Source organism: Neltuma alba, unplaced genomic scaffold (genome assembly GCF_004799145.2).
Source record: "Neltuma alba isolate B1F8T4 unplaced genomic scaffold, ASM479914v2 tig00011895_pilon, whole genome shotgun sequence".
Classification (NCBI taxonomy): domain Eukaryota; kingdom Viridiplantae; phylum Streptophyta; class Magnoliopsida; order Fabales; family Fabaceae; genus Neltuma; species Neltuma alba.
Window position 1 is genome coordinate 13,984 of NW_021636493.1, and position 70,567 is coordinate 84,550.

A 70,567-nucleotide genomic window follows, 5' to 3' on the forward strand; every position below is an offset into this window, starting at 1 on the left:
CATTCTTCCTTTCATCACAAAAATCCTTTCACTTTACTCAAGGGAATTAACTAATTAACTAATGAGATTTTTTTCCTAAAAATAGTATTAGAGTTATTATGTGGGAGGGGCTATGGGTTACTGTATTGAGAATTTGAGATCATTTCATTAGGAAAAACGTGAAGTAAATAAAATAAACTTTTTAAAAAACAAAGTAAATGTGATAAATTTGTGATGTCGAATTAAGTGTGCCGGCCATCCTTTCCCACCCCTGATTTCTCTCATGGGAAGGGAGGAAGCGAGGAGGCTGGATTTAATGTGAATCCGACCTCATCACTTCCTGTGCTCGTACTGGATGGCAAATCGGCCTCATTTTTTTTCGTTCATCAGAGATTTCTCTTAATTTTTCTTGTGGATGAATTAATGGGATTCCCCCCATTAGTTATTTGAGGAATAACTTGAAGTAAGAAGAATAATTTTCACCGCAATGAAAAAGAAGTAAATGGAATGAATTTGTAGATTGGGATAAAGAATGGCTTTATGCAGGCTATCCTTGCGGGGCATTGGTTTCGTGCAGGAGAGAAAGGGGTGATATTGCGAGAAATTTATTATTGTAGATCTCACCTCACCTCTTTATTTCTCTCTTGTCCGCACGAGATCCTCGTGTATTAGGGAAAACCATTCAATTCAAATATTTACCCAAAAACCCATTCATATCTGGATCCCCACCCCGTTCATTTCAGGCAACGCACCAGGAAACTTCAAATTTAGACTAACATTGATGTGAAACATGTAAAATGCTCATTCGAGTTGCTTCGGCGCTGCTTCTTTTAATTTTATTTATCAAATTTTAAATGATCGAAGGGAAAAAAATATTTGTTGATGGGCAAGTGGGTCCTTGGGAATGGGAAATTTGGATTCCTGACAGAAGGTTGGAGGGCAGAGATGTGAATAAAAGGATAAATAGACCTTTTGGTATGTTTTTGTGAGAAGCCTTTAGGACGTCGTCCTATTTGCGCCCTGTAAAATCCAGACATTTCTGCATTTTATTTCAAGCAGTTTCCAATTTTTAGTTTTCTACTTCTTTTCACACTTGTTAGTTGTCATTTTCTTTTTCTTCACCTAACCTCTATCGCGTCTAGAAAAATCCAGTCCTTCCCCGATAAATGACAATGCCTTCCTTTCTTATTTTGTCCTTTTTATTTCCTCCTATCAAAGTCCAATTGTGCTGACCTGGTAAACCTTTTATCCAAGCTGAGTTTGTCAAGGGTCTAAAAGAGTCTTGTCAGTTTTCATTTCCCTCTCTTGGCCTTGGAAATGTACAGTTAATCCTACAGAGAGAAGCCGAATGTAAATTGAGCCATATTTTACCCAAACTCTAAATAATTTGTGATACAGGTAGCAAAAGCCATTCAACGTCTGCTTCCAAAGACAACAGGGAAGACAGATGACCCAGAAGTGGCCAGAAAGGAGCTTGAAGAACTGGAGAAACAGAAGGCAGCCATAGACACAAAAGCTGACGGCTTGGTTCGGCGTGAGCTGTGGGGAGGGCTGGGTTACCTGGTGGTGCAAACAGCACTGTTCATGAGGCTCACTTTTTGGGAGCTTTCATGGGATGTGATGGAGCCCATTTGCTTCTATGTTACGTCCATCTACTTCATGGCTGGCTACGCCTTCTTCCTCAGAACCTCCAAAGAACCATCTTTTGAAGGTTTCTACCAAAGCCGTTTCAGCTCCAAGCAGAAACGCCTCATGGAACGCTACCAGTTCGACCTTGCCAGGTATAATCAGCTCAGGGCTGCTTGCTCCCACTCTTCGCCATCACCTTCGGCTTCCAAGTTGGGTTCTTCCGTTGCTTCCCATCCCCCGTTTCACAATTCTCACAGCGATGAATTCCATTTGTAGAACATACTGACCATTATTGATTTTTCATGTATTGACCGCCTCTTATGATTTGAAAATATAGAAGGAAAGAAAAAGGAAAAACCTTGGACCCGGCGGCGGAGTCTTTTTTAGGATATCATTACAAAGCAGAGGAAAAATTCGAAAAATGCATGACTAAAATGTAGGAGCGGCTTTATGTAGCGACAAAAGCAGAGTGTTGTAATTATTGTTCAACTTAAGGAATTGTAACAGCAAAAAAATGCCAAGTGTTCCCAAGCTATTTCGCTTTCACCCGTGGTCCCATTTTTCCTAAGCCCTCCCCTGAAGAGTATATAATACCTAAGAAACCGACCTTGTTTTAACACATTTTCTGTTCTTAATTATAACAAAGCATGGTTTAGATCAAAACAAAAGCATTCATGGGGCAGGTGGAAAGAATCAATTGGCTATTTCCTTGATTCATTACATATACTGATTAGTTAGTGCGTATGATTTTAAATTTCAAAATGGAATGTCCTTGATTCTTTCATCCCGTTGTTAATACGCTGTATACAGTTTATATTTGTTATGTCAGAAAATAAGGAACTTGTAATGTTAGTTTTACTTCTTTTTTTTTAAATAAAAGATTGATATTACATTCCAGTCTAGGAAAAAAATAATACATATAGCTGGAAACTAGAAAGGAACCAAGCAAATGGTCATTAAATTCCAATGTAAGTAAATATTAAAGCACCTTTATTTAGGCTCAGAGGGAAGTTATTGAACTTGTAAGATACTCCACCACTCCCGTTGCTATCGTATTAAATATGGAGATAGGCTGGCGCATCCATAATTATTGGATACATCAATTCCGTACGTTATGGATTTTTTTTTTTGGTGGAGTTTGTTTGCGACGCGTTAGACTTAGAATAACCAATCAGGAAGAGGTTGTTAATTAAAATATAATTTGCATGTGGGAATATTTATGTATTTATAATGTAGGCATTTTAAAAAGCAGTAGAGGAGGAGCTATATGCTTCAACTTGCAATGGTGAAATTGGAGGAGTGGGTTAGGTATGGTAGGGGGTGAAAATGAAATGAAAAGAGAAATGGAATCCTTCAATTTTTGCGACGAAGTGATTAACAGGGAAACGATTTATGGCCGCCTTGGGCGTATTTCATCATGGAGTAGTAAACATGAGAAAAAGAAGAAGGACAAGTTAAAAAGGTATTAACAAATTCATTAAGAACCTGTTTGGAACAGCTTATAAATAATTTTTTAATAGTAATTTACAGAATACGAGACAAATATGTGAGAAGAGTTTTGTCTCAACTTACATAAAATATATTTATAGAAAATTTCTACCACAATCCCAAACACACACTAAATGAATCGTAATTTTTAAGGAACGGAAGTAGTAGAGTTAGTGCCCGTTTGGATTAGCGGTGAACAACTGTGATTTTAGATAATCGTGAATTTTATAAGTGATACTGGCTATAAGTGATACTGGTTAATCGTGATTTCTGTTTGGATTTTTTTTTATAAGTGATTTTAAGAATTGTGATTATGTTTGGTTTTTATTTATTAAAATCACTTATGGGTGTATAATTACTAAAAAGGACATGAAGTTAATAAAGTTGTTTACATTTTCATAATTATTATATTTAATAATAAATTTTATTAAATATAATTTAATAAATGACATGAATATTTAAATATTATTTTTATTTTAAAATTATTATTATTTAAAATCACTTACAAAATTTATGTGTAGTACAAATATTAAATAAAAGACCCCATATAAATAAAAGATGAATGAAAATATAAAAAAAATTTGATTAGCAATTTTAGTAACATAGATAAGGAAATTGAATCTCCAATCAAAATTATAACTAAGAAATAAAATTTAAAAGAAAAACAGTTTCATATTGTATGTTTTTTTTAAAAAAAAATAAAATAATTACCATTAGAATTAGGGGTAGATTGGAGAAAATTTAGTTACTGAGGATTCATCGGGATTTTTCAAACGCATAAGCTATCTTTTGTTGCTTATCCTAAAAGTACGGTGGGAGGTTAAAATCACGATTCATCAGGATTCTATAAAAATTATCCAAACACCCTAACCATGCTTTATAAGCACTTATTTGAATTTAAACGGGCTTATTTGAGATTCCACCGTTTAACCAAACAGGCTCTTAGTATTGGTGGACGCAAAGGTGCTAATAAACGTGGGGAAAGGGGCGAGGGAATTAAGGAGCATTAGTTAGGGTGAGTAAATAAAGATTAGGAGGGAGGATGCAGGGAAGGCTGTTTCTGGGACAGGTGATTTCCATCACCGTCACGCTCCACCAAGCTCCTGTGTTTTTACAGTTTATTATATTTTGCATTTACAATATGAATTGGTGAACAGTGTGAATCTGTTCTCATTTCTCAACAGCACAATCACACCTGCGCCCACACTGTCCCCACACGCCTCTCATCCAACTTCGGCCCATTCCCCTGCTTTTAGACTCACCACCTTCTCCTTCCTTTTCATCTCATCTCTTATCACCTTCATTCTTTGTAATTAATGGTGGTTGGGACTAGCGTGTCGCCAGATACAAGCTGACGATGCATGTTGTAATTCAATAATTCAATGTCTGCAGGCTTATTTTGTGTTTCCCAAGAAGCACCTCCCACAGGCCTCAACATCTTGTGTTGTTGATTGGGCCTCAATCTACCCACCCAACAAAAAAAAACAGAGTTGAAGGCGAAGGAACTTCAAACTTTTGTGTGGGGACAGCATGGGCTTACTGTGTGATGACAGCATTCTCTAGTGGATGACGTTGTGAGTGGAAGATGATTCCACCAAGGTGACCACTTTCCGTTTTTTTGAATTTGGCGGGCCCCACTTGAATTGAACCCTAAAAAGCCGCGGACACAGCAATGTGCCTGCCAATGTAACCCCACCAAAAGCACGAAGGTTCCCGTGGGGGATGAGGCCCAATTAACCAGTCCAGGCCCGTCTGAGATTATTGATTGGCATGTTTCCATTTCTGACACTATGAATAATACTCTTTGATAGCAGCATTCTCCCGACTACTTTTATACGAATCAAAACAAAACTCATCACGTATATTTATCTTATATATTATTAAATCACTTTCAAAAGGTTAGTCCAAACATCCTCTTGTCTATGAAGCTGAAGAATTAGCTATTCTTAGGGATTAAGATTGACTTGGAATTCTGAATTCTAGAAAGTTGTTCTGGAATCAGATACTAAGAACTCAATTGATATGTTGATGTCAAATGGTAAGCAACAAATCTGTAACCTTATGTTCATTCAAATCCAAAACATAATGAAGTTGATTATTAGGAATTACAAGTATAGCACGTTCTCAAAGAGCATACTGCATAACAGAATTGCCGACACTTTCAGCGAAAGTTCCTCCTCTTTGGATGTGTTAGGAGTGCTCCTGTTGATAGGGATTACATGGGATTGGATTCCTCCACTTTCTAGTTTTATTTATCACTTTGGTGAGCATCCTAAACTTATCAAACCTGAACTGTCCACATCTCATTTGGATAGTTTGAATTTGATTCTTATTTATTTTTATTTATTCAAAATAATTATTTTAATATGTATAGAATCTAAAATAAAGACAATCTCTTAACTATTATTTTTTCAAATAAAATTTTTTCTATTTAAAAAAAATTCATGAAAGACTTTAAATTTGGATTGTTCAAATTGGATATAAACAATCTATATCTGATAAATTTAGAATGTTCATCAAAGTGATGAGCATCAAAACTATGTTCCTAATTAGTTTGTTGTTTTAGGGAATTGTCTTCTCTTTTTGTGCCCAAAAAAAAAAAATACCACTAAGAAAAATAAACAACATTTGTCACCGATTCTAATATACTGTTGTGAGTTGGTAAAATGCGATGGTGATGCATAACCCAGGAGGGAAAAAACACAACCCCCGCCACTCACAAAAAACACTATTGATTCGTTTCCACTTTCCATAGTGCTACATATATCTAATGCAACAAGAATTGTGTGATCCTTGAACTAAAAATAATGATATCATAACCCCGAAAATCTACAACGAGGGGTGGTATTTGCTCCTACAAATACAATTAACCAAGAAAAGTATAGACGCTTGGTGGAGGCCTCATGAGATCACCTAAATCTAGTTGTCTTGTCCATTTCTGCTACAGTACTAACGACCGATCGCCAGCCTTTGATGACCACAGGAATGAGGCTTGGACTCGCCTTCAAGCCTGGCACTACTTTTCCTGTAATCGGCCTGTAATCTCACGTAAAAATTCAGAAACACCAACAGAGCACCAACGTTGAGCACCGAATTAAAAATCCAGGCGCCGATTCCGTTGCATCCGCCTCGGAAGAAGTGAAGCAGAAACACTCCTACATGGCACGCCACGTTGCAACCCACCAGCACCACTTGACAATTCAACACCAGCGGAAAGCACGCACTTCTCAGCCCCATCGCCGTCCAGAATCTGTATCCGTACACCACCGAATACACCAGCGTCGTCGCCAGGATCGCCGCCACTTGAAACGACTGCGAAAATTCCAGCCACAAGAATGACATGAAGATCGAGATGGACTGATTGAACAGCTGGAACAACACCAGTTTACGACGTCGTAGAATCGTGAAGATCGTCCTCCACATGTGTAGGAATCGAGACAAGTAGTACACGTATGACCAGAAGAAGACCCGTCCCGAGGGTCGAGTGCCCAGTGGAAAACAGAGCAGCCATTGGAATGGGGTCTTTGAGCGTCGCCAGAACCAACGGGTGTCTCTGATCTCAACGGCGGCGGAGAGTAATATACCGGCGAAAATAGTGACGGAGATAAGGGACATGAACAGGCTATGAAGAGCGGGTATGGGGCCAAGAGGAACTGCACGGGTCGGGCGGATGAGGAAAGCCAGAAGTCGATGGAGGAAGAGAGAGATGAAGAGATATGCGGCTATGGAAGTGAAGAGGAACAGCCAAGTGGAACCCCATGACTGGGTGTGGCTCCAACGGAAATTGACGATCGCCGGATGCTCCGACAGATAGAAGCCGAGGTTGTGGACGACGGTGGAGGTGTTACCGATTGCAGGCGAGACAACGTCGTAAACCATGACTAGTCTCTCACATGAAGTAATCTTTGTCTCCTTCCTCTAGGCGAAGGAATTTATACAGAAGGATATTTTCTGTTAGTCGGCGAATTTACTCGCCGCGAAAGAGACTATGTTCTGCGCAGACCAGAAATAGACATAAAAAGAGAGAGAGAACTAAATCTGTCGGCGAACGAGCATTAAGAAATTTATTACGTGGCAAAATATAAATGGTCGATGATGTGGACGCCCCTTCCACATGTAAATTTAATACTTAAGTAGCTGTATTTTATTTTAATTTTAAATATAGAACTCTCATTTGTTTTATTTATCAAATTTATTTATTTTTTTAAAGTAATTTTATAATAATAATAGTTTAATGAATACACTTAATTAACAGAAGTATTTTAGAAAAGACAACTCTTATTTATTACAAATAACTAATTTAATTAATTTTTTTAATTTACTCTCTTAATAAGTATTAATTAATTAATCATTGTACAGCCGCTCGCATGCCGTCTAATTTCTGGCAATTTCATTTTCATCCCCATTGATCTTTTCCGGGCCTTGTTAAACGCCATTAATGCTTGGATTCCAGATCATCTTCAACTAAGGCACAATTTTTTTAAACCAGAATATGTTCAATTTCTTATCATAAAAAATTTAAATGGGTTCAGTCCCGATATTTACCAAAGTTAATGATATTTAGCATAATTAAAACAAATCCGGGAGCTCAAAGTAACACTTCCAAAAGCGCATGTTCTTTGCTTCCTTTTACTAGATTTCAAACTACAAAACACACCCTTGTTCTTATTATTGTAAATACAATTTTTTTTTTGCCAATATTGTAAATACAATTATATATGTAAAGGTTGGCAGACATGATAAAAACATTATTTCCATGCGCGCTTATCTTTAGTTTGATTGAAATAATAGTACAATAATTAATCAGCAAAGCACCGAATAATTAAATCATGGCTACTTAAATAAATTATTTTACTGGAGTCCACACGTTTGTTTCTTTCCTCCCCCACTTCCTTTTCATGACGAAATAATTTCAGTATTATAAAGATGAATCTGATACCGACCTTCATTTGAGAACCGCTCATTTGTTTACAAATTAAATACAAACACACATCGCAAATATAGAACGAGTTAGTGAAGTTGTTCGTTTTGTTTTTTTTAATTCTTTTTTATTGGAGCTACCTATATGGTGGTAAGCACATTATCTCATTTAAAAATAAAAGACTTGATCACATCATATTTTGAAGTGAAATACATATGTCAAGTGGAGAATGGGGAGTACTTTAGCAGTTGCTTGAATCTAAAAATTAAAATTCATACCCTGTGGAAGCTATGGCTATTGCTTACTAATTATGACTGGTTGCGGAAGAAGATCGTTGACAATAACAAAATGAAAGGGAAAAAAAACATATCAAGTGACCTTAAATTTAACAAAAATTGTTATTGAGATGACATAATTGTAATTTTAAGGATATAAAAGTCTGCGAAGGTACCAGTTAACTTTAGGAAAATATGGCAGTAAGAAAAGGTTATATTGTAAAGCTTACAATTTAAGGCCTTCAATTTTAATGTCCCCCCTCCCCGGGGGGGTGAAAATGCTGGTCAAAGGAGGGATTCCATAGATTTTTAAATTATATGCCAAAAATTCATGACAGATCCAACTCAGTCTAAACCAATATCAAAGTAAAGTGAGGCTTGTGTCACAAGTTACTTAATCAGGTCTAAGAAGAACAACAGAAAAAAAAATTGTTCACCGACTAAATGAAAATAAAAAAGATTGCATGTTGTAAAACTAATTGAAAAACAATTATTTAGATCACCTGTTTATGAAAAGTTTAAAACACGGTATAAGTCATGGGAAGTGATATACGATAGACACACTGGTAGACACACCAAATAGTTTAGAATTCTCGTCAAACCTAACTTTCTAATGAAAGAGGCAGGGCCTCTCAGAAGCATCACTTAATTAATGGCTAAGTTTCACACCAGAAAGAAAGGAATTTGTCATGAGAACGAAACAAACAGACTAAAGTAATGGGAATACATGCTTGCTTTCCCTTAACTCATGCTTAAATTATTCGGGAGTGGTTAGAGTTTATACGAAGGCTTCTCAACCTAATCTTAATTATATTTAAATGCAATATGCTATCAAATGTAAAGTGACCATCCTTGGTTGCATTTGCAAGCAAGTCTCGGTTTTTCTTTTCCTTTATTTACTATTTGCAGCAGATCAAGTTACCTTATGGTGACATTTGCAGGCGGATGATGAAGATCTCCGGCAACTTGATGAACAAACATTTGAGCAGCAAATGGGCTCTGAAACGGTTCAGATTAATCAAAACAACTAAGTTGGAAAAGGAAAAAGATTACCGATAAATTCTGAAGAGAGTTCATTGGTTCAGCCAATGAGACAAAAGGCGTATGCGTCTTGGTAAACACAGAATGGCGACAAGGGCGGAGAGGGATCAGCAGTTTACCACTGCAGATAAGGATCTTACGTTGTAAGATGTGACTGTCTCGATTGGAAAGCTTACCTCTTCTCTACTATTCCATAATGTTCGTGAGATTGGAAATGCATTTGGGACTTACAGGACAGTCCAAATGCGCAAAATTTGTGTGTCTGAAGTTTAAACCCATCCTAATTTGGGACTTTGACCCGCCATATCCCTTAGTTCAAAGTATCCAGAATGATTGTAGCCAAAAAAAAAAAAAGTATCCAGAATGATGATTTGAACTTTGGTTTTAAGAAAGAAAGGGTGCAATATGAAACTTTGGTTTGAACCTTTCCTGAGCTTGCAATATCCATCAGCCTTCCATTGGTTCCTGTTCGAGTGTTTGGAATGATGATACTCATTTGGATGGAAGTGGGATATGAAATAGAATGGCAATGAATGTAGGAAAAGAGATAGTAACTCCGGAAAGAATATTTGGCACGCAGAGGGAAAAAAAAATTGATGTTTGGGATCCCCTAAAAAATATTTAAAACAATATTTTTCACGTAAATTGAGACAGAATTTTTCTATCACATTTTCCTTAAACTTGGTAAAAACCACTTTAAAAATGTTAATTCAATCGATGAATTCACAAGCGGCCATCCACAATCTACACCCAATGTGAGTGTCATCAATCCATTGGCAGGGGAGATCTATTAGGCTCATCACCACTGGACGATTCCTAAGTCCAAAATTTGGTGCCCAAAGGCAAAAGGGTTTTTCCTTTTTCCTTTTTCCTTTTTTAATCTGAGTACAACTCAAACGGGTTTGAACTTTGAAAGACTCTCATGATCATATCAATTCAGTCGTCAATGAACGGGCACAGCTAACTCATATTACAATAAACGTTAATCAGCATGCTGATCATGCTTCAACTCCTAAAAAAAAAAAAAAGGTATGCTGATCATGCTAGAAAAAGGGTCAGATTGTCATAATTGAGAAACCACGTGGCTTATGATTACATCGTTGGCACAGTTGTCATCAACGGAATTAAAGACCATATGCTCACCAACCCGAATACCCATTTTCTGTCCTCTGACTATCTTCCAGAAAGCTTGCAGGTAAAGCTGGAAAGAGAATGCTCCTTTGAAATTGAGCTCATCTCATTCCCTCATCCCCATTTTCTGAGAGGCTCATACTCGTAGTTATACATTCTTACTCTTTTTTTCCCCTCCCTGAAGTTATACATTCTTACCTTTTTTTTTTTTTTTGGCCCCCCCAAAGTTATACTTTCTTACTCATGCGTATATATTGTTCTCTTCTCAGTCGAAAAAGTAAAGATGTATAAAATAGCAGATATTACAACTACACCCCTGAATTCGTTACCAATTTAAAACTTCACAGGAATCCTCACGTCTGCAAATTGTAACTTTGTGAGATCGAACATGAGAAGTAAAACACATACAGAGAAGTTACTGCAAGAAAAGGAAAACAGCCCAATTGTACTTACGCACGAATGCAATTAAAATCATTAGGCGAAGACCTCGAACAACGAAGTAAACACCAAAATATATATATCGTTCTGCAAACACCAAAAATACACACACACACACACACACACACATGTATATCATTCTGCAGTTTAAGCCATGACCTTAGAACCCTCTGATTTATTGACTTAAAAAGTCAGAACCCCAAATAACACAGACAAAATATGCTGATTCTTTTCTGCTGTCATCAACTTCTTACTCGACAGACCACTAATGTACACTAGCTAGCTAAACAAAGAAACATGAGGCACAGAGTAAGAAAGCCAGCAAACCATGAGATAACAATTACAAGAAGCACAAAAGAGCAGTGCAGCTGCCGCGAATACATTGTAAAAAATTAAACTGGCAAAAATCTGAATAACGAAAATGACTTCTTAGGTATTTACAGAAATGATAATGAACCTCAACAATTCCTGTGCTCAAACGCAAGATGGTTTTACTACCCAAAAATGAAAGCAAGAAGGACCAATACACCAACCAACAAAAAGAGATTCTTCAAAACATTGTCCTCATGACGATTCCCCTGACCAGTTGGGTGGGCGAAATCACGTGCGGGTCCTCCATGAAAGGCATTAAATCCAAACGGATACCCAGAGGTCGTCCCATAGACAGTGGCATCTTGAAAACCATGGAATTGAATATTAAGAAGCGACGGTATAAAGCCACCAAAGGCCGTAGAAAGGGTGAAATTTCCCATCCTTGCTGTTGCCGTTGGTATAAATCCTCCCATCAATCCAAACCCATAACTTCCAAACGGATTGGCTTCTGGTGTAGGAGGCGCTTCAGGCCTCTGGCCAGCAGGGCGGCGGGGAATCTCCATTCCAGGGTACGACTTTGTTCTAGGATCAGTCTGTGTTTTACCCCTTCCATACAATGGAACCAGTTTTTCCTCCTGGACAAGAGCCTTACAAACCGGACATTCTTGAGAATGCGAGTGATGGTGAAGCCATTGGTAGAGACATGGCCAACAGAATAGATGACCACACAGAGTGATAACTGGGTCTTGGGCTAAATCGAAACATATATTGCATTCAAAATCACCAGCATCATTCGAACCATTCCCTGAGCAAGACGGGCTTTGAGAAGACGTGCTCATCGATTCCCCAATCCCATTTGCCATGGCTCACCCCCTAAGGCCAAAAATGCACAAACAAGACCCTGTTCATCAACAAAAAGAAATTGCATAAATGGAAAAAAAAATTAAAATACATCGGAAAATCTGGAACTGCTATAAAACGCAAAGCATCATCAGCAGTTAAGGGAGGATAAGAATCATCGAAATCACCATCTTCATTTAAAGTTGAAAATGAATAAGAAAATTCTTTCAAAGGACAAGATTGCATAATCAAGAAACCATAAAATAACCAACGAGAAAAAAAAAATGCTCGTTATAAACCAATACGAAATCAAGGGGGAAAAACAAAAAGGAAACGCACAGGTTAGGTAATAGGAAGCGTTAATAAGCACCGAAGAATGAAGAAAAAGAGGGATCCCCAAGCGGTGACAAGCACATAACGACCATCGAACTCCACACCAAACAAAATGGGGATTGAAAATTACAAGAAAATGGAGGAAGATAAGAATAAACAAGAGAATTGATAAATCGAATCTTACAATCTGCTTTAGACTCGGCAACTTGATTGGGGACGGAAGCGGAATTGGAACGAGAAAGTGAATGTTCTTCGAAACCCCTAAAAAGGCGATTATTGCGCGTAGAAGTTTCTAGGTTTTTTCTGGTTTTGTTCGTATAAATTAATCCCCGCCTATTTTATTTTTTATGCTTTTTTACAATAACTGTTTTTAGGCCGGAGGGTTCGAGAAGCGAGAGATGCCGGTTCCATATATATAAATATATATATTTATTTATTTATATATTCACCTTGAAAATTTTTAAATTTTAATTAAAAAATAACAAATATACCCCTTTTACTTAGGGTGTGTTTGGATGAAACCAAACCATAGTTTGGAAAAGTGATTCTGGAGAATAGATTCTGGGGAGAATAGATTCTGTGAAGAATAGATTCTGTAAAAAAGTGATTTTGAGAAGTGAGAGTGTTTAGATAGTTGTTATCAGAAGCACTTTTTATATATACAAATTACTAAAAAAAAGACATAAGTTAATATGATAATTACAGAAAAAATAGATTTTATGATATATTTTAATTTGAAGGAATAAAATTGTTAATAATATATTTTTTACCAACATAATTAATAATACATAAGATAATATAATTAATAAATAATTAATGTGTATATATATTTATAAAATATAAGATTAAATATGTTTATCAAAAAATATGTTTATAAAAAAAATAACAAGATACATATCATATAGGCTCTCACACTCTCCTTTTTTTCTCTAAAAGCAAAAAAATTTTGCTTTTTCCAAAACCATGGTTTTGGAGTCAAAACCATGGTTTTGGTTTTTAGAGGGGGTGTTTGGGTGATTGACACCCCAAACACACCCTTAGCACAAGGAAACTATATGCTTTTCTAATATTAAAAAATTATGACCCATCAAAATTAGGCCAGACTTTTAAAGCTCTGAAAATAAGAAATTTTATTATATGTCAGTAACTACTTGATTGGATATCAGAAGAGATGACATATTATTTAAAAATAAAAATACAAGGATATGAAATTTAATTTTTTTTAAAAAAAGAACTAAAGATAATAACTAATAAATCTATCAAAGTGCTTACCAAAAGAATGTGTTTTTTTTTCTCAAGAAAATATGTAAAAATATATCCAAAATTTCTTCAGCTTTCAATTTTCTTGAAAGAAAAACAACATTTATGACCCTACCTTAAAAAAAAGAAAAAGAAAAAATCCCGCCGACAAACAACATATTATGCCCACTAGAGCAAGTAATATGCGGCTCAACCCGCCAACCTCCCAACAAGTGGCGGGTTGGGTTGATAAAAATTGGGACCGTTTTAAAATGAAAGTTTTGAGCCCATAACCGCCAAGCCCAAACCCGCGGCGGGCCAACCTATTTAACATTTTTTTTCTTTTTTGCAAATTGTTCCCTTTGCCTCTCAGTCTCTACACTCTCGACCCAGTCCACAGTCCAACAGTGAGCAATCCATGTCCAATAGTCCAACACGGCAACACCAACACGGTCCCATTTTCACATTTTGCTTGCGTTTCGCACTCCTCCTAAACTCCCAACTCTCCCAGACCTAGTCTCCCAATCGCCCTCGGCCAGTCCTAACTCCCAAGTCCCAACTCCCAAGTCCCAAGCTCTCCGCTCTCTGTCTCTGCTTTGTGCCTTTGCCCTAGCTCATGAGTGATGATTGAGCACTTGATAGTTGATACTTGATAGTAATTTGTGTGTTGTGACATTGTGTTTATGACTTTGTGGTAGTGTTAATTTGGATTTATATTTTAATTTGAGATGTTTGTGAAATTATTAAGGACATATCATGTTCATTTAATCATATGTTTAATATTTTGATATATTTGAAACTTGAAACTTGAAACTTTGGATGGATTCCATATTTTATTTATGATAATTTCTATTTGCATGTTTTATTTTACGTATTTAGGAATTTGAGACTTTGAGTAAGTTTTATTTTTAAAAAAGAGTAAAAAAAAATTACAAAATTTGGCTGGTTGGTGGGCCTAACCCGCCAACCCACCTGAGCGGGCTGGGTTGAAAAAAATTCTAACCCGTCAGAAAGCAGTCCTAAAAAGCCTAGCCCGCCAAGCTTCAGGCCCGCCACGAGCCAACTCATAATCGGCGGGTTGGCCCATATTACCGGCTCTAAATTGCCCACATGGTTGGGTGTTTTGGGCTCCCTACATGGGCCGAACGTTCATTGACTCTGCGAAACTGAAATGGTGGGGAATGGATTCCTAAGGTAAAGTGGACTTCTTAATTGCAAATTAATTGGGCTTTCAATTAGCAATTAAAAACAACGGCTTTAAGGCCCCAACAAACATTAGTTCATTGCCTAAATATATTGTTGCATCTGTATCCTTGTCCTCGAGATGATCCTCTTAAACGCTGGTCCCCAAAAAAAAAAAAAAAGAGAGATGATCCTCTTAAACAATTAAACGCACATGTATTCAACGACAAGTTCGAACCTGAGACCTAAAGGGTGTTTGGGTAACCTTAAAAATACTTTTCAGAAGCATTTTTCTGCAAATCGAGATAAATTCCTCTGTATATTTACTTTGTATACCGTAAAAACACTTTTCAAACTATAGTTTTATTTCTACCCAACGACTTCCCTAATCTAAGGATAAGTGGTATCTGTACCTAACCCGGTCGTACTAGAGTAAAAGTACTGCATAAATGCGAGTTGATTATATATAGTTGCTTTGTGACTAACCATTGAGGTAGTTTCTTTTTTAAAAAAATTACTACATTCGATCTTTAATATAAAAAATCGTTTGAATTTTATTTTAATTCTAAATATAAGATTCTAATTCACTTTATCCCTCATATTTATTTTTTTTAAAACAGTCCTTATAATAATTATAGTTCTAATTAATACATTTGATTAGTAAGAATATTTTAGGACAGACAATACCTATTTATTTCAAATAACTAATTTAACTAATTTTTTTAATTCACTCAAATTAGTTAACTATCTTTTATATTGAGAACTGGAGATAGTATTTAACATCACTTATCACATTTGGATTTGTTGACAGTAGTTTTCTTTTTCTTCGAACTGCTGTCTGAACAAATGAGCGTGAGAACTTTGAGATCACATCGGTCACAGTATTTAACTTCACTTATCACATTTGAATTTGTTGACAGTAGTTTTCTTTTTCTTCGAACTGCTGTATGAACAAATGAGCGCGAGAACTTTGAGATCACATCGGTCACAGTTTGTTCAAATGCAAGTGTATAAAATAGAACCACAAGATGAAGGAGATAAAATGGAAATTAAATTGACATGCATCTATATGTGCATATGTTGATGGATCTCCTCCATCTGCTTCTTAGCATCGCTTTAAATCAATAGGCTGAGTATTTACCAAATGAAGCAATCCCAGTCGTTTTCATATGTTGTCAAACAAACTCAATTTATTTTGCTCTTCGGCTTACCTTATTACTCTTCCGGTCCTTAATATATGAGTTAATTAGAGACTTAATGTTGGCCCTATATATAAGACCTGTTTAACATTTTTATCAATTTTTTTTTGAAATTAACATTATTGATATTCTCATAATAATAATCAAGTAAGAAAGAGAGAGAATTAAAAAAAAAATTTATGGTGTTTTAGAAAAAACACATTATACTACCTCCAGTCTTAATTATAAAATCTTGTTTGTAGTCTACAAACGAGGTCTTATAATTAAGATCAGAGTTAGTATTAACTAATTTAACTAACATAATTAATCTATTCAAATTAGTTAATTAGATTTTATATATATTTATTTTTAATTATTGCCATCAATTATATTTTCCTGCTTTACATATTCACTTAGGTTTCATATTTTGTGGTGTATAATTAAATTCACATGCATTGAAATGAACGAACGATTGAACACATGTGGCCTTATCCTCGTCTTTACGTATCGCGAGTGTTTTGTTTCCAAAACTGTTCTGCACAAAGTCACCAAGGTTAGCTTAAAGAGCACCTATATCTACAATAAAATAGCAGGAAAAAGAAAAAAGAAAGAGAAAAGCCCCAAGTCATCCACGAAGGTGTTTCAAAGTCGGAGATGGAGAATTTTAAAAGGAGCAGCAATTGAATGTGAAGAGGCGCAGAAAATTGTAGGAAGTTTCAGACTTTCAGGTACACGTCAACTTATATGAAAAAAGTGAGAAGATCCAATTTATTATGCCTGTCATCGCTGCCAAACAAAAGTGGTACGAAGTCCTCTTCTGACTTCTGAGCCTCCCATGAGTCAACCTACACTTTTATTACCTCTGCACTTTCTTAATCTCCTTCCTTTTCTTGGCCCTTTCTTTGCCTTCTAATATTATTCTATCCAACTTTCCCTCCTCATTTTTTATTCCCTAGATTCAAACTTAATGCATTATTAAAATAAATTGAATACCCGAGTCAAGTAGTAATTTGAATTTTAAAGTTAAATACTCTTAATATATGAAAGAATCTTGTAGTCTAGTTATATAATAATATGCATTGGTTAGCCTACACACATATGTCCAACGGTCAATTTGCTCCCCGACCTTCCGTTTCTCCCTTTCAATTTCAGTTTGACTCGACATTGGTACCGAATTAATAGGAAAAAGAGGAATACCTTGTGGATTTGAATACCTTGTTCTGAATGGCCTAACTACAAAATATATCCCACGTTAGGTTGGGTCTAATCTAACATTGGCATATGACACTCAATTATATATCAAGCCTCTGGTTTCACATTTAGTGGCTAGTGCGATGCCCTTGGGTTATTTTCATGATAAAAAATTGCGCAAGTTAAAAGCAATTTTTTTTTCAAAGTATAGTTCATATAAGTTATCATGAGATTATTTTTATTAGGAAAAAAAATCTTCTATAAAACATTTTTTAATTAAAAAACATGTTGAATGAGGCCAAACTAATTAATGATGCAACTGCATATTTTGAATGTGGAATTTCTTCAGCCTGACTCAGCCTGATTTAATTGAGTGTGGGTACACAACTAAATGAGAATACCAAGTATGTAGTATTAATTATGAATCAAAAGGCTAACAAAAAATGTTTGGTTAAAACAAAGCAGTTAGACAAAAACTGCGCATGTGGCAAGCGACTTTCCATGTTAATTAGACCCATCTGCGTGTGTGTGTGTGTTTATATATCAATACCAAGTCTTTTTTTTTTTGATATAAACCATCCGGTATCCAACCGCGCCTTTTCTGGGCCCCAGCCTCTTTGGGCCAGTTGTACCCGAGCGATCGACTAGTCCGGATTCGGGTCGGGCGACAAGTAAAGCCCTCCCCGGTACCCTTTTTAACAAGTGAGGATTCGAACCCCCGCCCTCAAAGAGCAGAGACTCGCCTCACTTGTGGCCTAGCCAGTCACTACTAGGTCAGGAGTATTCGGGTATCAATGCCAAGTCTTTTTAATTGAAAGAGAAATAAGAAAACAGAATTATTTAAAAAGATCATTCAAACAGATTTGTGAGACATCCCTCTCACGAGCAATTAATGCATAACTCAAAGCAGAGAACAGCCTTGGATCAGGCCAGAAGGTGCGTGCCAATAATTGGAGAGGCATGGATTACTACTAGAGGGAGTTAATTAAGTGCAACTTTGCTTTCATCAACTGCCACCTGATCCTGAAATCCAAGCCTGCCTCTTAAATGTATCTACCACATGTCATTTATCCATAATCCCCCAATTTATTGCCGCCAGCTTTAAATTTTCATATTTTCCCCATTTTTTTACTTCGATTTTTTTTTTTTAACGAAACCCAAGCACTACTATATACTCCTTTAATTATTAGTCCTAATTATAAGTCGGAGAGAAAAATTTATTTTGTCATATTTATAAATCACATCATTAACATTTTAAAATGAATGTTTTATTTTACTTTTTATTTATTATCGTGTGGATTATTATTTTTTGGAAAATTGATATATTAAATAATGGCAAACTTAAGAAGTTGCTAAGTTTTAAGATCAAGTTAATGAGATTTAAGATTTTTTTATTCTCATAATATATGTCGGAAGTCATTTATAAAAAGGAAGATGAACATTGCCTAGTTTTGGTTAAGAAAAAAATTATTTTTGTTCCCCATTTACTTGTCCTATGTTAGCCTTAAATATATATGTCATGCTCCAAATTTCAAGATATAATTATCACTTAGTTCTGTTAATAAATGTTAGATTGAGGATAATCCTCCGATCTTAATATAAGACTCATTTTATAATATAATTTACAATACAAAGTACATATTACATTTATGACCAAAAAAGTAATATTTATAATGGCGTGATATTAAATGGAGGACAAAATAGGAAAAAAAAAAACTCCCTCTAGTCCGGTACATAATATAAGAAGTTGGTTAGAAAAAAAATGTGATACAAAATATAAGAAGTTGTTAGGATAAGTAACGTGATTTTTTCTTTACTTTTGTCCCTGTTAAATATAGGAGAGAGAGTGGAAATAATAAAAGTGTATTTAAAAAATAATTTATTATTTTTGAATTACGCCCTAGAGTTGATACGTGAAAAAAGTTATAATTCTTACGTAGTGCATAGATTTTGCTGACTCTTTAATTGATGTGTTTTCTCATGACAGGATAAGAAAATAAAGACGAAGTAAATAGTATATTGTCCTGTAAAATTTGGGGGCGGGGGGCAAATTCCGGCCAAAAAAGAAAAGGAGAATTATAATCAAATTTTAAGAAAGAGCAATAATTATTAAAAAGTCCTAATAATAACCTAAAAAATCTGTAATAACAAGTTTTACAATGAAAAATAATAACCTTTGAGACTTGTTTTGTAATTTTTTTTCTTTGTTAAAACTTTATTATAATTCTCTCAAAAAGAAATACTTTTGTCTTTTCTAGTGATAGGACATAATTTGAAAGTTAATTTTTCATTTTCGTAAAACAAATTACAGAATCTGAACCTTCGAAAATAAGGATTTTACTTTTAAGTTTATGCTTCATGTTAAATATTGACAGTAATAATCTCTTCGGGCTATAAAATAAGCAGTGATTCAAAATATTTTACATATACCAGGGTAAGGTAGGAAGTACCAAAAAGTTAAATAGCTCATTAAATTTGTCGAAAAAGCTGACAAAAGAATAAATTTATAAAAAAGAATTACATTTCTTCACTGATTACTCTTGTTTAACAAGAGCAAAGCAAGAAAAATATCACTAATACACTGTGGACACCCAGTCACCCACATATATGACTCTTATTTTGGATTAAAATAAGTTTTTTTTTTTGGTATAAAGAAACATGAGTTATATTTTAGACTGAAATAAATATTTAACATTATGGCAAAAAGTCGTGGAATGTCAAAAAGCTTGGAATTTAATCTTCAGATGTGAATGACGGCCAAACCTAAGAGGGGGAAAAAGTCTTCAAATATGAACAGTTAAGATCACTAAAGCATGAGGAAGAGGGAAGGTCAGTAAACGTCACGATTGTGAGGATTAAATTGAAAACCAATCGAGCAAAGCAAATATTGATTCCCCACCCACATGTCTTGTTTAGCCGTCACTTTCCCTTTCAAATTAACCAACACTTTCTTTCAAACTTTTGTTCCTTCTCATCAGGGCATGCCCATTTTTTATAACTTTTTTTTCTCCATTTTAAAATATTATTGCAGGGTTTTTCTTCCAACAAAAGTTTTTTACGTTAGCTTTCTCAAAACAACCTATAAGGTTATATATATTTTAATTTTTTCATCAAAGCATCTCTATAATTATTTTATACATTTAAATCAGCATTAAATATATATTTAGTAAACTGAAGTGAATCAAATTTTTTTTAAATATATCTATTTTTAACAAAGAGAATTGATATCAATATTATTATGTAAAAAATCTAATTATCTTTTTACTTTGATGTTACTGCTCTATTTTTTTTTTTTGCCCGCAATGTTAGAGTACAATGTTACAAAATTACATAAACTGAGAAAAATAGATGTGAGCGTCATACAAAATCTGAGAAATAAATTATGCCATTACCTACTAGTATAACTTATGAATAATGAATGATTCCTATTAATTATAAATAACTTACATTTTATACCTATTTGTAGAGCATATGAACGTGAAGACATAAGATGATATAATGCGAAAATAAATAATTGATTGAATATGAAAATGATTTTTGAGGAGTGTAGAAATGTGAGGGGTCCCACGTGGGTGGGAGGTGGCCAGATTTGAGGTGATGGGGGATGTAGAAGTGCCGCTTAAGAAGGGTGTCCGTCTAATCTTGTTAAGCATAAATATGGGGCAATTAATTAAGAAGCACCCTCTTCATGAGACACAATTGGACACCTCCCCCCTTCTTCCTCTTCCACCCAATAATTATTTCCATTATTATTATTTCTTTTTTGGTATTCCCTGCTCCTCAATCATCGCCATTCTCTTGCTTCCATGCCGTTAGTAAATTGCCCCCGTCTCCTTGAATATACAATATACTACTTCCGGTCCTTATTATAAGACTCAATTTGACTTTTTGTTTGGTCCTAGTTATAAGACTCCAATCCATTTTGTCTCTCATATTTATGCATTTTTTTTCAAGATACTCCTTCTAATAATGATAGTTATAGCCAATATACTTAATTAGCAAGGATATTTTAGGAATGACACACTTATTTATTATAAATAACTAACTTAACTTACTTCCTTAATCTCCTCAAATAAGTCAACTGGGTCTTATAATTAGGACCGGAGGTAGTATATAATTACGTACTTTTGTCAATGCTTAATTAAAAAAAGTAGTTTTCTTGATTAAATACTTTAACACAGTTTATTTTTTATTTTTAAAAATGTGCTCACAGCAATTAACTAAAGGGAAAAGTGGGAAAGATAAATTAATTACACCACTAAGTTTCTCTCAAATCCTCTTATACAGCAGAAACTGATGGCCCTTTTTTTCACAAGTCATTGCATGAAAAGATGATGGACTATTTCTTACTTGGGCTAATACAATTGTTAGTCTTTTAAGTTTGTTCTCATTTTAATTTGGGTATTTAAAATTTTAAATTATAGATTTTGATTTCTTAAATTTTTTTTCATTTAAAAAATTGATCTTTATAATTTAATAAAAATTTGAATCATTTTACCTCTTGAAGTACCGAAACTTATAGTTTAAAATTCTAGGATTCAAAACTAAAATTCATGCAAATTTGATGGATCAAAGTTATACTAACCCTTCTTACTTTCTTTCTTTCTTTCAAATTTACTCTTTTCTGTTTCTATTAAGTTGAGTGAAAAATTGCATGTGAGAGACTAGTAAGCATAAATTGGAAAATTTATTTCTTGTTCACACAATATTAATAATTTGACTACTCAAATAAGTCAATTAATTAATAACATACTCAACCCTAACATTTTTATAAAAAAAATAATTAAATCACGCATATTAAGAAATATAATTAAGATCAATAAATATAGTTAAGAGTTATTTTTTCCCCTAAAAATTCCTGATTGTTTGATATGGTGACCATGTTCTGTGTATTAATAAATGAAGATAATTGTTTTTCTTAAGGAGGGTGAAAAGAAAATTTTTCAATAAATACACAAGACAATGACCAGTTGTTTCTTATATATTTCCAAGCTAAGAAAATACTTGTAAAAAATTCTGAAGGGAGTGCTTCTACATAATACTATATAAAATAGGTAATCACTAATGTCAAATTTTGTATTAAATAAGAAACCTACTCGATAGCCCCAAAAAAAAACTACACGAGTTAAAAAATAATATAAAAGAATATGATTATCTATATTAAATTTACATGCGCTGAGTGTTGGAGTTTGGTTGTTTGTACAGAGTAAGATGTAAACAACTTGTGCACGTACAAAATTGTTGGAATTGTGGAGGAGATAATGCCCAATGGTGAGAAAATATTTGTGAGAAATTGGAAGAAATAGGAGTAGAAGGAATTGCTTTGTTTTGAAGCCTGGTTTTAGTTGAAAAGTATTTTAGAGGCTTGGCATATTATGGATTCTAAAGTCCATAAATAGAAGCTTATGAAGAGGGTGCAATAGAGCTTTCCTTGACGTCGATGGCTGAACCACAGAAAATGAAGGAACCGCTTGAAAACCTGGAATCACCTACTCCTACGAACTGCCTTCACCCTTCAGCTAGCTTAGCTAGGGACACTCCTACAACGCATTGTTCTTCATTTCATTTATTTCACTTGTTATTAACTATAAAGAGAATTACAATGAGGGTCCATACAAAGAAAAAAAATTATAAAACAGGTATCAGAAGTTGTTATTCTCTATTCTAGAATTTGTCATTACAAGTTATTCAGATTGTTATTAGACCTTTTAGTAGTTATTTTTTTTGCATAAGATTTGATTGTAATTCTCCTTTAATTGCATGCATAGCATATTGCTCCACCCCTTTTTCGTCTTAATTAAATCCTCTTCTTCAGCTATCATCCCCCTTCACTGCCCCTGATTCACAAACAAACAAAATTAAAATAAAAAATATCAGCTCGCCGCTCTGCTGTCATTTACGACCCAATTAATTCTCTCGCAAATGCCTGTTTTTGACTCTTTTAGGTAGAAATCAACTGCACAAAATGGATGAAGTAAAGCATATGCTGCCTTCATCATCTTCACACGTGTTTTTTTTCTAGTGCTCCCAATAAATCACTAATAAGAGAAATGAGAAAAGAACAAAATAAAGTTCGTTTGAAGCTGGAGGCGGTTTGAATCAACTTGAGTTGAAAGCCAAGAAGATACACAGATACTCCTCCTCCTATAGAAGTGTCGTCTCGATCTCTTCCTTCCCTCCTCGGATTCCTCTCCCTTCCCTCTCTCTCTTCATTCTCAATCTCTTATACATCCCTCCCCCTCCCTCTCCATTCTCAGTTCCGCCATGTCTTTTCCTTCACTCCTCCCTCTTCTCATCTCTCTCCTCCTCCTCCTCTTCTTCTTCCCGCCCACCATTGCCACCGCCACTCTTCGCTTCAAACAGGCCCCTCGCTTCTACAACTCTCCCTCCTGCCCCGCCTCCGAAGACGACGATGCCGCTGTCCACGTCGCCATGACCCTCGACCTCTCCTACCTTCGAGGTTCCATGGCCGCTATCTTCTCCGTACTCCAACACTCCTCCTGCCCTGACAACATCGTATTCCATTTCATCACCGCCGGCTCCAAGCCTTCCTCCTCCTCCATCCTCAACCACACCCTCTCCACTTCCTTCCCTTACCTCCGTTTCGGAATCTACCCTTTTCATGATACCTTCGTCTCAGGCCTCATCTCCTCCTCCATACGCTCAGCATTGGACTGCCCTCTCAACTACGCCCGCAACTACCTCGCCAACCTCCTCCCTCCGTCCGTCCGCAAAGTCGTCTACCTCGACTCCGACTTGGTCCTCGTCGACGACATCGCCAAGCTCGCCGCAACGCCGCTCGGCTCCCATTCGGTCCTCGCCGCGCCGGAATACTGCAACGCCAATTTCACCTATTACTTCACGCCGTCTTTCTGGTCGAACCCGTCTCTGTCGCTCACATTTGCGGGTCGGAGGGCTTGTTATTTTAACACGGGCGTGATGGTGATCGATCTGAAGCGATGGCGGGAGGGGGATTACACGAGGAAGATTGAGGAGTGGATGGAGCTGCAGAAGAGAATGCGGATCTACGAGCTGGGATCACTGCCGCCGTTCTTGCTGGTTTTCGCGGGAAACATAGCTCCGGTGGATCACAGGTGGAACCAGCACGGCCTGGGAGGAGACAACTTCCGGGGACTTTGCCGGGAGCTGCACCCGGGCCCGGCGAGCCTCTTGCATTGGAGCGGGAAGGGAAAGCCCTGGGCCCGATTGGACGCAAACAGGCCCTGCCCACTGGATGCGTTATGGGCTCCTTATGATCTCCTCGATACGCCATTCTCTTTGGAAGCCTAGAGTCGCCTCGTCCGACGCCTACCCAGATTCATATTTGTTTAATTCTGTTTTTCATAAATGCAATTACCTTTTTCCTACAGCAGAGGTGGCGCCACAGTCACTCAGGCTTTCTATGGATCACGGTGAGATGCTCATCAGTACTCAAATATAAGAACACTTTCTAGTGTAATTTAGACTACAAAATGAGTTTTATACCGGAGAAGTATTATTTTTTGGGATGTACAGTGAGGTACATATTCTGCTAGTATTCATTTTTTTGTTGTTGGTTGGGATCTAGTTAAGTGTATGACTGTTATAGATGGAATAAATCAGGCACATGGAGGCACATATTTTTGTAGTTCATAGAATTTAGAGGTCCCTTGTTTAATTAATCGTAACAGGTTGCAATTATGAGATTCATAATTATTTGTGCGCCATGAATTTAGTCGTCACATCCCTCCACCACGCAGAGGAACACATGCAGTCCATATATAATACTCGTATTATGACTAGATCTCAACCAATTCCGGAGAGGAGACATTATATGCGAACCAGTCAAATGATTGCGTACGCGTCCCTTTACATTACTTTACCTATGTATAAGAAGTTTTTGGCATTATTAAAAATTGTGTTGGAGTCTGCCATGCCCACGGTTTAATTTATGGAATGTGTTCCTAATTTTAAGGGGATCTGTGAGATTGGTATAGTGGGCGCGGATCAGTTTGAGATCCCAGATACGTGACGTACGTTCTCATGCCCGACGAGGACAGTGTGAAACTGTAATTAAATTTGTTAGAGATGTTGCAACATCCAATGACGAGATTTCAATAGTATTAGTTGGCAGAATGCTTTGAATTTTTGGTTTAGATTTAATATTTCTTAAAAAAAATTTGTTAAAAATTTGATCCAGTAATTAGGATATAAAAGAGGGTAAGAGGAGGAAAATAAAAAAAAAAGTGGCCCTGGTCCTCTATTCTCCTCGCCAGCTGCAAGCATTTTTCTTTTGTTAGGTACATTTATTTTGTTATTGAAAAACATCTTATTCAAGGCATTATTGGACATTATTTTTTTGAAAAAATTTGAACACTAATTTATTATGTTTTTTCTCAGGCTCAATCTTAATTTATGGGCCTCTGTACTTTATTTGATCCCCCCTTTGTTTTGTTTTTCTTCTTTGCGAATTTTAATCCTTATAATTTTGACAGATTAAATATGGTCGGACCTTCAAGATTTTTAATTATCATTTTTTTTTAATTTTTGACATAACATAAAAAATATCAAATTTATTTATCAAACAAATACTACCTCTAATCCTTAATATAAGAGTTCATTTGAATTTTATTTTGGTTTTAAATATAAGATTCAATCTATTTTGTTTCTCATATTTATCTATTTTTTTTCAAGGTAGTACTTGTAATAATGGTAGTTTTAGCCAATATACTAGATTAGCAAAGATATTTTAGAAAAAATAATAAAAAATACTTATTTAGTATAAATAACTAATTTAATTATTTATTTTAATCTACTCAAATTAATTAACTAGTTCTTAACGAGCACAGATATTATTTTTTTTTTAAAAAAAACATTCATGATGTTTAAGGATCTTGGAGGCCCAACAGCATTGATTGTCAAGCCTCTGGGGTTTTTGTCAAAGTCAGACCTATAAATTGAGCCCAATAGAAGGGTGAGCTAGGACTTATCGTCATAATGCGGAGAGAAACCATTGCAGGAGCAGCGACTTGAAGATTGAAACAGGCTTTGGGGATTTTGAGTGCAGTTTTGGAAGTCTTGTGCGAGCCAAAAGAAAGGTAAAATCAGGCTCTAATACCAAATCTGACAAACATAGCATGACTATACAAATAACTCTACATGTTAATTAATTTTACATCTTGTTACCTCATCATTATTACCTTTTCATTTGCGAGTTCTATATGTCGTCTTCTCTCCTATTAATCTCGATCTTGATTATTTAATGCTCATTTTATTGGAACTCCCATTCCTTTACATTCTGTCTAAGGAGGCTACAGTTAACAATCAGCATAGGTCACATCTTTATAAATTAATTCAATAACTCCCGTTTGCATTTAGTGTCAATTAAGTTTTGACAAACTTCCTTGGCTGCGGGCGGTTTCAGCATTCATCTTCGTGGCTCATCCATATATATAACCATCTCACCATAAAATAAGTTATCCGACTTGAAGACTTCACTTCATTATCAATATCCAAAACTCCCGCATATCATACATGGACGTTGAAAGAATTCAGTGCTTGGCCTCTGGGCTGTTGAAGGAGCTTCCTGCTCAGTTTATCCGCCCGGCCGATGAACGGCCAGAGAATACCAAAGCCGTGGAGGGTGTGACGGTGCCCGTCATCTCTCTGTCTCTCCCCCACGACATTTTGGTCAAGCAAGTGGCCGAAGCTGCCTCTGATTGGGGGATCTTCCTCATCACCGATCACGGAATATCGCCGACTTTGATCAGCCAGTTACAAGAGGTGGGCCAGCAGTTCTTCTCTTTGCCTCAGAAAGAGAAAGAGGCATACGCAAACGACCCTTCCACCGGAAGCTTTGAAGGCTACGGCACAAAGATGACCAAGAATGTCCAGCAGAAGGTGGAGTGGATTGATTACTACTTCCATATGATGACTCCTCCTTCCAAGGTCAACTATGATATGTGGCCCAAGAACCCTCCTTCGTACAGGTCTGTTGGCGGAACATCAAAAACAGAGCTTGATTAGTCATATCAATTAACTTGTTTTTCTTATGTGGAGATTAATTACGTCATTTCAGGGAAGTAACGGAAGAATACACCAAACAACTGTTGAGCTTAACAGACAAGGTGCTGGAGCTTCTGTCGGAAGGGCTGGGGCTGGAGAAGAAGGCATTGAGAAGCAGCCTGGGAGATGAAAATATGGAAATGGAAATGAAAATAAACATGTATCCGCCATGCCCACAGCCAGAGCTCGCTTTGGGAGTTGAGCCTCACACCGACATGGCAGCCCTCACCCTCCTCATCCCCAACGATGTTCCCGGCCTTCAAGTTTGGAGCCAAGATCGCTGGGTAGCCGTCGATTACCTGCAGAACGCCTTCTTTGTCCACATCGGCGATCAACTTGAGGTAACATACATTTCCTGCAGGCAAAGCAGAGGCCACGGACGTTATTATCGTTGCTCGACAAGCATGCATAATTGAATTGATATTTATGTTGGGGTGGTTATCATTAGGTGCTAAGTAATGGCAAGTACAAGGGTGTTCTGCACAGAACCTTGGTGAACAAGGAAAGGATGCGGATGTCGTGGGCGGTATTTGTGGCGCCACCGCATGAGGCGGTGATCGGGCCTCTTCCGCCGCTGGTGAACCAAGGGAACCCACCCAAATTTTCAACAAAAACCTATGCCGAGTACCGGCACCGCAAATTCAATAAGCTTCCTCAATGAGAATCCCCAAACTCACCACTGCATACTTCTGGTGCCCCGCCTTAGTTCGTCTTCTCCAGCTATATCTCCACGCGTTTGCATTCTCACACATATAATAATTACTCATTAAGAAAAAACAAACAAATAAATATAGGCCCTTTATTGTATGGCAAAACTGTGAGAAGACGAGTTAAGTGGTTAGATTTTTCAGTTTTCTACGAAATCCTTGAAATATTCATTTCTGATCATTTTCAACGTTCTTGTTTCTTTTTCGTCCGTTGAGTAAGTGAATAACTGTTCCCGCTTAATTCTACAGATTTTCGTATTAAACACAAACTCTCTCTAGCCCCCCAAAACGCACGTATATATATATTATTATGATATTGCCACCCCTAAATTTTATAATTTCCCCCCTCAATTATTTTAGAATTTCAGTGCACATTATAAATCTGGCACTAATTAAATTAAATTTGTATAAAGCCAAACATATTGAAGTACATTAAAACGTAAAACATATTATAAAATCTGTTTAGGAATTTCTTATTTGTCATTAATTCTTCCTCTGAAATAACTAATGTTTTACTATTTACTTTCATCTTATTTTTTTCACAACCCTTTTTAAGGGTTTCCGACCATGCTTAATTTTATGCAGGACAAAGAAGTTCGATAATTGGATTAACCATACAATTAAGCTATAATTCCAAGCTGTTGGCCTTGCACTATGTAATTGGAACAGTTATTTCTCTTCATTTTTGTTGAAATTTTGCATTGGACTGACTTTCCACCTACTTCAAGCCCAGCCCAGTATGGACTAATCTGGGCTGGACTTGGCTACAGAACCTACCCCAGACACCAACGGGATATTTGTTGGCAAAAACAAAAAGAAGTATTGAGAATAATAAATCTTTGATCAACCTTCACCTCAGCTGTGTGAGGTGGAGCCTTATGAATGGCATTAGAGACGAGACTCGTTGCACTCTGTCCATTTTAGTGAATGGATGATTTTTCAGAACTGTTCAGAAGAAATTTGAGATATGAAATGATGAAAACAGCGCGTTTTATTAATCTACACGTTAGGGAGAAAATTACAAGAAAAGATATATACTTACATGTATAATAAATTGGATCAGAGGAGTAGTTGATTGGCGTTTCTCTGGTTGCTTTAAATCATTAACTTGTTGGTTTCTGGCAGTTCAGCTATACCAAATGGACGGAAGGAAATGAAACGGGGGATTAAATGGAGGACGTTTCAGCCGACATGAGTTAACCATGTAAGCATATATATATATATATATATATATATATATATGTTTGTTCTATTTCTGGGAGCATACGATTCAAATAGATGTTATTTTTCCCAAGTAACATCTATATTGATCTTTACTTTAAGAATGCTAGTAGATTAGGGTGTCTATATATGTATTGGAAGCAAGTGCCGTGCTTGAATTGATAAATTAATTTGGCAAAATAATGGAGTAACTTGTGAATGAATAACACATTGATTTGAAATCATAAAATATTAAAAATTATTTTAGGAAAAAACAGAGAGAGGAGATAGATCAATCATACATCACAAAACAAATGAACATTAAAAAAAAAAAAGGAAAAAGGTTATTCGTAAATCTCAAAAAATTGATTTAAGCATGATGCAAACCGAGGTATAAATTAAAAGATCACAGATCCTATTCATAAGAGTGTACATGAAAGTGAAAAGCACAGCTGTAAGTAGGAAATTAAGAAATATATCAATGCCTTCATGGACGACATTAGGAAACTAAAGGCTCGTGAGATTAGAGTCAAAATGAGTACGTACACTCTTATAAATAAGGATGAGCTTGTACACAAAGCCATCAAAATTTTTAACGTGACATCTTAACAAAATGGAGGTACAACGCCAACCAGATTAAATGTTGTCAGTTAGTTATAATTAACATTAACCCTAAATCTTACATCTTTTTCAACTTAATTTAATGGAAGTCTGACAAAAAAAAACTTAATTGAATGGAAGACTTGTATGCTTCTTGCCACGTCAAATTAAATTTACTGACACGTGACATCTTAACAAAATGGAGGTACGTTCAATGCCACGAAAGGCATTTCTTAGTGTGGTTGCAAGGTGGGGCCCCGGGAGGAAGCTACCATGCAATTTCCTGGGAGGCAGCGAAGTCACGTAAGCTTTATTGACATGTCTGATGTCTCTGTTATCCCGGTTCTTCTGCCCCCTTTTTGCAGGTTCATCGCAACTTCATCCTCAATACCCAATCCTTTCTTCCTCATCATCCTCTTCTCTCTCTCTCTCTCTCTCTCTCAATCCCTTTCGTATATACAAGTTACACCAATTCTTCCCCTATCCAATCAATTACGTTCATGGCGTCCACCTCCAAGTGGTTCTCCAACACAGGTCTCAGACTCAGTCTTGGTCGCTCAAAGTCAAAACCCAGATCAAGATCCTCCAACCCCTCAACCTCTCCCATGTCATCATCACCATCTACCCCAAAGCCTATTACCAGAGAGGATGAACTGAGGGAGGTGTTCCGCCGTTTCGACGGCAACGGAGACGGCAAAATATCCGCCTATGAACTCAGGTCGTATTTCGGGTCCATTGGGGAGAACTTGACCCACGAAGAGGCGGAAGGGGTGATCCGTGACCTTGATTCAGACGGAGACAATCTTCTGGACATGGAAGATTTCATGAAGCTGATGACGAAGGAAGAAGACGAGGATCTGAAGAAGGCATTTGAGATGTTCGAGTGGGACAAAGGATCGGGGTCCATAACACCAAAAGGGTTGCAGAGGATGCTGCATCGTATGGGAGACGAGAAGTCGTACGATGAGTGCGTGGCAATGATCAATGCCTTTGATGTGGATCGCAATGGAGTGCTGGATTTCAATGAGTTCCTTCAAATGATGGCCTGAGATGTGTGTGTGCGTGTGTGTGTGTGTGAGCGCCAAAATCAAACCACAAGTACAGTCCATGGTATCGTCTATCTTTTGGAAAGTTGCTTGTTCATCACCTCATTATATATTATGTCCCACCTTCTGAACCTCTTTTTGCAAATACGATTAATATAGTATGGATTGATCTTATGTTATTAATTAGTGTGTGTGTGTATATATATGCCTTGTTCTTAAATCATTAATGTATAGAGATGCCCAATGTTTACGCCTAGTTATTTTATATATATATATATATATCATCCAGTTATTATATGCGAGTTGGTTAGGGAGGGAATGAACTATTTTTGAGGAGCGCACACATTCCCCTAAAAAATTATTGCTTCTGGAACCATATATGCAACAATCCCTTTTATAATTTGGGGGAGAAACAGTTTTTTGGTCTGCAGTACTTTATAAAAATTCAACTTGTTAGCCCCCTTACAAGCAGGTACACAAGTGATCGATCACTTTTTGCTAGGTTCAGGCTCAAGTACTGGACTATATTGGTCAATGTGTCATGAGATGACTTGAAACTTTGAGAATGCATCAGATTATATCAGAAGCACTCTTAAAACTGAAGTAAAGTGGAGACTCAAAAGAAGACAAAGCTGCCATCCCTTTCGGCTTTTTAAAGACGCATTGATCATATTGCATCTGAAAATATATATATATATATATTTATATAATCACGGTCAATCCGTGGTAATGCCAGATCTAAAAACGTGACCTATGAAAGTTAAAATATATGTCCTCCAAAATTCCGTGAACCTTTTTTCATGTCATTTCAAATTAGGGCCTGTTTGGGTATCTCAAAACCATGGTTTCAGAAGCACTTTTTCGCAAAACGAGATAATCTCCTCCACATATTTACTTCGTAATCCGTAAAAGCACTTCTAAAACCATAGTTTGGTTTCTATCCAAACACACCCTTAGTTACAAATTTGACATTTTGCTTCGAAACAAAACCATTACACTATATATCTGTGATTATATTCCTTAATTATATATGATGCAGTCATCAGTTTAATAGCAAATAGAGAAAATACCAACACTCAAAAATAGAGTCGATAATACAGGCCAACCTGCTGGTTATGGGTTGGTCTATGACGGGCTCAAGGACTGAGGGGCCGATTCTAAAAGGATGGACTTCTAGTGGGATGATATTTTACCAACTCAGCTTACCAAGGTGGGTTGGTGGGTTAGGCCTGCCAACCCGTTACTTTTTTTTTTTTAAAAATTTTTTTGTGCCTTTTGTTTTTTTAAAATAAAATTTATTCCAATTTTTAAACACTTAAAATAAAATATGTATATAAAAATTATCATAAATAAAATATGAAATCTAAAGTTCCTAATATTCCAAAATATCACTATAAGCATACATGATACATTATACTAAATGATTAAAGAAACATATCAAATTAAAACATAACAAATCTAAATTAATAATAATACAAACGTAATTTTATAAATCACTGTCAAGTGCTCAGCCATGAGCCACCATTCAATGTTGATATTCGAAGAATGATATGAAGATATGAAATTATTTGGTTAAGCTTCATAAGTAGAATCACCTTCTTTTTGCTCAACTAACTTTGTTATAAGTAAAATTCATAATATAAAGTAAAAGATATATTACATTATGATAATTTTAAATAATAAGAATAAGATAAAGGACCAAAGGAATAAACATAATTATATCTGAAGGGAGGGAAAAAATTTAAAAAAAAATAAAAAGAGCCGGCCCACCAACCCTATGGGTTAGGCCGTCTCAGGTTCGATCTTGGTAGTTACGCGCACGAAAAATCCGTTTTAAAATGAGCTTGATTTATATCAATCCAACCTACAGGCTTAATCCATATTACTAGCTCTACTCGAAAGCAAATGGAAACAAGTCAAACAGAATATCATACTAGGATGAACTTTTTAGCGTTAAAGAAATTACATATATATTTGAACCTTAACATCCGCTTATAAGAACATTTAATCTCTTAGCACATATACACACTAAGAAGTTTTGGGCTGTGCCACTTTGATTTATGTTTCTAAGGTTTGCTCAACTACATTGTTTCCTTAATCATAATTAAAATAGTTTATATACTTCCTTCACTTAATTCTTAACTTCTGGGTTTTGTAATTTTGTAGAGAAAAAACATGAAATATAATATCTCAGGCCTTCTCTTCAATTTCTCCATCATATATGCCGCTTCATCAGTTTGAATGAAATTTCTTTTACAATAATATTTACTACATTGATTAATTTCTTCAATATCAAAAAACAAGTAAACAACACTTCAAACACACACACACACACACACACACACACATTCTCCATACAATTTTATCTAAGACAAGGTGGCATGGCACTTGCTTAATGGAACCTCTCATCAGTCATTTATATCCGATGATGATAAAAAGAAAATAAATAAATAAAACGAATTCGGATATTTCGTCTCCACCAATACTAATGAAGCATCTGAATCGTCCAATTTCGTGGAATGATGGAGGAATAAATACTATTAACTTCCAATCATTCTTATATGGGGCCAAGTGCCGTGTGTATTTAATTTCTACTACCTTCAGTTCTAATTATAAGAGCTAGTTGTTTAATTTGAGAAGATTAAAGAAATAAATTAAGTTAGTTATTTATAATAAATAGGTATTGTCTTTCCTAAAATATCCTTACTAATTAAGTATATTGGCTAGAACTACTATTGTTAGAAGGATTACCTTGGAAAAAATACATAAATTATGAGAGACAAAGTGGATTGAGGTCTTATATTTAGGACCAAAATAAAAATCAAACAAGGTCTTATATTAAGGACCAAAGGTAGTATTATACAAGAACAAGGAAATAGTGCAAAAGAGCATCCCAATAAAGCTGAGGCAATGCTTAAATTATACATTTGGTCTCAGATTCTATTTAATTTGTATTATATATATACACACACACACACACACACACACACGAGATCATATCCATATATTCTCCTTTACTATATATGATTTGCCGTGTCTTATTATTCGGTTCCAACTTTTCGCTAAATGAAGCCGTAGAGGACTCTCGTCCATGAGCACTGGACTCGCAATGTGTTGTACAGTAGTCCTCATTCATCATTACAATTAACTCGTAACGTACAGCTATTTCATTTTCGGCCGAAATGAATCTTTCAGTAACTACAATATAACAACTATTGATGAATTTTGTCCATACAGGTATAGCTGTACCAGATACAAATTCAAAATTAGCTATTTGTTAGTTTTTCACTACCTGAGTTTGGTAGTAATAACCAAAAACAGAAAACCTCCCCCTTTCTATCCCTAGATTATTATTATTATTGGACACTAAACACTAACCACTTCATCCTATATAATCCCTTCCCCCCTCCACTTTTTCTTCATTCCAAAATTCCTCTCCTCAGTAAACTAACACATAGCTACAGAGATCCAGATATCATACCATTATTAAGGACAAGTCTGGATATATTTCTTATCATGGCTTCTGTTTGGCGCTTTGTTTTGACAATAGTGATTGTGACCATTTTCGCTAAGATTGGTGATGCGAAGCAAGCAAAGGTGATGAGTGGGTTAAAAATGAATGTGATTGACCAGTGCTGGAGATTGAAGCCAGAATGGAGGAGACACAGAACACAACTTGCCACCTGCTCTGTGGGCTACGCAGGCAAGATGACAAATAACATTGGGAAGGATGTTGTCCACTATAAAGTCACGGATCCAAGTGACGACCCCGTTAACCCGAAACCCGGAACTTTGAGATACGGAGCCTCTGTGATCCAAGGCAAAGTCTGGATCACCTTCCAAACAGACATGCGCATCAACCTTGCCAGACCCCTTCTCATCAGCAGCTTCACTGCCATTGATGGCCGAGGCGTTGAAGTCCACATTGCTCATAACGCTTGCTTGATGATCCACAAGGTAGTCATATATATATATATATATCGATTACTTCCATATTGAATCACAGGCTTAAAGTCCGTACAGTTAAATGATGCATGTATTTTGCTTTTATAGGCAACTAACATAATCATCCATGGACTTCGGATCCATCACTGCAAGCCTCAAGGTCCAGGGATGGTAATGGGTGGTGAAGGGAAGGTGATATCTCTGGGTCAGGTAGATGGAGATGCAATCAGATTGGTTTCGGCTTCGAAGATTTGGATCGATCACAACACTCTCTATAGATGCTCAGATGGCCTTCTGGACGTCACAAGAGGCTCTACTGACGTGACTGTGTCGAATAACTGGTTCAGAGATCAAGACAAGGTTATGCTTCTTGGGCACGATGATGGCTACGTCAGAGACCAGAACATGAAGGTCACTGTAGTCTACAACCATTTTGGACCTAATTGCAACCAACGCATGCCCAGGTGATCCCATATAATAAATCAACATCATCTTCATCATCAGAAAATGCATTTAAGTACGTAATTGTAACAAACATTCTTATAAATTTACATATGTTTCAGGATACGACATGGGTATGCTCATGTAGCCAACAATCTGTACCAAGGTTGGATGCAATACGCCATTGGTGGCAGCATGGAGCCCAGCCTCAAAAGTGAAGCTAACCTCTTCATAGCACCAACCTCGGGGAATAAAGAGGTGACGTGGAGAAAAAGTAGTAATGGAAATGAGAAAGCATCAGAATTTTATTCAGTGAGGGACGTCTTTGAGAACGGAGCTTCCTTCGCTGTAACACAAGGTGGACACGTGCCAAAGCCTAATTATAACGCTGAACAAAGGTTCAAAGTCGCAGATGCTACATGTGTTAGGCCACTGACTATCTCAGCAGGCGCATTACGATGCAGTAAAACCTCGAGGTGCTGACTTCAAACAATGCAGGGATTTTGAATCTGAAGCATCATTGTGATGTGCATATATAGTTATGGGCATTGTACCTCAAGAAAAATGTTAGCATCATTGTAATGTTGCTGCCGATTGATTATTATATATATTTGTTTGTTCCATTTGGGACCCATAATACCTGCAAGTGATGAGTATATTCTATTTTATTACTTTTTTTTTTTAACTGAGTTTATTCTATTTTATGTTACACTACAAAGTGTTCAGGCTTTCCAAAATACTCCCCAAAAAAAAAAAAAAATTTACCCACAGTTTCTCTAACAAAGCGACCTTGTCGCTTCATCAACGAGCTGTGATAGGACTGTTCAGTGAAGCAACCTCGAAATCTAATGTGCCAGATCCCTTTAAGGCGGCAGCATCAGAAGATGATTGAGTGAGAAGAGAGAGGCTCAGAACGATTTCTCCCATGGTTGGTCTTGACATAGACTTGCCCACTATGCAAGCCAGTGCCAGAGAAGCCAAGCCAAGAGCATCAACAATGGGATAAAAGCTTCCAAGCTCAGGATCCATCCATTTTCTGAGTCTCTCTTCTCTTCCCTCTTCCAAATCAAATATCGCCATAAATTCCTTCCACAGCATCATCACCTCCCCTTTTTCATTCATTTCCATGCCTTTCTTCCCTGTGAGCAACTCCAACAGAACAACCCCAAATGCAAAAACGTCTATTTTGAGCATCACAAGATTCGTGCAAGTTCTAGCCATGGAGAAATTAGCTATCTTGGCCTTCAATTTGGAGTCTAGAAGGATATTACTTGTTGAGATGTTTCTATGGACTATTCTGGGTTGAGTGTGATCGTGCAGGTACTGCAGACCCATGGCGACATCCAGTGCTATGCTTATCCTCTGATTCCATGTGAGAGGGGACATAGAGCCTGAAGAATACCCAGGATAAAGCCATTTATCAAGAGACCCATTTTCCGCATATTCATAAACTAGGAAGTAATTTCGATCATTGTCTGAAGAGACACCCCTTAATTTCAGCAGATTTGTATGATTCAACTTCTGCATAATTCTTAGCTCTTCCTTGGCATTTTGGTCCCTCACTTTTTTCACTGCTACAACCTCCCCTTCAATTCTGGCTCTGTAAATTGACTTCCCAATCCTGCACCTTTCATTAAGCTTCTTGGTAGCTTCCATGATCACACCTGCTTCGTACATGATTGGCTTACTTACATAGCAAGAAACACCATAAAGTAGCTTATCTACTGTCGAATTTTTTCTATTCAAAACCATTCTTTTCTTCCTCATACGGTAAGCATATAGTAGAATCGATAAAAGAGCAATCAGGACAGCGAATCCTACAAATGTACCAATGAACATGAGAAGATGTTTTGTTTTGTTGCTGTTCTGAGATGAAGGGTAAGTCTGGGAAAGTGCAGGTAAGCTTCTAACAGGGATCAAAACTGGAAGGCTGGCTGAATTTGTGAAGTTCGGATAGTTATTTACAGTTACTATGTCCATTGAAGAAGCATTAAACTTTGAACTTACAGTGGGCAAATTGTCATTGGCTTGCCACACATAGGTGATTAGAAACTTGATCCCCTTCTGCAACTGGGTCTTTGAAGGGCAACTGCAGGACAAAGGGAAAATTACCTTGCTCCCTATTGGCACGAGATGTGGGTTAAGAGTTTTATTGAAAGCTTCCCCTGCTTGCGAATTGGTGAGATTTTCAAACGAAAAGGTTGAAACAAAGTGGTAGCTATCACCTTTGTTCATGACATAGGAGATGTTAGCGAATGAATGACTTCCGGTACAGCCACAAGTCAAGGGTACAAGTAAGAGCTGGCCAGGAAACAGCTTGTAGTTATCCTCATACACTATACTACTAGCCCTTGCTATTGACCGAGGACTAATCCCAAACAGATCAGATATGTTGGTTATGCTCAGAAAATTGGGAGACTGAGCAAAGTATGTGACGTAGGTTTCACAGGAAGAAGGTGCATCCACAGGGCATGAAAAGTTTGCTCCTTTGTTATTGTTCTGTGGTTGAGCTGCTCCGTGTGAAGTGGAAAAGATAAGAATTACTGAAAGAAAAAGATTTGCAGAGAAAAGGAAGAAGCGATCTGCCATTTTTGGGTGTGGAAAACTGCGAATGGAGAGGTTAGGAAGACAAGCAACTTAGGCCAAATGTAGTGAATCTCAACACAAGTCGATCATTTTTATATCACAAGACAATGAATGGACGTCTGTGCAGGTTTAGATTTTGACGTTTCTACTGAGAATCATTGATATGGAAGACAATATTGTACCGCAGAATGAATACGCGTGAAGACGAAACCAGTTTGATGTCTTCACAAGATTTCAAGGGACAAAGAGAATAAAATGATTAAATTAAATCTGGTAAATCAACCCTTGCTGTGCTTTGACAAAAACCTATAGAGGTTGATATACAGAACAGAGTAACAGAGCAACGATCATATGTTTGACTGCCGAACGTTTATGCAAATAGCAGCATCAGCACTCACAGTCACGACTTCAGCTTAGCATGTTGAAACATTCATTTAGTTACAGATTGCTTTGGGAAAGCGAAGACAAAATAAACTACTTAACTAATTTGATTAGATTAAGAAAGTTGGATAAATTAGTTAATTATAAGAACTATGATATGCTTTTTCTAAAACCCCAAATCATCTTTCTTAATATTCTTTCATTCCCTTCTACTTGATCATAATTGAGAAAGTATCAATAAGTATAATTTAGGAGAAATTGATAAATATAAGAAATAGGTTTTACATTTAGACCAATATCAACTTAACGATTAGATTCTATATTAAGGATAGAGGATTATATTTCTTTCACACTCTTCATTCTCCTCTCCCTCGTTTTATTGAGTAAATTACTTTTTTTTCCCCTTGTTAATGTTCAAATTTATGGAGCACTTTTTTCTTCTTCCAAGAATATACAGGTACTCTTCTAAAATTAAAGTATCTTAAGAGTAATTTTAATTTATAAAAAAATTATTTATTGAAAGAATTAATTTCGTTTTCTGAAATTTTGATGATTATAGTTTCCATGTTTCAAAATTGATACGATAAGAAATTGATTTAATGAGAGGAGTAGGCAAGTGAGACTGACATGGGGATCATGACGAGGATATAGAAAATATTGATATAGCCGACTGGGAATTAGAATATGGAATGTTGCAGCACTATACACAGGGAACTTCCATTTGTCAGAGATAATCGTTATAATCTTTATATTGTGTGAAGCATCAAATAGTCTCTTGCCGGAAAACAAATTAATTAATTAGTGAAACTCCTAAAAAAGTGTCAGAGATAGAAAATACCGAGACAGGATCCCCCCTGAGAACTGCTGAAGGGGCAGGTTTTCTCGTGCTGGTTGTTGAATACCAAACAACATTCTTTTACAGTTAAATTATATAATTGGGTTTAAAAAAATTATGAAAGAAGAATAGTTGGTTTTTCCTAATTTCTCTTCATCAATTTCTTGTTAATTTCACCTAAACGAAAAATGTCACATAATATTTTTCAAATACAAGAAGCATAATTAGCCTCAATTCCACTTACTTCCGACCTAAAATCATATCTTACTATTGAAGTAATGCTTCAACTCAATCAAACCAGTCTATTAACGGTCAATATACTTTTAAAACATTAGTCATTTACTAATTCACCTTCACGATGCTAAACCCCCAAGTTATCTAAATCTGTTATTGATTTCACAGTTCCCAAACTAAAGAGATCATCTTCCTCTCCATTTAGTTATTTTTTTTTTTCTGCTATACATATCAAGTAAAATATAAATGATTCATATTTGATATTTTAGTATATTATCATTAAAATATAAAATAAATTGATGTGTCTAAAATGCTAAAATTCAATCGGGATAGTTAATAAAAATTAAAAAATTACTTTATAAAATATTAAATTTAGACCACTCAAAATTCATAGTAGAGAAGTGGAGGAAGAGGTAAATGGAGAGAAAGACAACCCCATCATGACAGAGAGCCACGGAAAGAGAGTATTATTATTTAACATCTCCTTGAAATTTTATAAGTAAAATCAGTTGAAATAAATTTAAAATTGGAAATATTTTAATATAATCACTTCAACTTGAGATGCTCACTCATTAATTTCAACATTTCATAAAAACCTTCATTCCGGAAATATTCAGCCACCCTGCATTATTAACTTACAAAACGTCGATTTATTCAATGACTAAGAGGTAAAGATGCTTATTTCTCACGTCAAATTCGTTCACTGCTTCCAAACCGACATCATAATGGCCAGAGTCAATAAATTATTTTTTTTTTGAAAAAAAAAACAACGAATAAACATAGTGGTACAGAAGGGAGTCGACGCCAATACGAGCTAGCTGTAGAGTTGATGAATGAAATTGCCATCGCCGAGCAGAAAAGAACTAGGCTTGCAAAAAGCTTGCAAACTTGGCACCTAAGAAAAGCCTTTGGATGCATAACAGGGCATTTTTAGTGACCTCGGCGTTCTCATGATTCATCAATTTCATGACTCGTTCTTTGGCTTTAAGGTTCGTCACGATGACCCTCCCAGCAGGATGGTAATTTATGAACTGGGAAAGGTCAAAGCAAGCAACAGCGAGAGTCCTCGGCTGCTCAGACGTGTCCAAATTGTTATTAGGACTTTTAGAATCTGCAACATAGGTCCACAATATCAGCACATTCATAGATTAAACTCTTCTCAGAAAATTATATATCATGGTAAAATTAATGAACATGCAACAATTAAGGACAATTCTATCTAGTTGCTGAAAAGTATTTTGTGTATGATAATCACCTGCTTTCTAGCTATCTATATATAATTTGCTCCAGATCATTTTCGGAAGGCAATGGAAGGCTTCTTTTAAGAAATAATCCCACCAAAGGCCAATAGACACATGTAAAGCAGCAACAACAATAATAACAAGTCTAATCCCATTAGGCCGGATTGATTAAACAAAAGACACAATGTCATGGTGCTCTAAAACTTTTTACATATACTGTTCACCAAGGGATCACATTCATTCACTTCCTTGTGTGTTCAAATTACCTTAAATGATTGTTTACTATCTTCTCTTCTATAAATGCCATGCCAACACTTTCTCATATATGATCATTACGATTTTTTTTTCCCCATATGATCACATATAACACATCCATCTCAACATTCTCATCTCTGCTACCCCAATTTTTTTGTTCAGAACATTCTCAAATTGCCTTGAAACTAATTCAAAGCATTGTGCATGATTAAATAAGTGACGTGAGAAAAAATTCAGTGGAGAGATACCTGAAAGTCATTCTCTTCGAAGTTGGTAATATTTTCTCGCCAAAATATGGGATCTTTATGCATGGGAGACCAGTCCAGATTTCGATAAAGAACTTCTTGCTTGTACTTATCAAAAGAACTTAGTTTCTTAATGTTATCCCTAAGCCCTTCTTCCAGGTAATTTAGTGCCTCCAACAAGTCCTACGACAAACTCAATGTCAATAAAAGTGTTTTCAGAAAGCACCAGGAAGTATATCAGATCCAAAGGAAATACAGCAAGAGGCGCTACTCAACATCCAGAGATTTTCACGAACTTCATGATGCATAATCTCAGATAATTCGAGCAAAAAAAATATGTCCGTCATAAATATGGCCAATTCAAGCCAAAGAGAAAAGCTAATATAGAGGAATTTCATAATCAAAGAAAAGTGCATGCTTTGTGAACATCCCTCGGTATGCAAGTGAGTTGACGACACACTTCAGGAATGCCTGTGCATAAACATACAAAATAAAAGAAGAGAAGGAGATGAATTTAAATTTTTCAGTGGCCAATGGATCTAATCAGATCTGAAATAACTATTGAATACATCCATGAAGAAACATATGTGCTTTCTAATCCGGAGGCAATACTTTGAAAATTGAGACCAGGGTATCCATCAACAGAAGTGCAAGCTGCAGTTAGTAACTTCATTGTTGCCACAGACCATAGTGTACACGTATATAACTAAATCCGAAGGTTGCAAGTATTGTCACAATGGTCTGACCCATATCTAAAACAGCATAATGATTAAAAAATAGCAAATATGTTATGACAGTAACTACAGCAATAAATGCCAAGATTGAAACTATTCTTAATGATTTAAGAGTACTTTCTAATGCTTATTCTTAATGATTAATCTCTGCACGACAGACGCCTAGACCAACTACATTTTTATTTGCACAGCACAATAAGTACATTTGCAGCAAAAGCAAGTGAAGTTTAGGTCCATCTTCTTCTCTGACCTCATCACTCCACGCTTGTGCTTTCAAATTCTGAACAACTTGTGGCAGCTGAAGGTCGACCATTTGAGTACCCCATGTTCCTCTTGACAGCAAGTTTTTAAAAGTCAAGGCAACAACTCTAACGACCTAATAAAATTGACAAAATAAATCTGTTAAGATCAAACATATATACCTGACAAAGTTATAAACATATCTAGTTCACATGGCATGCATGAAAATATTCATAGAATGGTAATTAAAGGCAACAGAAAATCTAACAGAAGGTCAATGCATATTCAACAGGGGAGTATCACATAAACTAGAACAGAGAATGAGAGCCCACAAGGGAGAAAAGAGATGAGCAAACTCAATTAGCCAGCCATACCTTTTCTTTCGTAGAGCTCTTTATGACGTCAATAAGTCGCAGAAGGGATCCTGAACTAGCCAAGTAATCAATTGCAGGCTCATAATAGGACAGAAGCCAGATGCAGAGGCATGTTTCATAAAGAAGCTGTGACACAGAAAATTAAAAAATTTACTCATTTTCACTCCCAACACAGGTTCCTTCAATTCTAACTCTGCTAGTTCCAATATTTAAAATGTTTATTAATATATCAATCACAAAGTCAGCAGATCTCTAATTCCCTGGTCATCCACTCTCCCATTGTTCACAAAGGAAAGAAGAGCCAGCATGGACTGAATCCACCATCGGTGTTTAGTCATCTATTAGACGATGCTCTAGAGGTTACTGGATATCCATCTTAAGCTTCTTAGTGGTCAAATTATGCAAAATTACCTGAATTGATTGTTGAGTGGATGCTGGCGAAATCAAAGGTACAAGCAACTTGACCCCATCTGCTTTAACAAAGGAAGATCTAACCATGGATTCCTTGAGTAAAGTTGACAGGCAATTGACAGCAGTTGGGACGCCACGACTAGGATGAGAAGGTTTCTTCAGCTACAGGTAGCAATAAAATAAAGGTGAGAATGTGTGCATGGATGTGTTTGTGTGTGTGTGTGTGTGAGAGAGAGAGAGAGAGAGAGAGAGAGAGAGTTCTATTAAACAAGATGACACATAATCGACCACAGATTTGAGTGTCTATTCCCACCCATCCGGCCTGTCCAAATGTGAGGTCCAAATTAAGAGAAAGCCGTAAAAGTTCACTATGTTTTGTGTCACCCACATTACGTAAGTTCAAAATCTCATAAATTCTCAAAATCTATTCAAGCACTTCTGGCGTCTTGTTTTGTAAATTAACATGAGTCACGCATCCTCAACAAGTTTGTGGGTTTCTTTCATGTATTCACAAGTGAGAAAGGAACTTTCTTTTTATGGAGCATGATAAATCTCATGGCGTTCAGATATGCATAGGATGGAATTGGATTAATGCCTTTCTAGACTACTCTACTCTGTCCCTTACTTTAGTTGCACGCATGTGTCCTACTATTTGAGGCACAGTTGAGTACTAAACGTATACACATCTTCCAATAAGGATTCAAACCTTGGTTTGTCATGTTGCCTGCTAGACCTAACCCCCATTAATGTTATGCCCTTATTTCAGGATATTTTGGATTACAAATACAATGCTACCCAACAAAAATTCCACATGGATTGTGTGCTGTACTGGTTCCCCTTTCTTTTGATCTAGCCATAGTAAGCTTCTAAAAGTCCAAAAATTATCTAAGACAAGATTAACTTGTAGTGTGAAGGGAATGATAGGCAACTAAATTGTTTAACAAAGCTATATTGCATGGACCTTTAAATACACAAAGTCAATTATCCTATAAAAAGACCATGATGCTAAGATTACAATTTCTAATTAGATGAAAGAAAGGGAAGAAGCTTGAAGTGATGACATGCCTGTTCACAAAGCCATTTCACCAATGCCGTCAAAACATCATCAATTGTAGTGAGTGATTTCTTTGAGTTTGATGCTTCTCCATTTGTAACAATGCCATTTTGATTTTTTGGCCGGACACTATAATCACAAAGTTGGCAAGAAAAACAATTACTAAAAAGGTGACATCTTGTGGGGGAATAGGGTGCGATCCTACAATATGGTTAACATCTTAAAAATTGTGCCCTTGAATTCACAAATGTAAAACATTCACATTACCTCACTATTGAAGCAAGGATCTTACAACTTTTCTCTTGTATGAACCAATTCCCTTTCCAGAGCAATCTGAAAGATGGACAATATCATTTATAACATATTTTAAAACTTTGGATTACCTGGGATTGGAGCCATTAACTGTCAAATGAAATCACATCAATAGCAAACAGATGAAAAATTTTCTCCAGGGTTTGTCTAAACAGAGATGAGTTCAACTTAAAAAACCATTCGATTTTATTTCAGGAAGAAATTCACTAAAACTTGACTGACATAATATGGAATAATATAAGCATGAAAAGTGAGCTTCCATAATTTACAACGTAATAATTAATATTCAGCGCATAGCTGAGTAATTACTGACCTTAAGAAAGGTTCGTAGGTATCTACATCAGCAAGGGACTTATCATGAAACAATCTAGCCCTTTTTGGGTTTGCTGTGAAAAGGAAAAATGTTAGAAGCTCAAAATTCATAAAGAAAAGAGATGTCACACTCCCTCAAGTTACCTGCTAGCATTTCATCCACCAATGCCAAAACATATTCTACAGTCTCCTCTTTAAAAATATCATGCAAAACATGAACAAAAACACGAATATAAGCTGGACCATCCTGCAACAGCGACATTGAGTTTTCAATACCACCAGACGGTAAACTTGGCAATCATAGGTATGATCAATTTGACCCCGAGCTCGACTTGAAACCTTAGAAGAATTGTTTATCTTAACAAATAAAGAAAGAAACAAAAATTACATCATCCAGCAACTGTTCTCTGTGACTTTGCGATCGATGATCATAACGCCTCAAGAGTTGAAGGCTTGTGCCTGAGATCAGCTTAGTCGCCATGTAGGTTTCCCATGGGATATCCCTCCCCAAAACCTTTAGAACATTGAACAGAATGTTAGAGGAAACAGCAACATAACACCACACTGGACAATCAAAAACGTTAAATACATAACAATTCGCAAAAACCCCGTCAAAACCAATCAGAAAAATTACATCTAAAACCGAATCAGATCGAATAAATAACAATAAACAGAGAAACCAAACGAAGAACAAAAGCGGGATAAAGTGTAAGGATCACCAACCTGTTCCGAGGTTAATTCCGCTACCTCCATATCACTGCAATCCTAGAAACGGAATCTGACTTCTGATTGTAATTGATAGCAGAGATCAAGACATAAAATCAAATCAAAATCAGATAAGAATAATTAAAGGAAAAATTGAAAGAGAGTCGTGGGAAAAGAAGGAATTAAGAGAGGTAGGATCAATGATGGAGAGACAGAGGTTCACCTCTCCCACACTCGCGATTCGGGTAGTTTTTTTTGTTTTTTCCTTCCGGAACAGAACAGGCTGGTGACTTTCGTAAGATAGATCACTTGGCTCATGGAAGAGGGGGCCGGTTCGGGAGTGTCACTTAGACACTTGAGATGTCCATGTAAAAGTAAATCTGTAATTTGCATAGAGCAGATTCAGCGCTTGCTTTTTTTTTTTTTTTTTTTGCCAGAGAGGTTCAGCGCTTGCAAGATTAGGAGCATACTTACTTTAAAATTTAGATTGTCTAAATATAAGTTAGGTGCCAATTTTTTAATTTTAAAATAAATAAAATAATATCTTAATAATTAATTCTGAAAATAATTAGAAATAAAAATGTAAATTATATAAAATATAACATATCCATACCAATCATTCAGTATTTCAATATAATTCGGCAAAAAAAAATTTCAATATAAACCTAGGCAATGGCTTGCATTAACGGTCCGGAATTTGCTATGCACATCACTTGACAATTATGCTCAAAATTCGCTTTCGCAATTTAGATCATTGCCACCGTGTTATAAATTAAAGGTGGTAAATAATGAAAAGATATATATATACACATTTACCATCAAAAGTAATCTTTTATTATTCATGAATGGCTATTTTATCCACAATTTGTTACAAAAAATTCAAAATAAATTGCATTAATTTACATCACAAATATAATAATAGTATTATTTTTATATATCTGGATTATTAATATAAAATTTAAATAATTTATGAACCGCATTAATAAACATCTCAAAGTGACGGAGCAACGCAAGGTTAACAAATTTTGTTCATATTTCGGCAGCGAATGAAGCCCGGGATTCGAGCCAGCTTGCCTATTTATCAAACAGTCGCAAGGGCCTTCTCAGCTAGAAGGGTAAACTTCCCTCTGAACCAACTAAATATAAACGAAAACGTTAACCATTGAACCCAAAAAAAAAAAAAGAGCAAACGCCAAGCACACCAATATTAATTCTATACATTCACTGTTTAATTTTCTCAAATTCTGTAAAGCGTCTGTAAGCATATATACGGTGTGGTGACAAGCAATTCACATATTACAGCACCTGCACGCTACAACGGATCTCTTATTTTGTCTAAATAAGTTTAAAATGATATGATTTTGGAATATTTGCATTCTATAGGGTTTATATGACAAAAAGTTGTGGTATAGGTCCTTGTGATAGTAAAGCAATTTTTTAAAATCATCCTCATACTGGAAAAGTTCCTGTCAGTTGGATATGGTCAAGGGTCCTTCTGAGCCCATACTTGAGTACTGCCTGGTTACCCGATCTGAATCCATCTCCATAAGCTGATGAGGTATCAGACTCAATCTGGTGTTTAAAAAACTCGCCCAGTTTCTTCTCAAAGTCAGACCTTTTGCCCTTCTTTGATGATGTGGAGCATGAGGAGGAAGGTGAGGATGATGATGAAGATGACGTCGAAGATGATGCACCGTCGCCCCCAGATCCAGAATATATTTCTGAATCTAACCACATATGAGCCAAAACTTGGCAAATTCCCTCTTCAACTTCGGGTCTCAGACTAGGGTAACCTATCAAAATCGCACAAAAATTAGCGGAACATAACACCTTAGAAAATGGGGAGTGGGGGTATTGTTGTTTACATGGGGTGCATCACAAATTAGCAGGACGAATACCTTTAAGCCGGAGCCATGCATGCATCATCTCATGAGCCAGGATTGATCCCGTTAACAACCTACGAATAGAAAATTGGCGCATCATATTCAGTGAAGTTTCTATGCCAGCGCTGCATAACGAGCATAGATGGAGCCAGAAGGATACCTCGGAAGGCCATATAAAACAAGAATGGCAGTAACTTCACAGCGACGGATCAGCCTATAAGGTTCAGTTATCATGTCCATGATTCGGTAGCCTGCGCCAATCTTTGGTCTCCTCAAAATCTGGTATGAGATGGGGGGAAAAGCATAAGGACAAAATATTGCATGCACAAATCATCTCAGAATTCAGATCGTCTATGAAGATCAAAGGTTGCAAGAAATTCCTACAGTGGTGACAGTCTGCTCTTCTGACAAGCAAAGTCCTCTAGTTTCAGGTAAGTGGTGATGACCCTGCATTCGAATATGAAAAATAAACTCCAACATCAATACGCTAGAAAGAGGACCCAAAATAGTCAGTGAAGGGAAAAAAGTTCAACACACTATCATTTACATTCTTTTCTCCCTCCATTGCCTCATTCAGTGCTTGTCTCTCAACCAAAAGCATAGGAACTTGCTGCTCCACTTTCATGTTCAAACCTTCATAAAACTCTTGTATTTCAAGGTAAAGTGGCTGGCATTCATGAGTATCCATTATTGCAGAGTCTAGACACTCTAGGCATAGCTTCCGGCCATCATCCAGCAAAAGATACTTTGCGTCCCTTGACTGCATTGATTGGAAAAACATATCAGATAAAAAGGGAATGACATGAGTAGAGATAAGGGTTAATAAGAGACAATGCATCAGTATATCAAGGTTGGTAACGAAAAAAAGGACAAAATATTTCTGGGAGCAGATATAACTGACCTCCATTCTTTCACAGCTACAGCAGCGAGGAGTGCCATCACGCTCATGTGATGGACAGTATTTTTGTAGCCAAAAAGGATGTGCTCTATATTCAATGAGGCCAGCTGAATTTGTTGGAATCTGTGAGAAAAGAGTAAGTAATTTACGTTTACCAACTGATATTTATGACTTGTAAAATAAAATAAAAACAAGAAAAAATGTTGTTTTTCTTTTATTTTTTGTTTAGGAAGGAAGCATCACAACTTTTCATGCCCCTCCCAGTTTAGAGATGTATCGCTAAGACCCTCTTGTAATTAAAGACGAGGCTTAAAAAACTCTGTAAATTAATGAAAACACAAGTAGAGCTCCATCTGTTAAAATTTCAAAATATTCAAAATATAATATGGGCATGCATACTAGTTGTGGCATTCTTATCAAACATAAAATGTTTGTACTTCATAAGCAAAAGATCATGTTCTAAATTTATTGAAATTTTCAGCTCACATTTTTATTTCTCTCCTATAACATTGGATGATTGAAGATCGTACCATAACTTGTCTGTTACTACAAAAACTATGATTTGGGGTGTTAACAAGGAAAAAAATGTGAGTTTTCTGTTACCATAGGGTTGCGTTTTACCCTATACCTTGACAGCATATATTGATACAAAGACATCGATAATTAGCCCCAGATCTACTAGCCCAGGAAGAAATGCACTTGTATCTGGCATATGGTCTTTTACCATGACAGTTCCAACAATGTATTTCTCGTTAGGTACAATAACAACAACAACAAAAACCTTATCCCACCAAATCGAGTTGGTTGCATAGATCACACAATACCATTGTGCTCTATCTGAGACCAATGTATTCCTGTTAATTAGCTGGGCCTTAGGTTATTACAAGGAAAAAAATGAGTAAAATGTTTAGCATAGCTTTCTTAAGTACAATCCTGAATTATAATCTGTTCAATATGGTTTCAGAAACAGCTAAATATAAATGGTCCTTGTCTTCCAAACATAAAGATCGCATTGCAATGTGTAAAGCATAATAAAATTTAGTGAAATCTTTCACCTAAAACAAGCAGACCATGATAGACTATCAGAAAACAGTCAACAAAAGATACAACTGATAAGATACTTACAAAATTCTTGCAAACATCACATTTTGGGTGATGCTGCTCCCTGTAGCAGGATTTGTGGTAAGGGCGATTGCTAGACATAGAAAACTGTAAATGAACAAAGATTCAAGCATTAATTATAATCAAAATTGCCACAAAATAGAAGGAAATAAGTTAAAGACTCTCAATTTTAAGAAGCCAGTTCCAAACACAAGAAAATTTTCACCTCGTGATCAGTAATTGGAAGATTGCAAGCTTGACAACGAAAACATTCTGGATGCCAGACGCCTCCCATACAGCTTAAAAATCTTCCATGGCCAATCTCAGCGTTGCAGCCAGCACAGATCCTGAGAGCAGATTAAACCAGAACAAGGTTAAATCAGTAATTTCATTAGCTTAAAAATGATGAAATTAATAAAAGCAACTATAAAATGCTACATATAGAGATAAGGGACTGAAGTAGTTTCAATTTTCTTAGGTGATTGAAACAATTTCAAGATATTCCATTAGTCACTCAGCATAAATACGAACTAGCTCAGACTCATTATCAGATGTTCCAATGACTGCTTTTGTATTAGGTTCATCTAACCCAAAATATATGTTTCATACAAGCAGAAAAACTGAGACCCTCTGGCATCACAAAGGAAATCCTGTTGCAGTGTTTACCCCAGTCCAAGACTACAGACTAAATTATCCTAAATTAAGATGACCTGATATCAATTCAAAGCTGTTTGTTTGGCGGCTCAGAGCTTGAGATTTTCTTTGTTGCTCTTTGTCACCCTGACAAAGATCAGATAATCTTATAGTACAATGTAAGACTTGATGTCACACTCCTTCAAGTTTCGCTTCTCATCTCATGTCAAAAGATTTTTTGTCATATTTTATTTTGTTGGTAAATCGTAAAGAAGACAGGCTGAAAAGTATCGCTCCGCACTCCTTTCCCAAATTTGAGAAGATGAAAGAAATGATATTGTCAATGAGAGAGTGAAATTAGGGAAAAGGTGGGGGAGAGGGGGGAAAAACAAAGAAATACATGTTTCTGAAATTAACCAAGCATAATTCAACAATATTAAATTTTGGTTTGAAACATTTTCTACTAGGGAAGATTAACAATCTACTCATTCAAAAATATCAGCCGTTGCCTTTTTTATTCCAACTGACTATACCAATTTTCATATACAGAATTTGCACTAGCCAGCGACGATAAAATGACATCATAGCCAGTCACCTGTATCCAGTGGAAAATAGAGAAAATGGTTGAAATGAAGACCCTGCATCATATCGAGGAGGAGAACCCATGCTTAGACTTTCTTGAATTGCTCTCGCAAGTTGCTCATCTTCCTCAAGTTGAAGATTTGCGTCATGTTCATCTTCCTCCTTTTGAATGTTAGCAGGAATTTCAGCTTCCTCTTCTTGAACTTTACCAAGATGTTCATCTTCCTCCTCATCAATTGGACAAAGTTCTTCATCTTCTGACTGTGAGGCATACTCTGGGATAAGACAAAAACAACAGACCTTATAAATTTTCTTTCAGCAGGAAAAAATAGAAGACTCAGTTAATAACAACCACTTCCAAACATATAAACTGATGAAACTAAACAGTATTTCTCTAGGTAAATCAATCAAATGAAAATTACCAGAACAAACAAAAAAGACTCTTGTTGTGAGACATCTTTCATTTTTTAATCACTAGCATTATAGTATTGACAGAGATCTTCATAATAGACAATGTGTCATCCATCAAAGCCTATGAGAATTGAGAGGTAAAGCTAAGTCCAGTCAAACAGGGCTGAAACAAAAGCGCATAACAAAAAAAAAAAAAAAAAAGCCACCTCTCAATATGCATATTAATTGCAAATGTATAGTTTTCATCCCACACGCTGTCTTGCTATAGTGTCAAATTCAGGTCAAACAAGCATACAAGTGAATTTAAACCGCCTTTCTGCAAAAGCATGGACCTTACCAATAACCTTTTTCCCTTTCTGATCCTCCTCTGACAGAGAGAGTGCAATTGCCCAGTCGATGTCTTCTTTCTCAGTATCATTTAAATCATCCTGCACCCAGTTTGCCACTGTTACAACTTCAGACGATCGCCTTAAGTATCAGATGAACTTGTTCCATGTTAGTTTCATGCGTCTATCTTGTTAAAGTCAGGTAATAGGCTAGCTCATCGACATGAGAAAGCCTGATAAAATTATTTTATTTCCTTACTAGAAGCAGAAATTGTTATTACCTCTGCATTACGATGGTCATCCCAAAATTGGTCATTTCCATATTTCCCATGGTAATGTCCCCTTGAAATTTTATGGTTGGAGCCCTTCATCAGCTTTGTAAACCAACCCATTATATGGATTATTATTATTATTATTTGCGTGCAGATCAGCTAACTTATTCCTGAAAGAGTGCCACACAGGGAGATAAAAAAAAAATATTAATCGAGCAATATAGAAGGAATTCCCAATCATTAATGGAACACATTGAACAACTACAAGGAAGGCCTAGAGTCTAATCTTCAGTTGTAGCACGATTATCTATCTGAAATTGTTTGACATCATCAACAGTAACAAGATGAAAGTAGATAAAATATACTGTCGGGGCACACCAAAGTAAGCAAGACAAAGAGTAGAGTGACCATGGAATAAAAAGACTAAGCCTCTTCCATATTCCTACCTTATTCTCTACTCCCATAAAGGCAATAGTTCTTCTGAATACCGTATATTCGAATGCTACCTATGTGATAAAGAGAGTAAAGGGACGAACCGGAATATACAAATATTAATAAAAGAAAAATAATCCATGACTGATATTGCGTATCAGAAAGCGTGCTAATATCAAATTTTGGAGGAATCGGTGATTATGTCGGGACGACCAATTTAAAACGTAAAAGATGTCGAAGAAACTTTTATGGCTACTCCGTTGCAAATTAATCTCAACCATACAAAAGCGATGATCTTGCTCTTGAACCAATATCAATCACACCGCATGGCAATTAAACAAGCCAACTCCAGATTTTGAGAAGCAGCGGACCCAATTCAGGCTCCGTATGTAGAAAATAAACACCCTCAACAAATTAACCCCAACTGTAGATTGATTAAAATCACCGCAAGATTAAGCGTGCTGGATAACTAGAGGCGAAAGCGAAAGGAAGAGAGAAATAATATTCTTGAGAACTCACCAGGAAGAGATGAAGAATCAGGAGAGGGTATGGAATGTTAAGAATCGGAGCTCAAGTACAAGTACTGATTCCCGTTAGAACATAGTCAACCACGGAGAAATGGATATTCCTCCATTACTCACTCTCTCTCTTTCTCTCTCTTCTCTGTGCGATCCTAGAGTAGCTTTTGAGATTAAAGAGTGAAAAGAGGAGTACTTGGAGCCTACGCAAATCCAGACCGAAAGGGGTAAAAATGCCAACAGTGGAAACTTTTAGGAACTGGCTGAGATATAATAATTTGGGAACCATAAAACCACCAAAAAAAGACGGATTTGAAGATAGGGAGAATCAGAGCCAGCATAAATTCAACTTCAACTCACTGTTACTGTCTCCATTACCGAGTGGGTCCTGCACCAATTTTCCGCCACACCCTGCCAAATGTCAATAACCTAATAAAGTGTCCGTGTTTCTAGTTGAATAAGGGTCAAATGAAGAGAGGAATAGAATAGGAAGAGGAGCGAGAGTGCGCGAAGGTGAAAGAAGGATGAAACCATTTTGGCTCGGATCATAAGAAGCACAGAAAAATGAACAGCCACAGCCATTTTAGCCTCACCTCTTTCTCATCATGCGATTGGGTTAAACCCTTTTTCTTTCAGTTTTTTTTTTTTTAATATTAGCAATTTACAATTTCACGAATCATCCATCCGCCTTCCTGCATCTGGCGAAGTTGACTTCTATGAAGACTTTGATGCTTTATTTATTCGTTTTAGTTTTTGCCTCCCAATCATGACTTGTGCAAAAATAGTATGGCGGGGTAATGTAAATGTGCAATTGATTCTTTATTACAGATCTTGTCTTTATCGTTATCTAGTGTTGATATTAAAAGAAGTTAAAAGGATACTAATTTACATATTTTTTTTATTAATTGAATTAGCTAAGGATACCTAATATATATTGTAGCCCCAGATTCAACGAAAGTGGATGACTTGCAAGAAAATAATGTGGCGAATTCTTTTTTCCACTATGTATAAAACATCAACAATTCAACAAGGCAATCACATTTTAAGAGCCACTATTATATACTCCTCCGGATTAATCTGGAGTTAGCATTAGGAACGAGATTGCTTTTAGAATCAGATTAATAATGGCAACAACAACAAAAGGACCCTACGATTGATAAAATTTATATTGGCCAAAAAAGATATTGTCAATTTTAGCCTTGACAGTCCGAAGATCCCATCGTGCACCCATCATTATTCAATCAATAATGCAGTCTGTTAGGCATCCATTTCACTCACTTCAATAATTCACTCACGCCAAATCTAATTCCTCTCCTCCTAAACAATTTTCTTTTTATTTTAATAATTATTAATTGTCGAATCTTTTTATTTTTTTTCGCTAGAATGCAGACACTCATTATGTTCTGTATAAATAGATCGAACTCAGGACATTATGTTTAAGAAAGACTTAAAAGAGACAATTAGGGGGTGTTTGGATTCTTACATAAATGTTTTTAAAAGTATTTTTTCGCAAATCGAGACAAATTTTTTTACATCTGACCGTAAAATCACTTTTAAAATCATGATTTGATTTCCATCCAAATACCCCCTTAGTGTTATAGGCGAAAGGTCAGGTGCCCAACCACATTTGCACAGTGCTTTTGATCACTAAAGCAACATGCAAGGACCACAATTAATTAGTGGCTACATCTCCGCGTGGTTAAGATGCCATAATAATTTATTGTAAATAATGAAAGAATCAATATACGATTAATATATTGAATCTATATATGTATATATAGGGTGGATTTAAATTAATTTGAATGAAAACAAAGATGAAGCAATCCTAAAAGAAATTGCAAAGAGATCAGTTGCTTTCATTTGTGGGTGCAAGGAAACACATCCTTTACAGTAAGAAAGCAAGGCACACTCAACTTCCACTGCCACACACCATATCTTTGGTAACTTTGGCATGCAATCTATGGTCCCACAGCTCTCTCCTTCCTCTCATAGTTTCTCACTCCCCCTTCCAATTTTAATATCAAAGTCAAGGTCCACATTTACTCTACAAATTTTTACTTAAAAGTTTTTTTAAATACTCTACAAATAGTAATTTTATTGTTAATATTTTTATCAAAATGATCAAATTAAAACAATTCAGCTGGCCTCCCTCCCAATTCCCAAATTTCAAAATGATGTTTTTTTTTGTCGTTTTTCATGGTCAGAAAAATGATATTGTTCACGAATTAGTTTCTTGGAATGGAACAGTTGAGAGTAAATTTTTATCTGAAAGTGAGGGAGTGACGCACGCCCACGCTGTCTCATGCCTGGCCCTCGCCGGCCCTGACGTTGGTTGCGCTGTTTTTACGCAGAAAACTCACGCACTGCTTTTGCTTTTTTGATTGCCAAAACTTCTTCTTGTCATGACGTGGTGGCCAATCAACCCTTTTCTTGGGGCATCATATTGAGTATGCTTCTCCAATAAATAATACTCCTCCGGTCCTTAATATAAGACCCATTTAACTAATTTGATTAGATTAAGGAAGTTAGGTAAGTTAGTTAATTATAAAAATATGACACGTTTTTCCTAAAATACATAATCATATTTCTTAATACCTCATCTTCTCTTCTACTTGATTATGGTTGAAAGGGTATCCATAGGGGTAATTTAAGATAATTGATAAATAGAGAATGGGTCTTATATTTAGACCAAAGCCATTATGGGTTTTAGAAATATAATGTTCATTTACTCATCGCTTAATATAAAAAATAATTATAACTTCCTTAATATAATAGTCTTATATTAAGGACCGGAGAGTACTTTTTTTTTGCGTGGGTTGGAAACAGCATTTACTGCTCATACAATATTAGCTCCTATTAGCATAAAAATTAATTGCCTAATTTAAGTAGATTAAAAAAATTTATTAAGCTTATTATTTATAATAAATAGATGTTGTTTTTTTAAAAATATCCTTATTAACCGTGTGTATTAGCTAGAGCTACTACTTGATGAAATCTTTAACATGTACAACCATTACAGGGACTATATTAACAAAATAAATAAATATGAAACATAAAGTAAATTAGAGTCTTATATTTAAGATCAAATTAAATGTCAAATAACTCTTATATGGACTGAAAATAGTATTATTTTTAGTTTGGACCCTTTTACCAGAAACAAGCTAGATAACAACTTCATTTGAACAAATGAAAACAGCTAAGATTAATAAATATAAAAACATTTTTAAAAAAAATTTCATGCAAGTTGAGACAACTTATTTCGTACATATATTTTGTATGCCGTAAAATTGTTTTTAAAATTTTAAGTGGTTTTATCCAAATACTCTTTTAATTATTGATTTTTCCTAATTTTCCACATTGTGTGCGCGCAATTTTCATACGGGGGACGCAAATGCAATAATTATTTTAATATTGTACTAATATTCATGTTATGGGAAGGGACCGACGGAGTCATATAAATTGTAAAATCCCAACAGTATCAACTTTCTAGTGTCTTGCAGAGATTGCCGACAGGACAGTGTCATATGGGGCCAGGGCCACCACGCACCACTCAAACCCACGGCTTCTTCCCCCATCTGTTTGAGATTAAAAAAAACAAAATCATATTCATAAAGAGTTTTTTTTTTTGACCGAATATTCACGAGGTTATGACCCATAAAATGCAAACGATGCCTTGAGAATTTTTAGATAAAAACCAAATTATGATTTTAAAAATATTTTTAAAATATAAGAAGTAAATAGATAAAACAGTTTATTTTGTTTTACAAAAAAAATATTTTTTAAAAACATTTTTAATTATCGCCTAATACCCTGTTTATTATGTTAACAATAGACACTAAGAATAACAAAATCTTCGTATATATAATATTACTTCTAGTTTTTAATATAAGAGTTAGTTAATTAATTGAGTAGATTAAAAAAATTAGTTAGGTTAGTTATTTGTAATAAATAGGTATTGTCTTTCTTAAAATATTTTTACTAATCAAGTACATAGCTAGAACTACCATTATTATAATGACTATCTTAAAAAATAATAGATAAATATGATAAATAAAGTAGAATAAGATCGTATATTTAGAACCAAAATAAAAATCAAACAAACTCCTATATTAAGATAGTATTGAATTAATATATATATACTCCTCCGGTCCTAATTATAAGACCCAATTGACTTATTTGAGGAGATTAAGGAAGTAAGTTAAATTGGTTATTTATAATAAATAATGTTGTCATTCCTAAAATATCCTTGCTAATTAAGTATATTGGCTAAACTATCATTATTAGAAGGATTATCTTGGAAAAAATGTATAAATATAAGAGACAAATGGATTGGGTCTTATAATTAGGACCAAATAAAAGTCAAATTGGGTCTTATAATAAGGACCGGAGGAGTATATATATATTTATATGTATGAATGGGGCCAGCGGAATGCTAGAAATGGAGTGACGAGGAGCACCAACCACTCACCTAACGCTTGACCAGCATATATAATCACAATTGGATCACTTATTTATTTTCCACAACAAACCAAGCGGTAATCCAATGGATGCAGAGTGCTTGGGAAGATTCTCATTGGATTATGTATTTTTGGCTAATTAACTCTCTTAATTAATACTATCTCTGATTTTTAATATAAAAGCTAATTTGATTTTTAATTTAGTTATAAATATAAGATCTCAATTTATTTTATCTCTCATATTTATCTATTTTTTAAATATAGTTTTCATAGTAGTTACACATATTAAATGTTTTATCAATTGACACTTAATTAGTAAGGATATTTTAGAAAAAATAATATCTATTTATTACAAATAACTAACTTAACTAATTACCTTAATATACTTAAATTAGTTAACTAATTTTTATATTAAGAATTAAAAGTAGTATACAAGTAGATGTGTCAATATTAGAATAATGAAAACTGGGCTAATGAATAAACCAGTTAGAGGCAGTAATTTAAGAGTTAATAATTCAAAGGGATAATTAATCTCCGGGTCTTTATAGTTTTATCTGATTTTTAATGAAGTTCTTATAGAATTTTTTCTTTTTATCAGGTTTTTTTTTTTTTACTTTCATGTGTTTTTACTTAGGTCCTTTGATTTTTTTTTTCCTTTTTATCAAGTCCTTATAGTTTCACTTATTTTTTAATTAGGTCCTTTGTCATTTTTAAAAGATTATTTATTAAATTTTATTCTTTAAAATTAATTTCATTTTAAATTAATATTATATAATTGGACAAAATAATTAATATAATCATTTAATAATTAATAATTAATCATAATAATTAATTATAAATTATTTATAATTATATTCTAATTTTAGAAAATTTATTATTATAATTTGAATTTTATAATTATAAAAATTAGAATTGAAAAATAAATAATATTTTTTAACTAAAAGTTTAAAAGAATATTAACATAAGATTGCTATAATAATTTATTATTTTTAGAATATTATTATTTATAGAATAAAGAATAAAAACTACGAGGACCTAATAAAAAATACTATAAAGACTTGATTAAAAATATGTGAAAGTATAAGGATCTGATAAAAAGAAAAAAAAAAGAACTTGATTAAAAACCAGTTAAAACTATAAGGATTTGCATATTAATTATCCCTAATTCAAATTATAATTAACTTTAGATTGGGCCAGTCATAATTAAAATAATATTTGAACAAAAAACATTAATTCACAAGTAAATAAAATATTCACATATAAACTACACATTATTTCACAAAATAAAGCTATTAAGGCATAAATATGATGGACAATATATTTTCTTAAATTTCAAACTCAAAATTATTTTTTTTAGACTAAATAAAAAATACTTCCAGTCTTTAATATAAGACCTTATTTGACTTTTATTTTGGTTCTAAATATAAGACTCCAATTCACTTTGTCTCTTATATTTATTAATTTTTTTATAAGTTGGTCATTCTAATAATAGTAGTTCTAGTCAATACACTTTGATTAGCAAGGATATTTTAAGAAATACAACATCTATTTATAATAAATAACTAACTTAACTTATTTTTTTAATCTATTCAAAATAGTCAACTACCTCTTATATTTAGGATCGAAGATAGTATATAAAATCTAATATAGTAAATTTGTTTAGTGCATGAGTTTAATCTAAGTGAACAGCAAGAATTCGATTTTAACACCACGGCCGTCACTCCTAACACTTTGGCGTTGAAGAAGAGAGCAATCAGAAGTGAAGCATGGCTGTGATTTTTGTCTCATTCTGTGGGAACGTTCTTTTTATTGGGACCAGCGTGAGTAGTTTTAAATTTTAAGTGGCCCGTCGGGCTTGATCCAGACCGTCAGATTGATCCAATGACTTCAAATTCAATCATTGTAAGTGCATTTACCATTTTGAAGCATCAGTGTTTTATGGATTCTTGCACACCAAGACAGAAATTAACAAAGCCAACTCAGTAAACAAGACCCATTTTGGTCCAATGAAATTCTAAAAAGAGGATAACACATTTTGGTCCAACGAAATTATCTCCATACAGTGATCAAAGGTAATATTTTTAAAATTATGAAGAATCAATAATTAATGTATTATTTTCAGGTCACGCTAAGTTAAGAAATCAAATTAAAATATTAAAGAAAACGAGATATTGATTCTTAAAATTTTCACAATAATAATAAAGTAAGTTCAGGTCATTGAATCGCAAAATAACGCTTTTTTTTATCTAAGCTTATTTATAAAATGATCTTGGAGCCTAATTTTATCTGGGTTCGTGTTCTAAAGGGTAAATATGATTTCAATGATGATATGTTGATTGCCAATCCTCGCCCTCGCTCTTCTTACTTCTAGGGGAATCTAGTGAACATGTGGTAGGACACTTATTTTCATTTTAGATGGAAACCTAGTGATGGAAGTAAAATCTGGTTTTGGTCAGAGTTTTGGATTGGAGGCTATGGCCTTCTGAAGAATTTCTCCTTCAGTCCCATACTTGAAAATGATCTTTGATCCATTTCTAATTTTGTAGACAACTATGGCTAATAGAAGGGGAGCATGATTCATAATCTTTTACCTCTAGATGTCCTTAAAGATTTAACAATAGTTTCGATTGATCAAAATGCTCAACCCCATTCCTGCTTTTGGCACTCGATGAAATTTGGAGATTTCACCACCAGATCAGCTTATCATGTTTTAGAAAACCTGAATTGGAATAATGCCGAAAAAAAGTTGATCCATATGTGGAAGCTTCCAATGGCTAAGAGGGTACAGACTTTTACTTGGCTTCTTGTTAAAGGGAAATTGCTCACTAATGCTGAAAGATATAGAAGAGGCATAACATAAGATCAGAGATGTACTCTTTGCTATGCGGACATAGAGGATCTTAGTCATATATTTAAGGCTTGTCCTTTAGTTTCATTAGTATGGAACAAAATTCTCCCAAATGATATGTATATAGATTTTTTTGGAAAAGACATTACTTACTGGTTAACTCATCAACTATAGCATCCAAACCTATAGGACTCTTGGAAAATTAGATTTTGCATAACTTGTTGGAAATTATAAGAAGCAAGGAATCACTGTCTCTTTTCTAGTGAGAATTATACTGCTAAAAATATTTTGATAAGTATTCGTGCTATAGTTAGACATTCCTTAAAACGTTTTTCCACTTTCAATTTAATCATGGAGATCCTGTTGCTTGTATATCGCCTAACTTTATATAATTTATTTTGCAACGAAAATTATCCATTTCATTCAACAAAAACAAAAAGAGTAAGTTTAGGTCAAGTGGAATCAAGTTTGATCTCATTCTCATGTACAATTCAATCCTATCTTCAAAGCCAGCCCAATCTCCCTCGCAGGATAAATCTAGTAGGTTACATGCTTATTGAAAACCCCACGCTATTTAAGCATGGAATTAAAAAAAAAATCACGTTAGAAGAATTGCTTTCATTAGACTTGATAATACTAAAATCTAATTATATGTAATGCTATATCTTAGATAAATGTTAAAAAAAAAAAGAGGCTAAATTATTATTGGAAAAAAAATCTCTGTTGGATTTTCTGTGTGGAATAATATATTCTTCGTGATACTTCTATCCATTTTAGTCTATAACTTAAGCTTTAAGTTAGTAAGTTATAATCAATTTTTTAGAATAAAATCTCATCACTGATTAATTTTATCATTGAGAATATTTTTAATTATCTTTGTTTTAGATAAAAATAGGCTATCTTTTAAGAAAATAACATAATAGAGAACACTGTCCTTTGTACTAAAGATCTTAAATTCTATATATCAAGACGAGGCTGATTATTAACTAGCATATAAATAAAACTAGTTGGCAAAAATGCATATAAATAATAAATAAATCTATCATATAGAAGATAAAACAAGATCTTATCGAATCTAAACACAAATAATCCTATATTAACGAGGACATAATAAAGCCACACTCTCTCTATAAATATACAAGGCAACAGAGAGCTCTAGAACAAAATAATCATTTTGCGATTGAAGAGAGAGGCGATCACAATGAATTCTCCAAGCTCTGAATCCAGAAAGTTAAAGATGAACAGCATGAGGGAACAGGACTCGAGAGACGCAATTTTCTTGAAAAGACTGATATCGAGGAAAGAGAAGAAGAACAAAGACTGGGCTTCTCCATTTTGTGAAGGCGGATGTGAATACCTTGGAACTCGACCTAATGCTTCCTACAGGCAACAATATCTCAGACTGTACAATCCCATGAAGAAGAAGGAATCTGCATTATTAAATATGAGGCATCGATTCAAGAACTGGTTCGCCAAAACTTTTCGATCTGATAAGGTTCATCCCTCCATCATTTGATCAGTATTCCTCCGATCGATCAAGTTCCAGCCTGCTTGTAGACAGTGCCTCAGTACCTGTGAATTACATCGAGCTATATATATGTGTACGTGATTTCAACAATTGCTTTTTATTTAATTTATTTTATGACTCAATATTCGTGTAGTTATTCCCTTGGAATTCTTTAATATGAATTTTGACGTTTACAATTTTCCTTTTATAATCTTTTTTTTGGTTGGTTTTAAAACCTTTTAAGTAATTTTGATGTTGTTTAAAACGTTAGAGTGATTAAACATTCGGAAAGAAGGGAGTTTACCGAAGGGCCAACACTAACAATAAGATGTATGAATAAGTAACCGCACGCCAATTGTTTTCATATATGTATCAACAATATTTACTTTTTTTATTCATACAAAAAGTCAACTTAAAAATGAATAATAATGGGAGATATTCATATTGATATTTGTAAGCCCACTCACCTTCACATCTCAACTTTTTTTTTTGGGTTAAGAATATTCAACTTTTTCAAACGAAAACCTAGTCCATTTTATTGATCAAACTATGTTCTAATTCAAAAGAAAGCTAATAATAATAGTAGTAGTAGTAAACATAATATAATAATTCTCATATATACCAAATCGAAAAATTTATGTTGGGATCATGCATGCAATATAATAATTATAATCTAAGAAAAAAAACTTATATATTTAGCCTATATACTTAACATAGTTGTTTCTAATCTAATCAAAATAAGTAAATTATAAATTATAAAGTATAAAGTATTAATAATAAATGTTTGTTATACAATAAATAATAATATCCAAATGTCTGGATTTAATCGAAAACAAGGATATTAATTTTAATACGAAATTTGATTGAAAATATACGCATGGGGTGATGTCTAGTCAATTGATTATTTTTTATTGGTGTTGTTGTTCCTATTTATTGGCTTGACAGCTAGGCTGTTTACTCGCTAATAAGGAAAGAGGTAACCTGTTCAGCAAGAATAAGCCGAAGGGGCAGTAAAATCACATTAAAAATAGGGAAAATTATAATAGATTACCTAAAAGGAATAATATTTATTATGGAGGATCTTAAAAATCCTAATTACTTAGAAAGACCAAAAACTAAAATATAAATATACTAATACTAAACTACCCTAATAAACTTCCTTATGCTCCCGCTAACCATATCTCAATTACTTGACAATTAGTAGCTAAAAAATAGGGGAGCCCTCTATTATCATCGATTTTTATTAATTTTTTATTCAATTTATACATTGTAAAAATTGTACAACATAATTATATATAATAATGTTCACTTAAATTTGATCACTAAAATTTAATAGTCTATGTTCTAATTTCTTTTTACAAAAAGCTAAATTTTATATATGAACCTAATTTTATTTTTTTCTATAACATTAAATTAGAAGCAGTGTTTCAAAAGAAATTATATTAAATTAGTTAAAAAATTTTATAAAAATTTATGCATGTTGAAATATGTTATGAAAAATCATTTTCATTTTGATTTTGATTAAGATAATAAAAATAATTATTATTAATTATTGTGCAAATTTTATATATAGTTGTTTGTCTATATGTTTTTATCAACATTTTTGCTCATTTACATATAGAAATTACTTAATCTAATTTTTAAAAGTAATTAACTATATAATTTTTTTATTATAATATATTCAATAGGATGAATGGGGTTGAGAAAAAAAAAGTGGAGATGAAGAATTTGCCCTCATCACAGGGGCTCAATAGAACTTTATTTTTGGTTAAAAATTTTGAGTGCGTTTTGTTCCCAGTAAATAAAAATATAGATATTAATGATAACTGTCAAATATTTAAGATGTGGTTAGTGAAAATGTAGGTGATTTAATTAGGGGCAATTTGGTATTTGCATATTTTTATTTTTATTTTATGATCCTTCTAAATAATTACAATTTTTAAGATCCTTTACAAGAAATATAACATTTTCCTTGTCCTTCTTTCTAATTTTCCCTTAAAAATACTCCATATTTCCCTTATTATAAGATTTATTTAACTATATTACGTAATTTAAGAAAACTATTAAAATTATTTAAAAGCAATAAATATATTGAAAGTGTAATGTTTTCCCAAATATGCCCTTATTTACAAGTGGGCAAGTGTGAGAGAGGAAAAAAAATTGGAGAGAATGTATAGGAAAAGGACAATGAGAAAGAATATATTAATTGAGAGTAAAGTGGGTAAAAATACATTTATTGTTTAAACAAACTCAAAAAAAAAAATTATAAATAGGGACAAATCAATTTAAAAATTGAATCTTAGGATGAGCAACGGAAAGTAAGCGTCCATGCTTGCATCGATAGGAAGATAGAACTCCTTTAACAAGAGCTCCATCAAAATGGATACCCCCTCAGCCTGGTTGGTTGAAGCTGAATGTGGACGGTGCTATTTCAGCAACTAGGAGCAAAGTTGGATGTGGTGGAGTTATTAGAAACCATGATGGGTCATGGATTGTGGGGTTCACTCAAACTCTTGGAAACTGTACTATCCTTGCTGCAGAAGAATGGGCCATGTTAAGGGGTTTGAGATTGGTTTGGGAATTTGGATTCAGGAAAATAATTTTAGAATCAGACTCAAAGATCCTAGTAGAGATGGTTCAAACCAAGGATACCTTTCATAGCAGTAGTCTTACTCTTTTCCAGATTTGGAACATGCTTGACTACTCATGGGAGGTGCAGGTGACTCATGTTCTTCGGGAATAAAACTAGGTGGCTGATGCTTTAGTCAAACAAGAACTTTCATTTAACTCCGTTTTACATTCTTGTCCTATTCATTTAGGAACTTTGCTATCAAGTGATTGTATGGGACCCGTTCTCTTCTGAGTTTATTAATTTATCCTTGGGCTCAGCCCTCATTCATTACCAAAAAACAAAAAAAAGAAGATAGAACTAGCTCAACCTTATCAAATAGAATCTTATGGTGCATAGTAGCAGTACATGGATGGGGTCTAAAATTGAACAAGCTCATTTGGTAGAATGGGCCTAATCTGTGTACATGATTTCTGACTTTTTTGGTACAGAAAAGAGGCCTCAGGCCCAAAAACATGCCCTCTGAATTCTGATGTATGCGGATAAGTCCATACTGTTATTCTGTCAACACCTTATATATTACAAAATTGAAATATTAATTTATAAGTATTGTGACTCTCTCATGATAAAATTTAGAAAAAACAAGACATTTATTTTTATCTGCGTGATTATCAATAAAATACTAAGAAATTAGACTTAAATGTATTTTTGAAAAACATATATGTTTAGTTTTTAATTAAATATGATAACTATACAAATTTTCAATTAAAAACATGAAAAACGTACTACCTCCGGTCTTAATTATAAGAGTTAGTTGAATAATTTGAGGAGATTAAGAAAAGAAGTTAAATTAGTTATTTGTAATAAATAGGTGCTTTTTTTCCTAAAATATCCTTATTAATCAAATGTATTAGCTAAAACTACCATTGTTAGAAGGATTATTTTAGGAAAAAATACATAAATATGAGAGACAAAATGGATTGGGGTTTTATATTTAGGACCAAAATAAAAATCAAATGAGAGTATAATACAATATCAAATAATAAAAGCCATATTTTAATTGAAGAGGAATAGAACTCAACCTAGATGTTCTTCCTTGGAAAGTGCAGTGGGAATGCCACCAATGTTATAGTTTCTGCATGAAAATTGAGAAAGGCGTACGGGGTGATTCTTTTTTAATTTCTTTCTTTTTCTTTTTTGAAGTAATTGTAAATGAATTTGATATTATCTCGTGATTTATAATTTGTATGGAAATTACTTATCTGACAGAGTTCCTTTATCAATACGGATGCACGTACCGTGTGCATGTCTTGAGTAGTCAAATTAATTGTAAACAATTAATACTTAAAATATTTTGTTATTTTTTTATAAGTGACTGCCGCACTTTTCAAACATGGGTAGTGATGGGGAGATTATTTTATATTGTATTTTACATTTATTAAAATAAAAATATAAAAGTAAAATATAGTTTATTTTTTTCTATCGGTCATCAAAAACTACAAAACTTGATTAAAAGTCAGACGAAATTGTAGAAACTTACAGAACATTTTTATAAATATATGAGTTCAAAACTTTTGTGGTTGAGAATAGTTTCTCATGTGATAAAAAAATATTATCTGAAATGGTCTAATTATCTATCTGCATTAAAACGGGCTCTCTTACTTATAGCGAAGCAAGCTATCTCCTCACCTACATCTCATGATTTGCACAGCCTCTCTACGAATGAGAACCTGATCAAGTTGCTTCAGCAGCAGCGACGCATCCAACAGCACGTAAATGTCCTTTTGAAAGATTGTTTACTTCTACTTAGGATGTTTAAGTCCTTCACTTTTAGTTAGTCTTTCTTTTCTGTTGGTATGTAATCACTTCTATATATATATATATATATATATATATATATAAACAAGACTAATTTCCTAAAAGGGTTTTTTTTTCCAAGGCATAAGTGATTTTTGTAATGAAACAAGCTAAAAAAAACAAGCCCTTACCCTTTTAAAGTATTAGCTCATAAATTAAGAAATATAACTAGTGAATTAAAATGTTGATCACATTGTCAAATTTACCATTATTGATTTAATATATCGAAACATTTCCACATTACTTATATAAATAAGGGTGTGATGAAAAACAAATAAATGATCCCTTAAAAAATAAAATAAAATAATCTTCGGAAAACACCTATATTTTAAAATGAAGGAAGTATGACAATTTCGATAAATTGGGTTTTGGATTAATAGAGTTAACAAACCTCAGGTTCAAACTTGAAACACTGGTTGCGCATTATATTTTTAATTTTAATTAACAAAGTGATAAATTTTTGAGCATGGATATACGCATAAGATTTTAAATAATAAATTATGCGTATTATTTTGCTAATATCCTTATTTTTATCCTTCTTTCTTTCTCTTATTTATTTATCGGTAGATATTAATATATCAATACATATAATAAAATGTATAGTAAGACGTATCAATTACGTAGGACTCTTTTTTCGCTTTTATAATTTCTTCAAGCGTATGAAAAATATGCACGTTGTTTTAATAAAGGAGCTCAGCTATCTTACACACACACACACACACACACACACACACAAAATTCATTGTAAAATGATTTTTCATTTGTAAGTTACAGCCGGGCACATCCTGCGAACATCTAAACAATGATGGCTGCGGATATATGGAATATGGCATGACTTGTTTCCATTTAAAAGTCAGGAGGGGAATAATGTTGAATGAAGTATGGGAAAATTCAAACGGAGATTTTTTTCTTTCCATTTTTTAGTTTGAGAGGAATTGTACAAAAATTCATATTATTTTTTTATTCAAAACATTAAAGCATGAGGTTGATGAATAATTAATTAGTCAATACACTGGCCCTTTAAATTCGAGAGGAGGAATTATCGTTTGGTTCAAGTGGATCACCTGTTCAAATTGGGGAGCATCCTAAGCAAAAAGGGCAGAATTCCAATGGGACTAGGAGATAAAATAGGAAAATATAAGCTGTCTTAATATTACATTCTATATCCAAAATCTTAAAATAGAGAGTTACAAGTCCTTTGATAGTTTGATTTATAGATACGACGTTTTTCCAATACAACTGAATTCGATATGTTGTTTGATGTGATAAGTTAAATATACTCATATTTGAGATTTCAAGGATGTCCTTTTCAAGTGTGAATTCATTATTAATAACACAAATAGTCTCTCATACCATCATACTCTTCTGATCCTAAATATAAGACTTTTTTTGTCACGTAAATTACACTATAAAAAAAGATCTTATATTTAGAATCGGAGGAGTACCAATAAAGAATAAAATATGACCTTATAACTCAGTAACATGTAAATTTTCAGGCAGGGTGGAGGGCTATAAGTTGAATTCTAATTGAAAAACCTCAAGCCATCCACTGGTGCTTGTCTCCTCAATTTTTTCAAAGGAAAAATTGGTAGATGGTAGTCCAGAGCCCAAGAAGCTATATACATCAAGTCACACACACAAACACACAACTTGAAGCTAATTGAAACCCAAAGTGGAAGGATGATAAAACCTATATCGATAAAAAAAAAAAAAAAAAAAGTCTGACCCTAAAAGCCACCATTATTACATTATTGTCAAGTAAATTAAATGGTAAGAGGTACACGAGTCAAACAAACTACAAAAGTGGTACGAACCAATGAGAGCCCCAATTCTGCATAACAATCCATACAGTATGCAAAACACCAACAAAGAAGAGAGACTACTCTCTTTAATTACTTCAGGTAATGTGTCTCCACACTATTACTTTCACATACTCCACCCAGAGGAAAAAGAAAAATCACAACAGCCCATGACCTGTGATTTGGGCACAAGTGTCACGTCGTGAACAGTGGTTGATCCCTTGGACCACGGGGTTCCCACGTGGGTGTGGCCACTCCTGCCGGCGCCCCTGCCATCTGGACTCACTTCACAGAATAGAGGAAGGACCACCTTAGAGAATAGAGATAAAACCTTCATCATATATATATTTGCATTTACAACAAAACCATCTGCCATCACAAAGTGCTATCTATTTGCTTTCAATAATTTCGGGTCGTTTTCCTTATGGGCCCAAAGCTCAACACTCACCCATGATTTTAAATGCTTTTTTCCATATCCTTTTCCTTTTCCAAACCCTTCCTCTTCTTCCTGTTCTTCTTCTTGTTAAACAATAATTTCCTTCGTACTAACATGCACACACTTGGAAAATTCTACCGCGAGGGAAAGAAAAAAGCACAGACAAAGTGAAAAAAAAAAAAAGAAACAAAAGGGGTGGGGTGATCATCCCATCAGAATGTTGGCTCCTCAGTACGTTAATGTAATCATACAAGGGAAAGTGACCCTCTTGAGAATGACATTCCCTGTTCGCTTCTCTTTATTCCCAGAAACAAAATTCCCTTGGACTAAGAGTACAATACATAGCGAGAGTGTGTGAATCTGTGTGTGTGTGTGAGAGAGAGAGAAAGAGAGAGAGAGAGAGCTCTGGTTTCTTAATCAGTTAATCATCTATCTCTGCGGGATACTTGGAAACGAACTTTTGGAATTTTCTTACTATTACGTTTATATGGACTGGTTTATTCATGAAGGGTAGCTACAAAAGCACATAATACTTTTATTTGTGATGGCTGTAAGTACAAAGAGTTTCTAGACAAAGCTTGCTTAATTAGTTAGTGACATCAAGTTGCAATTATAAACCCCCTTGTACGTACCTTGCCTCATCAAACTGCTTCATTTTGAATGGATTTTCTCAACTTTGACAGAAACTGAGTCGCCACATATGTAATAACAAACGAGTGAGAAGACAGACAGTGGAAAAGCGACCTTCCAATATTGTTATTGTCCCCATCTGTACTATTTGCAATGAAGTTTCTAATCAAACTCTTCTGCTTGGTCCCTTGTTAGTGAGATTAATTAATTAATTAATTAATTAATTGTATCACATTAGGATGTAAATTAATTAATATCTCAATGAGGACCATAAAAGTCGAAAATCATGAACTATATATGATCTCCCTTACTCCGTGCCCCCGTGGAGGGGATTGTCTCTCGATCATATGTCACTTGTTTAGCCAATATTAAACTCACTTAGCTTCTTGTTTCTTTCTCCAAAATAAACAGTCTTAAACGATTCTGTCTGTGACATAAATGGCATGTTATATTTAAGCTGTGTTGCCAAAGTTTTGACATTAATTACTTTATGTAAAGTAAGAACCAACTTTGTGAAAGAACTATGGTTTGGTGGTGCGAGAGAGTCACGAGACTTATTTTTAAAGCAATACACAAATAAGCCATTGGTTGCTTAACAATATGGAGCATCTAGATATCTCTCTTGTTAGAGGAAAAAGGTTAGTTATGCCTTAACATCAGTAGGTAAGAATTCTCCCATTGTTTAATGACAATAATTATCTGCTGATCCCATCATCCGTTGGATTAATGGAGTAATTAGGATAATCGTAGCCAATTAAAATTGAAGTCAATATTATTCTGAACATAATGACGATACTATCTTATATTTTAATTAATCCCAGAAAAAAATATAAGTATTGAAATGACGCAAGTCATGCTGGTATGACGTACTTATGACGCCACGACCCGCTTTAAATTTTCAAAGCTTCTCTTCGTGTATGGTTCCCATTCCAGAGAGATTAGCTTTTCTTATCCCCCTATACTAGTTAGCAAAAAAAGACGTGTTAGCTTACTTAGCTTATATAGCTTATTTAAACAGCAAAAAGTAAAAACCGATCCTTTTATGGCATGTTATAGTTAAGTCCAGTTCATTATGAAAAGTAACAAGAAAAGAATGGATAAGAAATACCTGATTTTCGTAAGTGGGTAAAGATAAAAAAGGTCTGCTAATCCTAACTGACATTTGACAGAGAAGATGAAGCCTGCATATATGAAATATAAAAAATACAATATAAACCGTAATATATGAAAATTAACAGAGGAGTACATAATTATCGAAGTAAAAGAGCATGTGTATGAACTATTAATTAAGATTAGGTTATGCATGTATTGTTCTTGTGCGTCATAATTGTGTGAGTAAACAGCTTAGGGAACGTTATAGCATTGGGCTGTTCCGAATGGAGAAGGTGACACTAATGGTTGATGGTTTTGTCGTATACTGGAGGATGAGGAAAGCGAAGACAAGTGATATGGTAGTAAAATAATGGAAAGAAGAAAAGAGAAGGTAGGTAGGTGTATGTATGTAAAAAGTGGATTGGTGCAGAAAAAAGGTGAGCATTAGGAGGCAAAAAAACATGGGAGGAAAAACGAAAGTAAATGAAAGAAAAGGATGAAAATAAGTGAGGAAGTGGTCACGCCCAACAAAAACAAAGTCCAAGTGAAGGAATTAGAGAGTGCTGAAAAGCAAACCACGATAAAGAAGAAGGCATCTTACAATAGGGGAGGGACCATTCGTCCATTTGTGCCTCATCAGCCTCCCTGGCACTTTGTTTATCAATGGTTTACACTGAAAGAATATTAGTTCCCATCTCTCCAAGTAGAGAATGGTGCAAAGGAATTAATGTGGCTGTGTGCATGAGATCCATTATTTATTATTCTATGTCTTGTTAAGCTTTTTCTTATTTAAGAAATAGACACTAACAATTTGAGATTATAAACGAGATCGAACCAGCAACTTCTCATTTATAAACTAAGAGAGCTTTTCATGTTATTGAACTACATCAAACTAGGCTATATATTCTTCAACTTGTGATATATACATAATAAGAATAAATAAATGGAAGGAAATGAGAAAAGGGGATTATGAATGAAATTATGAGGAGTAATAAGAAAAGGAGGAGCGTGGTTGGGTTGTGTGGTGCACTAACTTTTACTTTGCATAATTTGCTTTTCTAAGTGGCACATATAGCAAAAGAGACGGTTACTAATTAGCGTTGACGCTTCCTCGTACATCAATTTGTTTACGTACTTTTCTTACCCCTCTCTGGCTCTCCCCCTCCCTTTTTCCCCTTTTCTTTTCTCTCTCTCCTTCCCCTCTTTTTTCTTCTTTTCTCTCTCCTTGGCTTAATTT

General features: G+C 34.8%; 10 protein-coding genes across 16 annotated transcripts in view; 5 read left to right on the plus strand and 5 right to left on the minus strand.

The window, feature by feature from the left end:
- The window catches only part of LOC114719162 (calcium uniporter protein 2, mitochondrial-like), a 3,085-nt gene extending 931 nt beyond the window's left edge, over window positions 1-2,154 (plus strand). Inside the window, exon 2 of one of the 2 annotated variants that reach the window (XR_003737888.1) lies at window positions 1-816. This exon is cut by the window's left edge and continues 97 nt beyond it. Coding sequence is in view for 1 of the 2 variants with exons in the window: in XM_028904626.1 (XP_028760459.1) it covers window positions 1,378-1,884 (507 nt within the window). In the remaining variant the exon portion in view is untranslated. Of the gene's footprint in view, window positions 817-1,377 lie in introns of those variants that run through there. The other variant, XM_028904626.1, reaches the window with a different exon arrangement.
- A 3,729-nt stretch (window positions 2,155-5,883) lies between these two features.
- Window positions 5,884-17,492, minus strand: LOC114719126 (elongation of fatty acids protein 3-like). Its single transcript, XM_028904584.1, has 2 exons — window positions 17,482-17,492; window positions 5,884-7,233 (listed from the first exon to the last, which is right to left on the minus strand). The coding sequence occupies exon 2, from the start codon at window positions 6,973-6,975 to the stop codon at window positions 6,046-6,048; it is 930 nt and encodes a 309-aa protein (XP_028760417.1). The 5' UTR covers window positions 6,976-7,233; window positions 17,482-17,492; the 3' UTR covers window positions 5,884-6,045.
- Window positions 11,058-12,656, minus strand: LOC114719127 (E3 ubiquitin-protein ligase RNF185-like). Of its 2 annotated transcripts, none has more exons than XM_028904585.1 (2): window positions 12,572-12,656; window positions 11,058-12,087 (listed from the first exon to the last, which is right to left on the minus strand). In XM_028904585.1, exon 2 carries the CDS (start codon window positions 12,075-12,077, stop codon window positions 11,397-11,399), a length of 681 nt encoding a protein of 226 aa, XP_028760418.1. In that variant the 5' UTR covers window positions 12,078-12,087; window positions 12,572-12,656; the 3' UTR covers window positions 11,058-11,396. The 2 variants fall into 2 exon arrangements, with proteins under 2 accessions (XP_028760418.1, XP_028760419.1); XM_028904586.1 differs by lacking the exon at window positions 12,572-12,656 and adding an exon at window positions 12,394-12,520.
- A 5,731-nt stretch (window positions 17,493-23,223) lies between the features above and the next one.
- On the plus strand, window positions 23,224-24,801 carry LOC114719151 (probable galacturonosyltransferase-like 1). The gene has a single exon (XM_028904616.1). The coding sequence runs from the start codon at window positions 23,442-23,444 to the stop codon at window positions 24,465-24,467; it is 1,026 nt and encodes a 341-aa protein (XP_028760449.1). The 5' UTR covers window positions 23,224-23,441; the 3' UTR covers window positions 24,468-24,801.
- Window positions 24,802-26,687: 1,886 nt separating this feature from the next.
- On the plus strand, window positions 26,688-27,892 carry LOC114719129 (flavonol synthase/flavanone 3-hydroxylase-like). The gene is made up of 3 exons (XM_028904587.1): window positions 26,688-27,145; window positions 27,235-27,562; window positions 27,670-27,892. Exons 1-3 carry the CDS (start codon window positions 26,691-26,693, stop codon window positions 27,880-27,882), a joined length of 996 nt encoding a protein of 331 aa, XP_028760420.1. The 5' UTR covers window positions 26,688-26,690; the 3' UTR covers window positions 27,883-27,892.
- Window positions 27,893-30,161: 2,269 nt separating this feature from the next.
- LOC114719156 (probable calcium-binding protein CML41) lies at window positions 30,162-30,960 on the plus strand. The gene has a single exon (XM_028904621.1). The coding sequence runs from the start codon at window positions 30,229-30,231 to the stop codon at window positions 30,775-30,777; it is 549 nt and encodes a 182-aa protein (XP_028760454.1). The 5' UTR covers window positions 30,162-30,228; the 3' UTR covers window positions 30,778-30,960.
- Window positions 30,961-34,309: 3,349 nt separating this feature from the next.
- LOC114719171 (probable pectate lyase 16) lies at window positions 34,310-35,793 on the plus strand. The gene is made up of 3 exons (XM_028904632.1): window positions 34,310-34,731; window positions 34,828-35,183; window positions 35,283-35,793. The coding sequence occupies exons 1-3, from the start codon at window positions 34,375-34,377 to the stop codon at window positions 35,641-35,643; spliced, it is 1,074 nt and encodes a 357-aa protein (XP_028760465.1). The 5' UTR covers window positions 34,310-34,374; the 3' UTR covers window positions 35,644-35,793.
- A 168-nt stretch (window positions 35,794-35,961) lies between these two features.
- Window positions 35,962-40,042, minus strand: LOC114719145 (serine/threonine receptor-like kinase NFP). Its single transcript, XM_028904606.1, has 2 exons — window positions 40,000-40,042; window positions 35,962-37,703 (listed from the first exon to the last, which is right to left on the minus strand). The coding sequence occupies exons 1-2, from the start codon at window positions 40,040-40,042 to the stop codon at window positions 35,962-35,964; spliced, it is 1,785 nt and encodes a 594-aa protein (XP_028760439.1).
- LOC114719154 (V-type proton ATPase subunit H-like) lies at window positions 39,800-45,398 on the minus strand. The gene is given in 13 exon segments (XM_028904618.1): window positions 39,800-40,286; window positions 40,289-40,307; window positions 40,941-41,120; window positions 41,922-42,047; window positions 42,286-42,411; window positions 42,697-42,858; window positions 43,762-43,879; window positions 44,018-44,083; window positions 44,376-44,448; window positions 44,519-44,621; window positions 44,763-44,888; window positions 45,098-45,159; window positions 45,303-45,398. Coding segments are annotated over 12 exon segments (1,356 nt in total). The 5' UTR covers window positions 45,128-45,159; window positions 45,303-45,398; the 3' UTR covers window positions 39,800-40,059.
- An 878-nt stretch (window positions 45,399-46,276) lies between these two features.
- On the minus strand, window positions 46,277-52,498 carry LOC114719147 (protein DA1-related 1). Of its 5 annotated transcripts, none has more exons than XM_028904611.1 (12): window positions 51,901-52,498; window positions 51,195-51,355; window positions 50,925-51,015; window positions 50,190-50,451; window positions 49,188-49,308; window positions 48,986-49,069; window positions 47,864-47,983; window positions 47,510-47,722; window positions 47,347-47,409; window positions 47,123-47,241; window positions 46,978-47,036; window positions 46,277-46,872 (listed from the first exon to the last, which is right to left on the minus strand). In XM_028904611.1, the coding sequence occupies exons 2-12, from the start codon at window positions 51,303-51,305 to the stop codon at window positions 46,529-46,531; spliced, it is 1,587 nt and encodes a 528-aa protein (XP_028760444.1). In that variant the 5' UTR covers window positions 51,306-51,355; window positions 51,901-52,498; the 3' UTR covers window positions 46,277-46,528. The 5 variants fall into 5 exon arrangements, with proteins under 5 accessions (XP_028760444.1, XP_028760443.1, XP_028760441.1 ...); XM_028904610.1 differs by having other exon boundaries at window positions 51,195-51,356; window positions 51,876-52,498; XM_028904608.1 differs by having other exon boundaries at window positions 52,137-52,497.
- Window positions 52,499-70,567: the final 18,069 nt, after the last annotated feature.

What these genes read in the sequence shown, in the direction of transcription:
- LOC114719126 (XM_028904584.1), bottom strand. Translation starts at nt 6,975, where the DNA reads ATGGTTTACGACGTTGTCTCGCCTGCAATCGGTAACACCTCCACCGTC.
- LOC114719127 (XM_028904585.1), bottom strand. Translation starts at nt 12,077, where the DNA reads ATGGCAAATGGGATTGGGGAATCGATGAGCACGTCTTCTCAAAGCCCG.
- LOC114719151 (XM_028904616.1), top strand. Translation starts at nt 23,442, where the DNA reads ATGTCTTTTCCTTCACTCCTCCCTCTTCTCATCTCTCTCCTCCTCCTC.
- LOC114719129 (XM_028904587.1), top strand. Translation starts at nt 26,691, where the DNA reads ATGGACGTTGAAAGAATTCAGTGCTTGGCCTCTGGGCTGTTGAAGGAG. An exon ending in AAGAACCCTCCTTCGTACAG is followed by an intron (nt 27,146 to 27,234) that starts GTCTGTTGGCGG and finishes ACGTCATTTCAG; the next exon opens with GGAAGTAACGGAAGAATACA. An exon ending in ACATCGGCGATCAACTTGAG is followed by an intron (nt 27,563 to 27,669) that starts GTAACATACATT and finishes GGTTATCATTAG; the next exon opens with GTGCTAAGTAATGGCAAGTA.
- LOC114719156 (XM_028904621.1), top strand. Translation starts at nt 30,229, where the DNA reads ATGGCGTCCACCTCCAAGTGGTTCTCCAACACAGGTCTCAGACTCAGT.
- LOC114719171 (XM_028904632.1), top strand. Translation starts at nt 34,375, where the DNA reads ATGAGTGGGTTAAAAATGAATGTGATTGACCAGTGCTGGAGATTGAAG. An exon ending in CTTGCTTGATGATCCACAAG is followed by an intron (nt 34,732 to 34,827) that starts GTAGTCATATAT and finishes TTGCTTTTATAG; the next exon opens with GCAACTAACATAATCATCCA. An exon ending in TGCAACCAACGCATGCCCAG is followed by an intron (nt 35,184 to 35,282) that starts GTGATCCCATAT and finishes CATATGTTTCAG; the next exon opens with GATACGACATGGGTATGCTC.
- LOC114719145 (XM_028904606.1), bottom strand. Translation starts at nt 40,042, where the DNA reads ATGGCAATTTCATTCATCAACTCTACAGCTAGCTCGTATTGGC. An exon ending in TACAGCTAGCTCGTATTGGC is followed by an intron (nt 37,704 to 39,999) that starts GTCGACTCCCTT and finishes TTTTTCTTTCAG; the next exon opens with TAATTCTTATCTTTTCCACT.
- LOC114719147 (XM_028904611.1), bottom strand. Translation starts at nt 51,305, where the DNA reads ATGGGTTGGTTTACAAAGCTGATGAAGGGCTCCAACCATAAAATTTCA. An exon ending in CTATTTTCCACTGGATACAG is followed by an intron (nt 49,309 to 50,189) that starts GTGACTGGCTAT and finishes ATCTGCTCTCAG; the next exon opens with GATCTGTGCTGGCTGCAACG. An exon ending in GTAGCTGTGAAAGAATGGAG is followed by an intron (nt 47,723 to 47,863) that starts GTCAGTTATATC and finishes CAATCAATGCAG; the next exon opens with TCAAGGGACGCAAAGTATCT.